Source organism: Haliotis cracherodii, unplaced genomic scaffold (assembly GCF_022045235.1).
Source record: "Haliotis cracherodii isolate W230 unplaced genomic scaffold, xgHalCrac1.p SCAF_14, whole genome shotgun sequence".
NCBI lineage: Eukaryota > Metazoa > Mollusca > Gastropoda > Lepetellida > Haliotidae > Haliotis > Haliotis cracherodii.
In genome coordinates, this window is record NW_027266269.1 from 3,150,845 (window position 1) to 3,219,692 (window position 68,848).

Consider the following 68,848-nt stretch of genomic DNA (forward strand, 5'->3'; position numbering starts at 1 on the left):
ATAAACTGAATTGTCGGTGCATCTAGGTATACTGGATTATCACTGAATCTGAGTATACTGGATTGTAACTGTATCTTAGTATACTGGATTGTAACTGTATCTGGGTATACAGGATTGTCCCTATATCTAGATCAACTGAAATGTCACTGTATCTGGGTATACTGAATTGTCACTGTATCTAGGTATACTGGATTGTCACTGTATCTAGATAAACTGAATTGTCGGTGTATCTAGGTATACTGGATTGTCACTGTATCTTAGTATACTGGATTGTCACTGAATCTGAGTATACTGGATTGTCACTGTATCTGGGTATACTGAATTGTCGGTGTATCTAGGTATACTGGATTGTCACTGTATCTTAGTATACTGGATTGTAACTGTATCTGGGTATACTAGATTGTCCCTGTATCTAGATAAACTGATTTGGTAGTGTATTTAGGTATACTATATTGTCACTGTATCTAGATAAACTGAATTGGCGGTGTATCTAGGTATACTGGATTGTCACTGTATCTAGATAAACTGAATTGTCGTTGTATCTAGGTATACTGGATTGTCACTGTATCTAGATCAACTGAATTGTCACTGTATCTGGGTAATCTGACTTGTGACTGTATCTGGGTATACTGGATTGTCACTGTATCTAGGTATACTGGATTGTAACTGTATCTGGGTATACTAGATTGTCCCTGTACCTGAGTATACTGGTTTGTAACTGTATCTGGGTATACTAGATTGTCCCTGTATCTAGATAAACTGAATTGTCAGTGTATCTGGGTATACTTGATTGTCACTGTATCTAGGTATACTGGATTGCCACTGTATCTGGGTATACTGGATTGTCACTGTATCTGGGTATACCGGATTGTCGTTGTATCTAGGTATACTGGATTGTCACTGTATCTAGGTATACTCGATTGTAACTGTATCTGGGTATACAGGATTGTCCCTGTATCTAGATAAACTGAACTGTCACTGTGTCTTGGTATACTGAATTGTCACTGTATCTAGGTATTCTGGATTGCCACTGTACCTAGATAAACTGAATTGTCGGTGCATCTAGGTATACTGGATTGTCACTGTATCTTAATATACTGGATTATCACTGAATCTGAGTATCCTGGATTGTAACTGTATCTGGGTATACTAGATTGTCACTGTATCTAGATAAACTGAATTGTAACTGTATTTAGGTATACTAGATTGTCACTGTATCTAGATAAACTGAATTGGCGGTGTATCTAGGTATACTGGATTGTCACTGTATCTAGATAAACTGAATTGGCGGTGTATCTAGGTATACTGGATTGTCACTGTATCTAGATAAACTGAATTGTCAGTGTATATGGGTATACTGGATTGTCACTGTATCTAGATAGACTGAATTGGGGGTGTATCTAGGTATACTGGATTGTCACTGTATCTAGATAAACTGAATTGTCAGTGTATATGGGTATACTGGATTGTCACTGTATCTAGATAGACTGAATTGGCGGTGTATCTAGGTATACTGGATTGTCACTGTATCTAGATAAACTGAATTGGGGGTGTATCTAGGTATGCTGGATTGTCACTGTATCTAGATAAACTGAATTGTCGGTGTATCTAGGTACACTGAATTGTCACTGCGTCTGGGTATACTGGGTTATCACTGTATCTGGGTATAATGGATTGTCGCTTTTTCTGGGTATACTGGATTGTCAATGTTACTAGGTATACTGGATTGTCGCTGTATCTGGGTACACTGGATTGTCACTCTATCTAGGTATACTGGATTGTCATTAATTCAAGATATACTGCATTGTCATTAATTCTGGGTTTTTTGGATTGTCGTTGATTCTAGGTCGTACACTGGATTATCGTTGGATCTAGGTATACAGGATTGGCGTTGCATATATTGTCATTAATTCTAGGTATACTGGTATACTGTCGTTGTATCGGGAACATCAGATTGTCGCCATCTGTCAGAGCGTACTGCAGAGCAGCTTGAAAACCTACGGGGACAGAGACAAATAATCAGTATTATGTTTTCTCATCCGTACCATTAATCACACGTTAACAGCACTGACATAGTCTTACATCAGGGAATTGTGTTCAGTAAGATGCTTATTCCCGTTGATGTTGGAGATTCATGGAGTCTCAATGTTTAAACAACGTATGCACTTGAATCGTTATCTTTTCCGTAACAGGTGCCTGTGGGACGGTTTCATAAACAAGAAAATTGGTGTCGGTCGGTCATGTCCTTTCAAAATTAACAATTTGAAATAACTACAGGAAACCGAAACAAGACATGTGAGGTCAAATCATGTTACCTTTGATGCACAGATGCACACATTCTTGCCTGACTGAATGAATACATTATTTTATAAATACGCAAACCAAGGAACATGAAAGTGTGTTTGTGATCATTCACTGCGTCGCATTCACCAGAATGCAGGGTGTATCATAAGTGTCTGTAAATTGTGAGTGAGTGAGTTTAACATTTAACGTCACATCGGCATTATATCAGCCATATAGCGACGAGACCAAGTTGATATTAACACAATTTATTAATGAATACAAAGTTCTATTTAAAAACAATGTATCCAACATAGTTGGGTATAACAATATGATTTTACAATTTTAAAACACGGGCTATAGGACACCAGTAACCTCAGCTAGGCCACCTCACTGGGGATCATGGGGACTTACAGTACCTCTGCTTCCTGTAAGATACCCCAGCAGGATTTACGTCATCAGTTTAGCGACTGGTGGTTGTGCACAGTACTAGCCAATATTAAACAATAGTTATCAATGAGTTGGTTTAAGACACTGGTTGATGAAAGTTACATCAATTATGATGTTACGTGTCACACAGGGGGCAATAATTTTACCGAACTTCAACCTCCTGGACAGAGCTGTCAATAATGTCAGTTGGAAAAAGCATCACACCAAATATAAAAACAAGTAATTAACTATTCACATACATATTTAAAATGTATTATCGAGTACAATTTCTTTCAAGTTACTTAAAATGAGAAAATGCTGGGATTGACTGATTTGAATGCAATTTTGTGATATATTGGAGTGACAGGTCAATGCGTCGCTGTTCGAGGGAAGGTTCATCAGCTTCAACATACAAACTGATCAGATAGAGGTCCTAAAAGCTGGAAGGCAGTGCCTTAGGCCTTGGTGGTGTATTGTATCCTCTACTACCCTGATAGGAGTACCATCTTAACATAAATATGGATCCTTGTGAGGTTTATATTTACGACAAAATTAGATACAGTTTGTTTTGAATTTAGAAAATTTAAAGCCATTTTCATTGACCAAATTTTGAATTTTGTTAAGACTGCGCTGTAGCTGTCTTTCTATTGTGTTCATTGTCTTACCGGGTGGCCCAGTCGTCTAAGGCGACGCGATTCGCCGTGCAGAGTTGCATCCCTTTGGCACGCCAGAAACCTATGATTGTGGGTTCGAATCCCTGTTCGCCCCGATTATGTTTCTAGGTTTGTCAGCACCATACCCGTGCTCGTGGGTTTCACCGAAGTGGTAAACGTCTGAGACCTGCATCACTTCGGGCTTTCCTCCCACATTAAGCTGACACGCCGCGATATAACTGGAATACTGTTAAAAACGGCGTTAAACCCAACTCACTCACTCACTCACTCATTGTCTTACCACAACGAGAAATGTTGAAATCGTCCACAAAAAGTGAACCATCAACGCTATCGATGCTGAAAAATGTGACTGATAGTACGCGGCCTTGAGGGACGCCATGATCTGGATCGTAGTGGTAGATCCTCACCACCCCATCCCGTTAGACGGGTAGAATATGTGAGTGTGTGCCTTGACTACAAACTTCTAGCTCAATAGGAGCCCAACACAAACACAAACGGTGGGTTGAATGGGAACAGTTCCTGTATTAACACAACAGACAGAACCCACTATCCACGGCCGGGGGTTTAGTCGTACAGCGAGGCATGCAGATTCGATGAGTGACACTGGTGTCACTGCACGGAAATTGTTTGGTATTTTCTGTATGATAAACCTAAATTTGGTGTGGGCTTGGGAAGTAACGACTTCCTCAGTTATATTTATAGCGACTTCACTTCTCTCCTTTACGCATAACTGTGTATACTCTTTAAAAAAAGTAGGGGGTCATGAAATATAAAATGTTATTACCAAGTATTAGAAGGAAGAACAGACGGACACACAGACATACAGAAATTACAAAACAAAAGATCGATAATGATGTAAAAGCATGGTCATGCATGTGCATCAACTTTACCATCGGGTGTTTCTTTTTATATTTACATGACATAGGAATAGACTGACATTTCTGATAAAATCAATGTACTTACTTTGATAGAAATACTATTGTAAATTGTTGCATTTTTATGATATATTTTTTAATGAACTTGTTTCTCAATTCAGAGTAGAAGTGACATACACAGACAACGTGCAACTCGTTTATGTCTATAAAGCGTAACACAAAAAAACACGTACAATAATAGGGAGATGTGTGCGTCAATGTCATACTGACCACACAGGATGTATTATACTAGTCGCTGGAAGAGGAGTGAGACAGTCTCCCTCAAATTAACATTGGGAGACTCATACGCAGTATGTCCGTCGGGTGAATGAAAGTCTGACAAATTAAGCGGCACAACTGATAAACAAAGCGTTAAGTTTGAAATTTCCCTTAAGATCACTGGTGGTTATAACATTATTACTCCATACCAATTGTAATGTGTTCCTCATTCGTTCATTAAACATCTATTACAGCATACAGCTATTATTAGAAACTAACACCTTTTACAATATTTGTGGGGCGGTGGGGTAGCCAAGTGGTTAAAGCATTTGCTCTTCACGCCGAATACCCAGCTCCGGATACTTTGATTCTTTAGCCTCGTGCTATGACCTCCGAGGTGGTTATATCAGATCCAGGTAAACAAAATGTATGGATGCTTGAGATATATTTGCATGTTTCAGGTCACGTGGTGTATTTATATAACGTCATTAAACTGAACACTTGGGGTAACGCTTCCACGCTCACATTGATGTGGTTCTTGGCTCAGTTGTGTACGCATGCGCCAGGTCACGTGATATGTCTGAACGGTGGACCGACCTCATCTCCTCATAACCGTCGCTGGCTGGTTGTCCCCCTGCAGTGAGCGCATCATACATCGCTGCTTCATCCACGACGGCATATTCTCGAGCATCAATGACGCCTGCTGACACATGCGTGCACTGGACTGGCGTGACGTACTGCTGAAACCTGCAAGTTTACTGCTTGGTTAGAGTGAGTGAGTTGGGTTTAACGCCACTTTTAACAGTATTACAATTATATCGCGCCGTGTCAGCTTAATGTGGGTGGAAAACCGGAAGTGATTCAGGTCTCAGACGTCACTTCGGTGACACCATCGAGCACGGGTATGGTGCTGACAAACCTAGAATCAAAATCGGAGCGAAGCGGGATTCGAATCCACACTCATAAGTTTCTGGCGAGCCCAAGGGACGCAACTCTGCACAGCGAATCGCGGCGACTTAGACGACTGGGCCACCCGTTCACGACACTTGTAATTGGGGCGAGAGGGTATCCTTGTGGTTAAAGAGTTCACAAGTGGCACTGAAGGCCCGGGATCTTTCCTCACATAGGTATAATGTGTGAAGCCCATTTGTGCCATGATAGTGTTGACATATTGCTAAAAGCTGCCTAGAACTATATTCAGTCACTATAATTGAAAATAATATATTTCTTGAGGAGAAACTATTTTGGACCGATATTTGTATACTAGTTTCTCCAAGAAGAGAAATTACGTAACGATAAATCATAAACAAATACATGAATTAGTGTGAGTCCCAAATTGTGTGAACAACATGGAGCAAAACGAGACAGCTAATATCAAGACTGTTCATATTCCGATATCTTTATCATGTATATAATGTTTCAATATTGCTATTACTCTGTGTTTTACATAAACTTGTATGGCAGATCCTGTGGGTTAAGAATGTAGGCAGAGTATTTCACTTTTACAAAAGCAAGCCACTTTTACGTGGAGAGATGGTGTCTCAAGTTAGTCTGGATGTTCATGTATAATTATGTTTTACTGAAAAAGATCTGTTCTGAACAACATGTATCTCACTCAGATCGGTCATCAGACATATGTGTTATCTCGGTTTGAAAACTTTATTATGTGTAACGGATGAATGATAACACTGGCGTTTACCAATGTGGAAGGTGCTGTATACAGTTATCTGCACTGGTCCAGTGACATTACGGTGAGATATGAGATATCGAATCTGGGCCATTTAGAACAGTGGATGATATCATGATCACCACATCATCGAGGTGTGACGAGACAGGCATTCACGACTAACTGACATATCGCCCCATTGGCTGACATTCAAATAGTCAACTCTTATTAAAGGCATACCTTTGTAGTTTGTGTTACTGACTGACTGACTGACTGACTGACTGACTGACTCACTGACTCACGCATTGACTCACTCACTCACCTGTTTCGCCTCAAGCGTTGACGGTACTTGCAGCACACAACAAGGACGATCATCACGATGAAACCGAAAGCTGCTGCGGACAGTGCTATATATAGTCCCACTGTACCAGCTGAACAAAATACAACGTTAACCTGTGTACATGAAGGAAGAGAGACAACGGCTCATTCCAAACTCTGAACTTGTGTAGTATTTATATGTGAAAAATAATTCAACACATGTGACAAGACCCGTGAAGATCCAGTGTCGAATAAGTCTTCACCAACCATGCTTGCCATAAAGAGCGACCACCTTGTTGTAAGAGGCGGCTAACGGGATCGCGTGGTCAGGCTCACTGACTTGGTTGATGTATGTCTGCATATCCCAATTGTGAAGATCTATGCTCATGGTGTAAATCACTCGATTGTTTGGTCTAGACTCGATTATTTACAGACCGCCATCATATAGCTGGAATGTTGCTGAGTGCGGCGTTAAACAACAAACAAACAAACATGACAAACGCGGTAGAAATAGGGGTACCCATCCGTCAATGGATCAGTGTGCTATCGAATGTCATGCTCAGTAGAGTCTTGAAAATAGAAACTAACAACCAGGACATACGGCAATACGAATCCGATTCACAATCAGTCCTGTGGTAGGAGTCTACACATCCAAACTTCCAGACAACAATGTTCAGGGAGTTGATACATAAAAAAATAGTTTTCACTACTCAACGTTTCAGAAAGACAATGACACATTTAGGGTATCACACGACCACTATCACTTCAGTATTTTTGCACAGAATTCAGCTTTTACACTCACTCACTGTTGATATAACATGATATGATACGTATGGAGATAATTTACATGGTACAATGAATCATAAATTGACATGAACACACGTTCTTGATCTTAATAATTATTGTTGTCAACGATTCCATTCGTAAGTCAAACCTTGTAAATTGGTTTCCTAAGAATGACACCTTATGTCACTAATCAACATTACCGAGAATATATCCTGTAAACAGACGTCCTTGGAGAGGCAACTTCGCTCAGTAGGTTTCAGGAATACCGACACATTAAGCACCCTCACCGAGAGTATAATCTACAAGTTCTGATTGCCACATGAATATCGATCATATGAATAGTAATGCTATTAAAACCATTTGTAAAACTATACCTACCATCACAGCCTGTCCCATAGTAGGAGTCTACACATTCAGACACACAGGAGGAGCCCTGCTGACAATATCCTCCCTCACAACCACCTGGACATGCTGTACAGTCACCTCCTGGACTGTCACATGGTATGTTGCAGCCAAGGCCTTGGTATCCTGGCACACAGCCCTCAGTGCAGTTAGCGGTACCATGGCTTGAGGTCACACATGTGTTATTCCTACAGTTCTTGCCGCAGGTAGAGTTGCATTTACGTCCGTAATACCCCGTGTAACACTCAGTGAGGCAATCCCCAGGCTCTCTGTCACAGACTGAACAGTGATGGGTTTTCTTGCATGGGCCAGCTGAAAGTCAAGATGCAGGTAACTATATGTAGTATTGGAAATAAGGTTTTCTATCATACCTCCATGTCAGAATGATGAGATCTGATGAGTCAACATAAACTTGATAAAATACTTCGTAACCAGCAATGGAGGGAAATAAATTTCTCAATAAATCCTTTTTACCCCGCCACGAGCAAGACCCCATATAACCCTCGTGCTCCTGCTACAAATGATCCTTGTTGCACGGGTGGCACAGGTGGCCCAGGCGCCCTGCAATTCCCACTTGGACATTACTGTTTCGTGAACAGAACGATAAAGAGGACTGGTTATACCTTAACAAATACATTCTAATATTAACAGCTCAGTGAGCATTTAATGGAAGCTATTTAAGATGGTTGATCAAAATGGCAGGGCTGAGTATATACCTATACTCTGTACATGAACAACTCCATACTGATCGGCATTATTGGTAACCAAGCTACGAGTACGATCACGATAATGACAGGAATGTTTGTTTGTTTGTTTGTTCTTTAACGCAAAACTCAGCAATATTCCAGTTATATGACGGCGGTCTGTAAATAATCGAGTATGGGCCAGACAATCCAGTGATTGATGTCATGAGCATCGATCCACGCTATTGGGATACGATGACATGCATCAACCAAGTCAGCGAGCCTGACCACCCGATCCCATTCGTCGCCTCTTACGACAAGCATAGTCGCCTTTTATGGCAAACGTGGGTTGCTGACAACCTATTCTCCTCGGATCTCCCCAGGAATGACTTACATAGTTCAAGATTAGTAATATCATTTCAACTTGACGTTTCTCTCCTCGTACTTTTTTCAGGCTAGTGATACGTCACAGTGAAAAATTAAAGCATTTGACACCCAGAGGGTAATTACCGACTTTGAAAGTTTTTACCTAGTACACAGAGCCAGAGACAAACATATGCATGCACATCGCTATATAAGTGAAAACAATCTTGAACATACTCCGCATTTTACGTCACCTCATACAACAATCCTGTCGCCATTAATATCACAATGCTAAAGTATGGATATTACCAAATATTAAGACCAGATCAGCAATATTAGCAATAGAATGTAATACTTCAGCTTTCCAATAGACGACTTTCCCTTCGTGTCGAGCAATACTCCAGCAGCTAAAGCCTCTGGTGGTTGCATTTCAAAAATTTGAGATACAATCGAGCATATTCATTCTACCAAAATTTCAATAAGCGTCTTACGACTCTTGCTCAGAAGTTGATTGATCAAAGTTACAACATTCAATGCCTAATGGAACCTTTCAAAAAATATTTCAGGAAGACACGTGGAGGATATTACCAAATTTGATGCATCAGTGACAAAAATGATGTCCGATACAATTCCTTATTTTGACTATGTATCATATGTTCCCATGTTTCTTCAGGTGAACAATTTACTTGCCCGTGCATGTGTTTGTGACGAATGCTACCGGTGGGGCAGGATACGCTCACCTATTCCTAACACGTGGTAACATCACTGTTTGATAGTAATTCATAAGCACATGGTCATGGCATAGTCAGAATCGTACAATCGACTCTGCTTTGAGAAGACATTAATATTGAATATAGAAAGGGTTTCGTCACTTTTATTTACCTTCAGTAGCAATTACCAAGCATGCTATCCACATCATCACCGAGGCAGCCATTATGTTGACTGAAACTGATGTGAAACAACAAATAAGTGATGAAAAACATTTCCCGTTGACATACTCAATGAAACAAGACGATGAATAGCATAACAACAAGGTTGGAAAGTAGTGGAAGGACGTCAGCGTTGTAGTTTCCAGTTATACTGCATTATATTGTCATACAGCTACTTTTACGTGTATACGTTTACAAACCGTCCGTCCTTTGAGACGCTGTCCGTCATGTGTAGTAAAGTTGCTGACTGACGCCCACAGCGACATGCCACCTGTCATGCATGTAAGTCCCAGCTTCATTAGAGATAGATGAGCATAAATGTCAATCAGGAAAACTCAATTTATTCATGTTCTTTCAAATGAAATTGTATTATATCCATGGAATTGTCCAATCAGAATGTTGTACGTACTTCTGTAAATGTATTCCTCATAATGTATACAACTGTATGTTTGTACTTTATAAGGAAGAGACGCGACCGGAGTGGCGGTTGACTCACGGGACTCGGGACACGCTGTCTCCAGACCCCCGGTCACACTCTAGGACGACGCCTACCAGTGTCCGTGTGATAAAGACTCTACATACAATAAGACTTATGTCTTATGTTGGATCTCATATGGTCAGTCTGTGACCTGGTTACACCATTACAGCTTCAACTATACACAGGCTGGTACGTGGCATTAAGTGACACTATGACGCTGGGAATCAGGATGGATACTCAGCATGCACCATTGTATCGATTCTAGTGATTTATTAATATCCAGTAATATAATGTAAAGTTTAAATGTGACGTTTGCATGATATACATTGGAAGCAAGCTCCAATTTGGTTGATGCAAGTCATCGAATCCCAAAAGCGTGGATCGATGCTCATGATGTCAAACACTGGATTGTCTAGACCAGACTCGATTATTTACAGATCGCCGTCATATAGCGGGAATATTGCTGAGTGTTGCGTTAAATAACAACCAATCAATCATTCAATCGATCAATGACGATTTATACCTCAAAGAACTCATGCAAAGTAGATACACCCGTAGATACTTACATTGATCGTCACCTGTATCACGCGTGTGTCAGTAAGGGTTGGTGCTCCACGTTGTGTCATACAGCTACCACTCTTCCCTCATACTCACGGAAGCTAAAGCCGTAGTAATTGTAGTATACCCTCTACCTTACCCGGAAGATGGAAATGAACACTGTCACAAAAAGAGAAGGAAATATTATCAGGCACAGATGTGTGGAAGATTTACTAATGAATATGTAGAGCAATTTATTAATAAGCTGTTTCAAAACAACTGTGCGTTAAGTTGTTCTGTCAATTAATATTTGTTTTTTCTTGTTATCTTGCAATTGAATTCTATCACCTTCAGGAGCTCTGAAACGTCCTTCAAAGAGTACAAAAAAGAAGTTATTATCCATAAAAATACTGTCGTGTATTCAAAACCCTTGCCGTGTGCATAAGAAATCTCTGCTAAAAAATAATATAAAAACCAAAAGAAGTATTTAGGCATACAGGATTATTGTTGTATCCAGTTACACAGGATCATTGCTGTACCAAGTATCCTTGGTTGTCGCTGTATCTAGGTATACTGGACTGTCACGGTAACTGGTTATACTGGATTGTCACTGTATCTGGGTATACTGGGTTGTCAGTGTATCTAGGTACACTGGATTATCACTGTATCTAGGTATACTGGATTGTCGCTGTATCTAGGTATACTGGATTGTCGCTGTAACTGGTTATACTGGATTGTCACTGTATCTGGGTATACTGGGTTGTCAGTGTATCTAGGTACACTGGATTATCACTGTATCTAGGTATACTTGATTGTCGCTGTATCTAGGTACACTGGATTGTCGGTGTATCTAGGTATACTGGATTGTCGCCGTATCTAGGTATACTGGATTGTTGGTGTATCTCGGTATACTGGATTGTCGCTGTATCTGGGTATACTGGATTGTCGGTGTATCTAGGTACACTGGATTGTTGGTGTATCTAGGTATACTGGATTGTCACTATATCTGGGTAATCTGGATTGTTGGTGTATCTGTGTATACTGGATTGTCGTTGTATCTGGGTATACTGGATTGTTGGTGTATCTAGGTACACTGGATTGTCGCTGTATCTAGGTATACTGGATTGTCACTATATCTGAGTATTCTGGTTTGTCGCTGAATTTTGGTATTCTGGATTGTCAATGTATCTAGGTACACTTGTTTGTCACTGTTACTATGTTCTGGATTGTTGGTGTATCTAGGTATACTGGATTGTTGGTGTATCTAGGTATACTGAATTGTTGGTGTATCTGGGTATACTGGATTGTCGCTGTATCTAGATATACAAGATTGTCAGTGTATCTAGGTATAATGGATTGTCACTGTATCTGACTATACTGGATTGTCGGTGTATCTAGGTAACTTGACTATCACTGCATCAATGTATACTGGGTTGTCACTGTATCTGAATATACCGGTTTATTGGTGTATCTAGGTATTCTTGATTGTCACTGTATCTATATTCTGTATCTAGGTATACCAGATTGTGGGTGTATCTAGGTATGCGGGATTGTGGGTGTATCCAGGTATACTAGATTGTCGCTGTATCTAGGTATACTAGATTTTCAGTGTATGTAGGTATACTGGATTGTCGCTGTATTCAGGTATACTGGATTGTCACTGTATCTAGGTAGACTGGACTGTTGCTGTATGTCGGTATACTGGATTGTCAATGTATATAGGTATTCTGGATTGCCATTGTATCTAGGTGTACTGGATTGTTGGTGTATCCTGGTATACTGGATTGTCACTGTATCTAGGTATACTCGATTGTCACTGTATCTGGGTATACTGGACTGGTGGTGTATATCGGTATACTGGATTGTCACTGGATCTGGGAATACTGGATTGTCACTGTATCTAGGTATACTGGCGTGTCGGTGTATCTGGGTAATCTGGATTGTCACTGTATCTACGTATACTGGATTGTCACTGTATCTAGGTATACTGGATTGTTGATGTATCTGGGTATACTGGATTGTCACTGTATCTACGTATACTGGATTGTCACTGTATCTAGGTATACTGGATTGTTGATGTATCTAGGTACACTGGATTGTTGGTGTATCTACGTATACTGGATTGTCACTGTATCTAGGTATACTGGATTGTTGGTGTATCTGGGTATACTGGATTGTCACTGTATCTACGTATACTGGATTGTCACTGTATCTAGGTATACTGGATTGTTGATGTATCTAGGTATACTGGATTGTCACTGTATCTATGTATACTGGATTGTCACTGTATCTAGGTATACTGGATTGTTGATGTATCTAGGTACACTGGATTGTCACTGTATCTACGTATACTGGATTGTCACTGTATCTAGGTATACTGGATTGTTGATGTATCTAGGTACACTCGATTGTTGCTGTATGTAGGTATACTGGATTGTTGGTGTATCTAGGTATACTGGATTGTCGGTGTATCAAGGTATACTGGATTAGCGGTGTATCTCGGTATGCTGGATTGTCGGTGTATCTAGGTAAACTGGATTGTTGATATATCTAGGTATACTGGATTGTCGGTGTATCTAGGTATACTGGATTGTCGATGTATCTTGGTATACTGGATTGTCGGTGTATCTAGCTATACTGGATTGTTGATGGATCTGGGTATACTGGATTGTTGGTGCATCTGGGTATACTGGATTGTTGATGGATCTGGGTATACTGGATTGTTGATGTATCTAGGTATACTGGATTGTTGATATATCTAGGTATACTGGATTGTTGGTGTATCTGGGTATACTGGATTGTTGGTGTATTTAGGTATATTGAATTGTCGATGTATCTAGGTATACTGGATTGTCGCTTTATCTAGGTATACTGGATTGTTGGTGTATCTAGGTATATTGAATTGCTGCTGTATCTAGGTATACCGGTTTGTTGATGTATCTAGGTATCCTGGAGTGTTGATGTATCTAGGTATACTGTATTGTCGGTATATCTGGGTATCCTGGAGTGTTGATGTATCTAGGTATACTGGATTGTCACTTTTATCTAGGTATACTGGATTGTCGGTGTATCTAGGTACACTGGATTGTTGATGCATCTAGGTATACTGGATTGCCTCTGTATCTAGGTGTACTGGATTGTTGCTGTATCTAGATATACTGGATTGTTGCTGTATCTAGGTATACTTGATTGCCGGTGTATCTAGGTGGGCTTCATCGTTCCTGTACCGGTCCTAGCTTCACACACTCAGGCAGGGTAACAGCAAGTACCTTCCTTATCGTGTTTTTGTATGAACTAAACTCCCGACCTTCTGCTCGCGCTACCACTGGACCTCGGAGGCGGTCTGTGATTTAGTCGTGCTACCACTGGACAACGGAGGCGGTCTGTGATTTAGTCGCGCTACCACTGGACCACGGAGGCGGTCTGTGATTTAGTCGCGCTACCACTGGACCACGGAGGCGGTCTGTGATTTAGTCGGATAGTTTCATGAACATGAAAGTAGCAAGTGGAAGTAACTGCACGGACACTGAAACTGCAGATGTCATATCACTACGCAAAGCCAGGAACATGAAAGTGTGTTTGACCAGCAGTCTTACAACTGAAGCATGGCTGTCCGTAAATTATTAACTGGACCAGCTAAACCGGAGGTTGATATTGTGAGCATCTATACGACGATACACGATCTAGGAATTCATTGATCCTCAATTCCAGTGTTCCTTGTTTTTGAGGTGCAGTGATATATACTCCACCAAGATAGCCTGATCATCATCCCCCTATCCGATGTATCTGTTTGTTTCAACAAGTGAGTGAGCTGGGTTTAACGCCGCTTTTAACAGTATTCCAGTTATATCGATGCGTGTCAGCTTAATGTGGGAGGAAAACCCGAAGTGATGCAGGTCTCAGACGTTTACCGCTTTGGTGAAACTGACGACCATGGGGTGGTGCTGACAAACCTAGAAACAGAACCAGGGAGAATTTGGATTCCAACCCACAATCATAAGTTTCTGGCGTGACGAAGGGACGCAACTCTGCACAGCGAATCGCGGCGCCTCAGACGACTAGGCCACCTTCTTTCAACATACAACAGCAAACTGGTGATAAAACATGGGAGCTCATTAAAACACAGTTAACAGGGAAATACTTCCTCCCATATCCCCCCCCCCCCAATATGTGTATGTGTATGGATTGCCGCTCAATCCTTAGAATCATCTCTCTCTCTCTCTCTCTCTCTCTCTCTCTCTCTCTCTCTCTCTCTCTCTCTCTCTCTCTCTCTCTCTCTCTCTCTCTCTCTCTCTCTCTCTTTAAGGGGGGATACAGTCGGAAGTCTTCTGGTATTCTGGATTGCCATTGTATCTAGGTGTACTGGATTGTTGGTGTATCCTGGTATACTGGATTGTCACTGTATCTAGGTATACTCGATTGTCACTGTATCTCTCTCTCTCTCTCTTTAAGGGGGGATACAGTCGGAAGTCTTTCCGTAAATTGTATACTGAAATATATATACAAGGACATATGGGAATGAAAATTTGACTTCCACCGAACTGTGAAAATACACGAGTGAAGTGTATTCAGGGGTGTTATTGACTGTTTCTGTGTCAAGTGAACAATTCAAAGTTCAGTTTAACCCGAACGCCTCGCACAGATCAATTCATGCTATCGCCATTTCTTTAAAATTGGTACGATGAACCCACAGGGGTTGAAGGTAGGTGACATTTATTTTGGCAAGCAAACCAGAAAGTCAATACACAATAGAATAATTTTCCTAATTCATATTAGCTCGTTCATGTTGTAGGTGACAGTAATGTCTGATATATATGACAATGAACTGTCAGTGGCTCAACTATCTACTCCAGTCTTCTCCCTCCCGCCACCGCTACAGATTGTAGACGCGTCCACACTGAATTCTCGAGAATTGTACAGGGCTCAGTAAGACTGCCGAGACACGTGACACGCAGTGACGCGTGACGCGCAGAGAACCAGACAGCGGCGGACGACAGCGGAAGACTCGTGGGCTTGAAACTCAGCAGAGCAGGGTAGAGCATGGTATAACCTGCTGTGGGTAGTGCTGGGCTAATTCTGTCTACAGTTGTGTGTGTGTTGGGGTAGAGATGGTGTGTGAGAAGGAGTGAAGACAGTGCCTGCAAGAGATGGGGAAGTGCAGGGGTAGGTTTGTGGTCATTTGACTAGTTTGCGGACGTGAAGGGAGGACCTTGCGAATCAGTGATTGCAGAGAGGGGTGTGTGTGGTAGATTAAGTGAGTCAATGATTGCAGTTAGGGGCGTGTGTGAAAGATTGTGTGAGTCAATGGTTGCAGTTATGGGCGTGTTTGGTATATTGTGTGCGTCAGTGGTTGCAGTTGGGGCGTGTGTGGGAGATTGTGTGAGTCAATGGTTGCAGTTGGGGGCGTGTGTGGTTGATCTTGTTAGTCAATGGTTTCTGTTAGGGGCGTATGTGATAGATTGTGTGAGTCAGTGGTTGCAGTTGGGGCGTGTATGGTAGATTGTGTGAGTCAATGGTTGCAGTAAGGGGCGTGTGTGGTAGATTGTGTGAGTCAGTGGTTGCAGTTGGGGCGTGTATGGTAGATTGTGTGAGTCAATGGTTGCAGTAAGTGGCGTGTGTGGTAGATTGTGTGAGTCAATGGTTGCAGTTTAGGCATGTGTGGTATATTGTGTGAGTCAATGGTTGCAGTTTGGGCGTGTGTGGTAGATTGTGTGAGTCAATGGTTGCAGTTAGGGGCGTGTGTGGTATATTGTGTGAGTCAATGGTTGCAGTTCGGGGCGTGTGTGGTATATTGTGTGAGTCAATGGTTGCAGTTGGGGGCGTGTGTGAAAGATTGTGTTAGTCAATGGTTGCCGTTAGGGGCGTGTGTGGTATATTGTGTGAGTCAATGGTTGCCGTTAGGGGCGTATGTGGTAGAGCGAGTGAGTCAATGGTTACAGTTAGGGGTGTGTGTGGTAGAGCGTGTGAGTCATTGGTTGCAGTTAGGGGCGTGTGTGGTAGATTGCGTGTGACAATAGTTGCAGGGAGGGGTAAGTGGTAGATCTTATGAGTCAATGGATGAGCGCGTGGGTCAGTGGTTACAGTTGGAGGCACGTGTTGTAGACCACGTGAGCCAATGGTTGTTGTTAGAGGCAAGGAACCACATCATAGTGGTATGATGACACGCATTCAACCAACGCTGATCAACAGGGGCCATTGAGGCGACTTTCGACCATTGGTTGCTGGGGTCTTCCTATTCGAACCACGAATATGCGAGTGTGCACGTTGCGTACAGCTCTATTCAATAGGAGCATTTCAGCACACACAAAACGGCGGAGTAAATGAGAATAGTCCCTGCATAAACACAAAGCAGACAGGACATAGTTATCGACAGGCTGAGGAACACTGGCGTCTGTGCACAGCGAGAAGGAAAATATGAAGTATCAATTATATCATAAACCTAAATCTGGTGACATGACATTTTTATGGGAGGCTCCAGTCTTGTACTCTATACATTTCTATGTATGGCAACACAATACAGAGAGAGTTTATTCAGTATTGAAGGCCTCGTGGCCAAGAGTACAAGTTATTTCATACCATGCGCGTGGGTGTATTACGCATTTTTTAAATATAAAACCAGTGCAAAATGATATTCATCTCCTAATTCTAATAAATCAAAATTATCACAGAACATTAATTCAGGTTTCATAAACTGTTTGCTTAAAGCGCAGTTTTTGTACGGTTAAACCATGTTCTAAACACCGAAATTTCGCCCAAACTCTTACAGGATCCTTAGCAAAGTACGAGGTTATACAGAGTTCAGTTTCCAGTAGTGATATATGACGCATTATGGTTGAAGAACGCGAAATTGTTAATCTTTTGACTCCAGTTTTGAACAACAATGTCAATACATCTCCTCTTGAATAATTCCATAAAACAATGTATACGTCAACAGTCCTGCAATATCCACACAACCAAAACCAGATTTAAACAAAATCATTTTCACATGAGATGCCCAATTAACATCAGCATTTTATAAATAGCATTCAATCAATTTGAATTCATGCGTATCAATCTTCACCAATATCTTATTCATCCGCACCAAGAACCGCATTAGATTATGCTTTAAACCATGGCAAAGACAAAGGATGTCTTTGAATGTGGTCTAACCAAATAAATTGTTAGTTAAACACCACTTGGCAATGACGGAACTTCTTTTTTCACTATATTTGTATATTGATGTTAGAACAATTTCATTAAAAAAACGTTTGTCGCCAGCGGGATTCGAACCCACGAAGTCTGCACAGCAGGCTAACGAATGTAGTCTTCTGCCACGGCGACATAGGAAAAATGGTGTGAAATTAGAACTAAGTATTTACTTTCATCAGACTATTGGCTCTCCGGTTATTAACTGCGATATATGTTTTATGCAATATTTATACAGTATGTTACTCTATGCATTCTAGTATTTGTACAGTAGTTGTGATTTGGTAGCGAAATTACAATGGTCTTGAGCAGGTCCATGTTTGCTCATAATAGGCCAATGAACATGGGCAAATAATATTAAGGTGATAGATAAAAATGCTTTAATTGGTCCAAAATGAATGGTATACTTGCCCCGGGATACGCATGTCAAAACCCAAATCGGTAAAGTGCGAGGCGTACACGCGAAAGGCTCGGGGAACATGTTTTCATGTACAGAGTATAGGTATATAGTCAGCCCTGCCATTTTCATCAACCTTCTAAAATTAACTATCTTATGATGCCAATCACTGGATTGTCAGGTCCAAACTCGAAACTCGCTGTCATATAGCTTGAATATTGGTGAGTGCGGCGTTAAATAACAAGCAGACGTTTACATTTCCGTGACCTTCGTTCGGACGCCTCCAGACACATCCACAGCTACACAGAAAGTCCAGAGTGAACTGTTCACCCGAGTCCATCGTCTATTTCCCCAAAGTGCTTCGTTCTAACCGCCATCAACGTCTGGCTAGAATGTGTCGATTTGTTAATGGTGCTACAACACAAAGTCGCAAACATGCAGATTAACTGTCAGTGCCTTGAATTCAGTGGTCTGGTGGGAGTGAACAGCAATTTGATTGGCGGTGTCGACTCGATTTCTGATTAATCGACTCTGGACCTGTGTTGTGTCTCGTGAGACATACTGGTCACCTCTCGCTGAGATCTTAAGTGTACCGCACGTCAATAACCCTTTTGAGTTTATCAGGTTGTAGACAGCACATTCCCTGTCTGGCATTACATGCACATTAATTCACGAATCGAGAACTTACAAAATGCGCATCAACACTACTCCTGGATCAGAGCGATTCAACACTACTCCTGGAACGGAGCGATTCAACAATACTCCTGGAACAGAGCGATTCAACACTACTCTTTGATCAGAGCGATTCAGCACTAGTCCTGCATCAGAGCGATTCAACAATAGTCCTGGATCAAAGCGATTCATCACTACTCCTTGATCAGAGCGATTCAACAATACTCTTTGATCAGAGCGATTCATCACTACTCCTGGATCAGAACGACTCAACAATACTCCTGGATCAGAGTGATTCAACAATAGTCCTGGATCAGAGCGATTCAACACTACTCCTTGATCAGAGCGATTCAACAATACTCTTTGATCAGAGTGATTCATCACTACTCCTGGATCAGAACGATTCAACACTACTCCTGGATCAGAGCGATTCAACACTACTCCTTGATCAGAGCGATTCATCACTACTCCTTGATCAGAGCGATTCAATAATACTCTTTGATCAGAGCGATTCATCACTACTCCTGGATCAGAGCGATTCAACAATACTCCTGGAACGGAGCGATTCAACACTACTCTTTGATCAGAGCGATTCATCACTACTCCTGGATCAGAGCGATTCAACACTACTCCTGGATCAGAGCGATTCAACACTACTCCTGAATCAGAACGATTCAACAATACTCCTGGATCAGAGCGATTCAACAATACCCCTGGATCAGAGCGATTCAACAATACTCTTTGATCAGAGCGATTCATCACTACTCCTGGATCAGAGCAATTCAACAATACTCCTGGATCAAAGCGATTCATCACTACTCCTTGATCAGAGCGATTCAACAATACTCTTTGATCAGAGCGATTCATCACTACTCCTGGATCAGAACGACTCAACACTACTCCTGGATCAGAGCGATTCAACAATACTCCTGGATCAGAGCGATTCAACAATACTCCTTGATCAGAGCGATTCAACAATACTCTTTGATCAGAGTGATTCATCACTACTCCTTGATCAGAGCGATTCAATAATACTCTTTGATCAGAGCGATTCATCACTACTCCTGGATCAGAGCGATTCAACAATACTCCTGGAACGGAGCGATTCAACAATACTCTTTGATCAGAGCGATTCATCACTACTCCTGGATCAGAGCGATTCAACACTACTCATGGATCAGAACGATTCAACAATACTCCTGGATCAGAACGATTCAACAATACCCCTGGATCAGAGCGATTTAACAATACTCCCGGATCAGAGCGATTCAACAATACTCCTGGATCAGAGCGATTCAACAATACTCCTGGATCAGAGCGATTCAACAATGCCCCTGGATCAGAGCGATTCAACACTACTCCTGGATCAGAACGATTCAACACTACTCCTGGATCAGAGCGATTCAACACTACACTGGATCAGAGCGATTCAACAATACTTCTGGATCAGAGCGATTCAACACTACTCCTGGATCAGAGCGATTCAACACTACTCCTGGATCAGAACGATTCAACACTACTCCTGGAACAGAGCGATTCAACACTACTCATGGATCGGAGCAATTCAACACTACTCCTGGATCAGAGCGATTCAACACTACTCCTGGATCAGAGCGATTCAACAATACTCCTGGATCAGAGCGATTCAACACTACTCCTGGATCAGAGCGATTCAACAATACTCCTGGATCAGAGCGATTCAACAATACTCCTGGATCAGAGCGATTCAACACTACTCCTGGATCAGAGCGATTCAACAATACTCCTGGATCAGAGCGATTCAACAATACTCCTTGATCAGAGCGATTCAACAATACCCCTGGATCAGAGCGATTCAACACTACTCCTGGATCAGAGCGATTTAACAATAGTCCTGGATCAGAGCGAATCAACAATACTCCTTGATCAGAGCGATTCAACAATACCCCTGGATCAGAGCGATTCAACAATACTCCTGGATCAGGGCGATTCGACAATACCCCTGGATCAGATGGGATCAAAAATACTTCTGGGTCAGAGCGATTCAACAATACTCTTCGATTAGATGGGATCAACAATACTCCTGGATTACATGGGATCAACAATACTTCTGGGTCAGAGCGATTCAACAATACTCCTGGATTAGATGGGATCAACAATACTCCTGGATTAGATGGGATCAACAATACTCCTGGATTAGATTGGATCAACAATACGCCTGGATCAGAGCGATATATCTGAAAATTAAGACTGACTCCTTCCCACGTGCACGGATGAGCTGCGTGATCTACGTGCAATGGTTCGCATGTGTTGAGTGTTATATTATGGTTCCGAAACCGTTCTATATTTTGCATTCATTTTTTTCAAAATTTTTGTTTCTTCTGACGATCAATCTTGACATTTATATTTCATGGTGCCCTACACTTTATGTTTAGCTACATCAGGTCCTGTTCTCGTATTGGTAGTGTTGTGTGTGTGTGCATGAGTCAATGCCCCAACCCTTTCTCCAACTGTTCACGGACCGCCTCCATGAGTGGAAGGTCCGGGGTTCGAATCCCGCCGCGTCATACCAAAAGACGTTAAATATGGTACTTGTTGTTACCCTGTCTGGCGCTCGGCATTAAGGGGCTAAAACAAAGACTGGTCGGCTTGGAGTCAGTATACTGTGTCTGAGTGGGGTATTCATGCTAAACTGCGGCATGGTATCTCAGTGAGCTAGCACTATAAATCGGCATCAGTCCGGACTAGTACAATCAGCCACACAAACACACACGTACATGCACGTCGCTATCTAAGTGCGATAATCTTGGACGCGACGTTAAACCCTATTTCACCTGACCTCACCCACTGTTCATGCAATGAGGTTGTAAAACACATGATTAAATAGGAAGCAGACAACACAACACTATTACTTGTTTGTTGCTCAACGTCACACTTAAAACATTAGATTAACCTAAAAAGAATTCCAGTGGCTGACGTCATGATATCCGGTCTATGATTTCGCTTCCTACGATATGCGCAGGCCTCGGTTGACCTATATAGCTATGCACCTAATGCATTAACAACACAACGCAGAGACACACATGTGCAGATATCGGATCATTAACCGAGAGACGGAGATCCACACATGGAATAACAATGTAGTCTTGACTGTAGCAGTAGTTTCTGCGTTGTACGGTAAGTGGCCAGTGTAATGCACCAGATTGCCTCATGTTCAGTCTTTGTATTGATGTTCACGGTGCATGTGCAGTCGCCAGCTGCTTGGTATGTACTCACTGGCAGCCGCCATGCTGTTCACTGATGCTGTCCTTATACCCAAGTGATATAGGAGAACATAACACATTCTTTGTTCATAGTCACGCTGTCATTATATCATACCAGAGAACAATAGAATAAAGTAATAAAAAGCTGATTGCCATATGTGAGACTCTGCTCTCGTTGAAGTCTGGGGCTTCCCCGAAAGCCGGGGATATATTTATTTTTAGCGACGCATCATACAGCAATACTTTCCTCAAAGGAAGTGTACCGTCGAAATAGTAGATTAAGGCATTTAATAAGAATATGAGAACAAATATATTGATAAAACAAATATTTCTGAATGCCATATCATTAACAAAGCAGTGTTAAAATCGACTCATATTCCGGAACCTAATGAGAGATGGTCACATCAGTCTCTGCCCCAGATAAAGGCTATTTTTATCGAGTGGTATGCCTCTTTGCAAGGGACGCGACTCTTTCCAATTGATTATTTGCGTGCAATGCTACTGTCATGGTAACACACAACCAAATTATTTCCCATTGAATTCTATAGTAACGTTATGTTTTAAAAATAATAATAAAGCATTCAACTGCTATTACCTATACAAGTGTGCACAGTTTAGCCTCAGAGCAGCAATAAAGAAAATGACATGCTTAGCTAAACACATCACCCACAGTTCCGCACCAAATGTCACCTACTTGAACATACCTGTGGTCACATTGAGAATAAGTCATCATGTTGAAAAAGACAGAACTAAATATAGAATAAACATGGCCAGTTTCAATAACTGGATGGATGTACATTTAAGAAACATCAAATCTTACACAATATCATCCATTCACAATCTACAGATATCTCTCGATCTGCACTGACGGCTAAAACCGCACTGTCACAACGGGTTCTGATTTAGTGTAGTGGACCCTCATGGTGGATCTGTTTACGCATTTACTGTCAGGAAGTCACTCAGGTGGGTTATGGTCACTTTTATTGTGGTAGTGTCAGCCGTGCGAATGCAGAATATGTTCACCACCCAGTAGTATAATGAAAATCGATTTGACTCAAGGCATTTCTTTTATAGTATCGGAAAATGCATATTATTATATTTACGCGTGCCTTTTCGATCCTTGGGGTTAGTTTTGTCAGATTCGTTTGTTTTTTAACAAAGCACTCATCGGTATTCCAGCGGTCTGGATAAGAGCATCGATCTACGCAAATGGAATACGATGGCATGTATCAATCAAGTCAACGAGCCTGACCACCTCATCCCGTTAGTCGCCTATTACAACATTCATGGCTTGCAGAAGACCCATTCTAACCACTGTGAAGAGTTGCGTCCCTTGGGGACGCCAGGAACTTAGGATTGTGGGTTCAAAACCCGTTTCGCCCCGATTATGTTTCTTGTTTTGTCAGGACCATACCCGTCCTCGTGGGTTAAACCGAAGTGGTTAACGTCTGAGACCTGCATCACTTAACCAGATCTTCACGGGTTTAGTTGTGTCAGAGTTAGGGTAGGTTACCACCAACACTTTCCCTACACTTTCCATAACCCTTGGAACCTTGCATGAATAAAGGGTCGACAATTGTTGCGTATACAGTCTGATGTGGCTCCAAATAACGCACCATATCATGCTCAAACCCTGTTAAATTATATTAAACAACCCGTTTTTATTTCTTGTGTATCATGCACAATTTCAGACAAAAACGTGTTGAAAGGCCCTGTGTTCTAAGACCCATACCATGAGAATTCAGTCCGCCCTTCCGACAACATTTTCTTGTGGAATCTATAATTTCCGAACTACTGCATAGATTCTTCTCACACTTGGCGGTGCGGTCGGGTAACCTAGTGGTTGAAGCGTTCGCTCGTCACGCCGAAGACACAAATTCGATTCCCGACATGGGTACAATGTTTGAAGCCCATTTATGGTGTCCCCCGCCGTGATATTGCTAGAATATTGCTAAAAGCGGCGTAAAACCATACTCACTCACTCTCACACTTGGCCAACTCTGTCTTTATCAAAAGGAGAGGTACATTGCAAAGTTTCCTTTCAATATTTGGGTTTCTGAAAAAATACAGCAATTTTTAATCTTTATTTGGAATATTTGTACTGATTTCGATTAATTGCCTTTTCATGTTTTGAACTTATTTGTATACTTCCGACCTGAAAGGAAATCCGGTGACAAACCCATGTCAAGTGTACTGTATCCGGCAAAGCTTGCCGCTGATGCACCACTGCATCTTTGAATCATGCCATTGCTATGTTATATCATTGTGCTTTGTAAGAAAAATCAGCTGCCACGTTAAGGCATCAATATATCTCCAATATGTAGAATATTCCCCAGCAGATGTTGGAGTGGAGGTCGGGGGTATTAGTGAGTCCTGCTCACTTTGTGCCTTGCTTTGTTTTTCCAACCCTATTTCCCTTCCACATATAAACACTGTCGTATGTAGTTATGTTAGTAGCATCAAACAAACATGGAAGACGGTATCTGTGAATATGTATGTTTCACCAACTATAGAAGAAAACTTACAGTAATGTGAAATAAGCTTTAATGAAAATATTGTTTTTACTTCGACTGTGACATTGAGCATTGTTGGCTTCATTTTATAGTTTTCCATTTATTAAATTGATAATGTCTAAGAGTGACCTGTCAAAAGCATAAACAGTTTAACCTCATTGTATTAAACTTATTGTGGGGGGTGATTTTTCAACACGCTATATACAAGGCATTATAAGTAGTTTGTACACAAGGATGTTTCCGTCACTTGATAATGTGTAGGGTGGCCAGTTAGAGGCGAATATATTCAAAATGATTATTTTATAATTCCAATAGTAGGGTTAGGGGCGATGATTTTCCCACACCCGATAAAAGGCAATCTGAACGGTTTGGAGTTGTCCAATGCAATCGTTCGCCTCCCGTTAAATTGATATTGAAAATACGCAAGGATGTTCATACTAAAAATAATAATGATATTATTCTAAATATAGGGGTAGCGGCAATGAGTTACGAACACCGTATATATACAAGGAAATGAGAACTGTCAGCAGTTGTCCCTTTCCCAGATCAATGTTCGCTCCCTGTGTAAAATTATATGAAAAAGGCGCAAGGTTCTTTTTTTTTCATAATATTGCATAAGCGTGCCATGCCTGTAGATTAAATAAAATACAAATACAAAAAATACATTGTTACACCAATTGTTGGGTGACGATGAGGATTTCCACATACCTTTTATTTATATTAAATTAGATATAGTAATAATGAAATAAGTGGAGTAAGACTGAACACAGTTTTAATTGGCTAGCGCTTTCAACTCGGACCACGTACGAGTCTCATCAGGCAATAACTGAAAAGAGGACATAAAGTATTAAGATATAGTTACGTGACTCACGTAGCTATATGGTACTACTTCATGTCCACTTATTTAATTATTTCTCTTTTGTGCCTGAGAGTTGGAACTTTACTGTGCTTTATATATACACAAAGCAATATGAACATTCTGCAGTTGTCCCTTTTCCAGAACAACGTTCGCTTTCCGTTTAGATTATTTTAGATATACAGAAGGATGTTTCTTTATATAACAATGTGTAGTGTTACGTGTTTGTGGCGTAACAATGGTGTAAATAAAACAAAATATATTATACCAATCAGTTCGATCATTTCCCAACACGCTGTAATATACTACACCATAGTCTGTAGTAAGGCTATTTTTTTATATATCAAAATGAGTGGCTTAAATATCTCAAAATAATTGTATTATACCAATTGCGATGGTTCGTCACCACTCGCCCCTTTCCGTAAAGGAATAATATTATATTTTACGCATGTCTTGCATCGAAACCTATACCCAAGATACTTTTAAATGTGTTCAATCATACTGTGTAATACTGCATGTCCTGGTGTGTTTTAAATTGCATCTGAAATAATATAATATATTTGGAAAAGTGCGTGAATCATCACACATCGAGTTGACAATTCTTTAGCCCGTTTGCTCTTTTAGGGAACCAGGTCGCACAAATAGCCACGGGCGAGTCGCTATTCGGCTTGTCCCGGAATAACACCAGTTGGTCACGAACATCGACCACGAGAGTTGTCATCACGTGACCTAACGTCACAATGGAGAACTCCCTTGCAGACTGCTTCTCTGTTGTGTTCTCCAGACATCGGTGAAAATGTTAAGTTTCGCTCAGTGACCAGACAGCGATCGTGCATATAAATATGAGCCCGTGGTTAGTCAAAAGAGTCTTAACATCAGGGAGGTAGATCTATCGACGCGATCAATCAGATGTCAACACATTGTTTTCACAGTTACATATATCTGTAAACCATTCCAAAAGCAAAAACACATACATTTTTGTTTTATTTTATAAATTACATCCTCATTTGTGTTTTATTTTATAAATTACATCCTTATTTATATCAGTTTAACTTTTTTCTATACAAACATGTCGTTATACGATGTGTGTGGCTGCGAATATTGACCTTTTCTATCTTCATTTCAAAACGGGAAATAAATTTCAGGACTCTCGAGACTTGTGAACCAACTATTTCCTTACAAACGTAGAAAAGTACATCCGGCATGTGTTGTGAATAAAATCACTGAGGCCCACGGAATAAAACACACACAAGCGTTTCACGCTTGCAAATCCATGAACAGAGTATGTCAGTTTCTGCGCATCGAGCCTGCCAAATATATTGCCTCAACATGTAACCTGGTCAAATTGTATGGTGCTTAGTAACTGTTGTACAATGGTAATGAGTAATGGGTTTGATTTTACAAGGAATGCAATGAATGAGTGAATGCTAAATTTGTTTTTGTAGCCATTTTCGTTCCGTCGGTCTGGATCTCTCACAGACAGGTGCCTGGAATAACAAGGAACACCAAACGGATTCCAATCTTCTGTCCATGCTGACATAGACTTATCAAAACTTTCCTCCTCGCTACAACTGAGTGTTCGCTGCAGGCCTTTAACACATAGAGTTGCCTCCCTTGTAGCAGCTATTACTGTTAACACATATGATTGCATTATTAAGCTATAAGGGAATAACTGCAAAAATAAACGCAATTTTAAAATAAATATTCAAATTGGTTGTAAGCAAGCTGATGAAAAATATTAGATTAATATTACACGTGAATCTATGTCATTAACAAGTGTGAACATAATAAACAAATGTTACAGGCATAAATCATGGTTACGGAGCATTCGCTCAATTAATGCTAATAACTGTTCCCCTAAACAATATCCCCCAAATAAATATCATGTTTTATTTTTTTTTTAAATGCCTATTGTTTCGGAAAATTTAAACAATATTTTATGATTATTCACATCGTCGGGAATTATATCCTTATCCCATATCAACTGACGTAAGTGTTAGAGTATTTCGAAAAAAGATCAAAGAGTACATTGATATAAAAGAACTTAGTTCCATCTAATTAATCGCCGACACTGGAGCAGAAGCTGAAAGCACTCCCAAAGAAAGTTATAGAGAAAATTAACACCTATGTGCCTTACACGTGAAACCGATATAGGGCATGTATGATCCCGCACATACACTCTCACTCTCATTTACAAAATATGATAACTTCATATGATAGAGTAAAATATAGGTGAAGAATACTGACTTTACTTAATTTAGCTGCAGTCACATCTAGGTCGGTGTTAGTATAGTCACATCGGTGTGGTATCCTGTAGCAGTATGTAGTATTTAACTTGGTGATTTAATACAGCAGGTTCCTGCTTTATTATTTTACATGTTGAATCATACATTTTGGTTCGACTTGGGAGGAATAAATTATGCAAAAGAATCCCAGCTAAATATGACAACTATATATTTTTATTTGCAGGCACTACAACATGGATGCCTCTCGAGCCGTGCTTGTCCTCTACCAAACTCTGCTGATAGTCAGTGAGTACTGAAATGATACAAGGCTGTTTGAGCATTTAGGGTTGTATACGATGTGGTGACCATCTTCATAACCTAGCACTGTTATATGTTGACACCACCATGCCACGTTCTTAGTCGCCACCTGACCGCCTCCGTGGTCTTGTGGTAGAGCGTCCGCCCGGAGTGCAGAAGATTCGGGTGTCGATCCCCGGCCACGTCATACCAAAATACGTTAAAATATGGTACTTGTTGATACCCTGTCTGGCGCTCGGTATAAAGGTGATAAAACAAGGACTGGTTGGCTCGGCATGGTATCTCAGTGAACTAGCACTGTAAATCGGCATTAAATAAGTCCGGACCAGTACACGCACGCACACACGCACACAAGCACGCACGCACGCACGCACGCACGCACGCACGCACGCACGCACGCACGCACGCACGCACGCACGCACTCACGTACACACACACACACACACATACACATACACACGTACATGTTCACGTGCATGCACGTCACTTTATAAGCACAATAATGTTGGACGCTAGACCCAATTTCACCACACCTCACCTCTTCGACACCACCATGCAAATATTGAACACACAGTCGCTCATGCCGCCACTTGCTGCTTGTTTCTGTGCCTTTGGCAAAAATTTGTTTTAATGTCATTAACAATTCGCAAAGGGTTCTGTTTGTGAGGCGTGTGTGTGTGTGTGTGTGTGTGTGTGTGTGTGTGTGTGTGTGTGTGTGTGTGTGTGTGTTTCTAGAAGTTTGTATATGTGCGTGTGTTTATGAATGTGTATGTTAGTGTGTATATATATATATGTGTGTGTGTGTGAGTGTGTTAGTGTTAGTGTGTGTGTGAGTTTCTAGAAGTTTGTATATGTGCGTGTGTTTATGAATGTGTATGTTATTGTATATATATATATATATATATATGTGTGTGTGTGTGTGTGTGTGTGTGTGTGTGTGTGTGTGTGTGTGTGTTTGTGTGTGTGTGTGTTTGTGTGTGTATCTGTGTATGTTTGTATATGCGAGTGTGTTTATGTATGTGCGTGCATATGGGTGCATATTTGTATATGTCTCCATTTATGTATGTCTGTATATATGCATGTGTGTATGTTTGTGTATGTTTGTGTATATATGTGTTTAAGTCTATGTATGTGCGTGTGTGTATGTTTGTATGTGTGTATATATGCGCGCGTGCGTGCGTGCGTGCGTGCGTGCGTGCGTGCGTGCGTACGTGCGTGCGTGCGTGTGTATTTGTGTACGTGCGTTTATATGTGTGTCGATCATTGCACTAGTCGGAACTAATGCTGGTGTCATAGATGTCATATAACAAATTAACATGGACACACCAATCAGACACTGCCTCTGAGTCGACCAGACCTTGTTTAAATTTATCATCTTAATGCTAAGCATCAGGCAGTAACAACAACATGAACCACAGACTAACACCTCTGTCCATATAAATACAACACACCAGACCTTGTTTTATCATCTTAATGTTAAGCGCCAGGCAGAGTAACAACATGTTCCACAGACTAACACCTCTGTCCATATAAATACAACACACCAGACCTTGTTTTATCATCTTAATGCTAAGCGCCAGGCAGAGTAACAACATGTTCCACAGACTAACACCTCTGTCCATATAAATACAACACACCAGACATTGTTTTATCATCTTAATGCTAAGCGCCAGGCAGAGTAACAACATGTACCACAGACTTACACCTCTGTCCACATAAATACAACAAACCCTGTTTATAAAGACCACCAAATAATGTCGGTTCCGTCGAAGAGTCCTTTACTGATGCTGGTAAATTACATGCTTTCTTGACAAAAAAGTGAATACACAACTTACCTTATCTATCAGTTGGCTGACAGGTGAGACCGATACTTACCTTGGAACAGTCTGCCCGACTTCTGTCGTCTGCTATTGTCAGCCATTGTGGAAAGGGAGCAGTCATTGCTTTCAATTGTGCACTATTTTCTCCAATCGCAAATCATAACGTTTACATTACAATAAACACATAACTAAATGAAGGCAAATTAATGCTAGCTTTCAATACGTTTTGACCTGACCAAAACCCTGCTTTGACAATTTATATTTATTTGATTGAAGGAACAGTACTAGAAGCATCACAAACATTTATGTTTTAAACAAAATACATATTCATGGTAAAGAATGATCCATGTTTATGTAGTTGTTGTGTTCCTTCTAAATTTTTGGGGGTGGGTGGGGGTGGGCAGTCGTCTAAGGCGCCGCGAGTCGCGTCCCTTGAGCACGCCAGAAACCTATGATGGGTTCGCCCCAAGTATGTTTCTAGGTTTGTCAGGACCATACCCGTGCTCATGGGTTTCACCGAAGTGGTAAACGTCTGAGACCTACATCACTTCGGTCTTTCCTCCCACATTAAGCTGACAAGCCGCGATATAATTGGAATACTGTTAAACACGACGTTAAACCAAACTCACTAACTCTAAATAATGGAAACACCTCCTAAGACATGTCCATGCCTGATTAGATATTCCAAGTTTTCCGTTGATAACAAATACATCGTGATATACCTCCTGTAGACCTTTTCCCAATGTTGACCACTGACACCACTGTTCTATTGTATACACTACATAACTATAACGTGATTGTCAATGTGGTCTGACCCTTTTATTTTTATTTCAACTTTTCACTACTTACAGCATACGGACAAGACAGCTGCACTTGGGGAAAATATGGAGAAAAGTGCAACAAAGACTGTCCTTACAACTGTATCCCCAATCCAGGGAGAAACATCAGACACTGCCACAAGGAGACAGGGAAGTGCTCGGAGGGGTGTGTGCCGGGGTGGTTTGAGGATCTCTGTGATCAAGCTTGCAGCAAGAACTGCTTGAGAAACATCTGTAATCGGCAAAATGGCATCTGCACGTTTGGCTGTAGTGGAGACTATACAGGCGACTATTGTAACATTCGACAAGGTTTGATTTTCAATTTATTCAGTTCCGTGATGATTGATGTTGATCTAGATTGACTTTATTTGCGTCGTAATATTGTTCTAATCCTATAAGAACAATACTTAAATTCAGTATGTTGAAGTAGAGCATTTAATAAATTGTATTTACCCTGCACTGTGGCCTGAGATTCTGATCCAAATCATATTATACTGGACATAAAGATAATAGGATGCCAAGTTGTGTTTGTTGCTGCACATGGCGTATTTTAACTATAAATTCTGGAGTTGTTTATTGCCCTTCGTTCTTGCCTCAGTATGTTTTCTGATAAATGCATGATATGCGACCCACCAGGAGAAGGGACCTTATCGGAGCTTTGGTACAACTGTGCTTTGACGTCATGAAGACGTTTGACGTCAACTTACTTGAGTGAGATCGCAATGTGTGCGGACTGTACCAAAATATCTGACTTTTCTCTCGATAGTTCGTAATGTAATAGAAAACATTATTTCAAAAAATAACAGCATACATATCTACTTTCAATTCATCAGACAGTATGTCATAAAACTGCAATTATTACATAAACAGTTATAAATCGGAAAAAGAGTTCAAATGTTTGATGTCATGTTTCTCTGTCATAAATATGAATTGAAGCTTGTGAATTGTTTTTGTGTGTGTGCTGAAGATACTGTAGTTTTAATGTGTAATTGAAAGTGGAAATGTGATCTTTCATTCATTGGATCCCTAGTCTCCTGGTGGGCCACATATATTACTCATGGTTTTATAGCTTCATATTGTCAGATATTTGAAAAAAAAGTGTCATGTCTGTTCTCGTCCCTGTGAGACAGCAACACTACTCTTATGACGTAACATATCCACTCACGCACACACAAGCACACACGCACGCACGCACGCACGCACACACACACACACATGTATGTATGTATGTATGTATGTATGTATGTATGTATGTATGTATGGATGTATGTATATGAGCGTTTAGGTATAGAGCATGTTGCATATGTATTTGCCCTTAAAATAGTCACTTTTGCCTTTACAAGGTTTGTTTGTTTGTTGTATAACTCCGGTATGTAAATGATCTAGTCTGGACCAGACAATATAGTGATTGACATCATGAGCATCAATCCACGCAACTGGGATACGATGACATGCATCAACTCAAGTCAGCTGAGCCTGACCATCCGATCCTGTAAGTCGCCTCTCATGACAAGCATAGTCGCCTGGTACGACAAGCATGGGTTGCTGAAGACCAGCACACTACCTGGATCTTCACGTCTCTTTGCAAAGAAACGTTGTGATTTTGAAAACACACTTAGATATAAATCTAAACTATTGTTCGTTACATTGTAGATGTGTATTATTATTCTTGTTTTTGAAAACATATTTTAGTAGACGCATCTAAGAAAGGTTCTATTGACTCAACCACGAACGGTCCTGTCGACACCACCACAACACAACCCACGGATCTTGCCGCGATTCTTGTCCCTGTGGTCATCATCATTATCGTCGTCGCTATCATTCTTGCTGTGGTGGTGCTCAGACTGTAAGTGTATGTTTTACCCAAGACGTGTATGATTCAGAGTGTCGTTGTTGAATGAAATGAAGCAATACTCATCCTTGCTGACATTGTCTGCAGTATTAATAGGGTGTAAGGCGTCGTGCATGTTGCATTGTTTGGGGAATATTTTGAATATACATATGTGACCCGCCAGGGAAAAGGTAAGGAAGGATATAATTTTGCTGTGACGTCATAAGGAAAGACGTTTCACGTCAACTTACTTCCGTAAAAATCACCAAGTCTCAGGACTGTACAGACATATATTATTTGTCTCTTGTTCGTTAGTGATATAATAAAAACATTATTTCAAAACATTTCAGAACGCGAATAATCAGTCATTATATCTAAATTACAACAACAGTTAGTATTTCAAGGCTGAAAATGGGATTTTGCAGAAAATCAGTCCAAATGTTTGATGCCATATATCTCTACAATACATATGAATTGTTGCTTGACTTGTAAATTGTATTTAGATGATCCTAAAAACCTGTAGTTTTGAAAGAATAAATGTGATCTTTCACTCACAACGGACTTATTTCATGGTGGGTCACACCATGTCACTATCAAAAGTGCAAAATGTAGTGTGGACTTCCATAAATAATACAATATATTACTTGCAATACTTTGTTTTCTTCTGATGTTTTGCAGAAAACGGAGAAGGGGGCGTCCTGATAACATGTAAATATATAGTCTTTATTTTTCGCTGAAACATATTCCACTAGCCATAAAAGACAAAACAGCAGTGAACAGTATATGAATCATGAATAAATTCATTGTTGTAAACGTTTAGATATGTGACTGTGTAGCATCCTCAACACAATGAATTCTCCCTTGAAAAAATGAAAGGTACAGGATTAATAAATCACCATCTTGTAGCTAAGGGATGTCATGATCCATGCTGTCAGTATATCTGTCTCTAATTATGTGCACCTGACTAAGACATATTTTGTAAGACAAATGTATTCTTTTCTTTGCAGGGCTTATGAAAATCGTAAGTATACCTCATTCAAACGTAATGAAGATATAGGTGGCCGGGTATCCACATGTCCACGTATAATATATAAGTCCCTTGCTACTGATTGTAGTGTCCCGTGAACACTATTCCTGTATCATTTATTTCCCTAAGGTACTGAAGATCATTAACATCAACACCAGACCACAATCAGTCTTGAATCATATTCCACAGAAGGTAAAAGACAATACAAAGATGAATATAAAAATTATATGAATCGAAAACATTTTTTTATGTAAACATATATAGCGACCATTGGACTTAATACTGAACGATAACTTTAGAGACTAATCACTCTGGATTATATGTTGGAGCATATTACTCCGAAAATGAGAAAATGAGATCATATGAATGGATCTTTGAAAATAAGTGATGTGCAGGTGTTGAATCCCAAAAAAATGAAACGTGAAGGTTAACCTAGAAAGCAGCACATACCAACCATTTTATTTGTGTGAAATCAGTAAATAACCACACAAGAACAATGAACAATCAACAAATAATATTGAACCACACAGGGTTAGGTTTACAATCGTGAAAAAGGCAATACAATGCAATATATCACCAAATGGAAATCATGTGTTTAGCGAGCTCTTAGTATTGACCTAGTTGATATTACAAACTATTTCTGACTAAATTGTCACTATTTTTTTATGAATAAAGCGATCTAGGAACACAGTGTCACGGGCATTTATTAGTACTAGCCTGAAGCTAGCTGCCAAAATAAATATTTTACGAGGGATGTTTTATTTCTAGTCCGTGTGCACTGCATCTAAACATTGACATACATGAACAGAATACATTTAAGAGCTATTACATAAATTTTCAAATGTCTCAAACCTTGCTATAACATCGAAGTAAATAACTGTACATTAACTGGTGATTGTGATAACCTAACATGACCGATCCGAGAGAAAATGACATTGTTATCATATCAGTAACCCAATTCGTCTTTCCTTCTTTTGTATAAATAGAACATTTCGTAACACTTTTGGGATTAGGGGGTATCCGGCATTCACATATAATGTAACAAATATTTAAAAGCTCTCATCACTGCATTGAGAAATATATGGAATCTGACACATTCACCCAATATAACTCTACACAATGTATATCGTCTAACATTCTATAACCACATTCTATATTAAACTTTCTCAAGTTCTTTCATTTTATGGAATGCCCTTAAAATAGCAAAGGTGATATCCTAGTGTCACATCATCTGAAAAGAATATTTTTTGAGAATAAGGCTTTTAACAATAATATTAATGTTTTTTAGTAAGTTGATTGATACCACTCTAGCTTGAACAGCTATATTTCATAAAGCTTCTGACCATGACAGCCTGCTGCTAAAAAATAAACATAAATATCTATACCCTTGTGTGACTTCCACACGTTGTCCATTCACAAACCATTTGTCCCTATTATTCAGCCGCCAACTTTTCCGACTAAAAAACAAAAACTACAAGTCTTCTTCAGTATAGAGTCTGAAATTAAATTCGAATCATGTGCAAAGAGCAAAAATACAATTTGTATAATATCAGGATGTAACTGTAACCCAGAAAAAGCTCCTGTTCCATTAAAAAATAATCATAACGTTGTCAAAACTTTTGGCTTGTTGGAAATGTTTTATTTGATAGTAAAATAATATTAAACGTAAAACATGTTCCAGAGTCCTTGATTGAGCGGCAGCCTGAAGCAGGTCAGAGCAGTGAGTACACTCTGATCGTTTCATTATTGTTGCGGTTAATTAATGAATGTGGAGTACTATAAAGTGACATTGTTGCTCTCTTGTATACGTTGTGTGGGGCGGGCGGGTAGAGCGAACGCTGAAGACCCGGGTTCGATTACCGACATGGGTACAATGTGTGAAGCCCATTTATGGTGTCCCCCGCCATGATATTGCTGGAATATTGCGAAGGCGGTGTAAAACCATACTCACCCACTCAATTGTATACGTTATTAACAATAGACGAAATTGTTTCAGTCCATTCAAATTCTTAGCTTTATGGAACATAAAGAAGGTTATCTTCAAAACACATGTTATATTCTTGACTTCTGAACAAATGAGTAATGCTGCAACCCACAAGCTTCAGATATACACAGTGAATCCATTGAGTTTATTGTTCTGGCAGCATCGCCAAGAGATGCGGATACTCTCTGCAGCCATTCAGACGGAGAGAAGCTACCAAGAGGTATGAACTGGGTTCCTCCGTATAAGGCTTGTTGTAGCAGTATGTGTATATGATACAGTCAATGTAGCAGTGTGTGTATATGATACAGTCAATGTAGCAGTATGTGTATATGATACAGTCAATGTAGCAGTGTGTGTATATGATACAGTCAATGTAGCAGTATGTGTATATGATACAGTCAATGTAGCAGTGTGTGTATATGATACAGTCAATGTAGCAGTATGTGTATATGATACAGTCAATGTAGCAGTGTGTGTATATGATACAGTCAATGTAGCAGTATGTGTATATGATACAGTCAATGTAGCAGTGCGTCTATATGATACAGTCAATGTAGCAGTATGTGTATATGATACAGTCAATGTAGCACTATGTGTATATGACCCAGTCAATGTAGCAGAATGTGTATATGCTACAGTCAATGTAGCAATATGTGTATATGATACAGTCAATGTAGCAATATGTGTATATGATACAGTCAATGTAGCAGTATGCGTATATGATACAGTCAATGTAGCAGTATGTGTATATGATACAGTCAATATAGCAGTATGTGTATATGATACAGTCAATGTAGTAGTATGTGTATATGATACAGTCAATGTAGCAGTAGGTGTATATGATACAGTCAGTATGCAGAATCAGGCATTATGTATATTAAAGTTACTTCGATCTTCAAAAGATGAAAATATATCCAAATTAGATTGAGAAAAATAAATTAAGGAGTCTAATTCTTTCAGTCAATCTGTCTTAAATCCAGTCTCATTTTGTTTCAAACAGCTCATATACGTATTACCTGACATTTTGAAGTCAATGAACAAATTGCTGGATGGAAGACATTTACTGTAGCATAGACACATGTGTACATACTCGTCGTACATTCAACATTATATTATTGGACAAGCGAAGACAATGTCCTTTAGGAAATATGTTTCTCTCAAGATTCACCATTCAACAAGAATATAAAATTTTACTATTTGTTTGTTTTACCTAAACAGATCTGCCATGCCAGATAGAGGATGTCAAAGACCTATTCATTGAAACTGAGAGTTTCAAAGAAGTGAAAGAGAAGCTGAATAGGTTTGGCCATGTGACAATAAGCGGTGCTCCAGGAGAAGGTAAAACATCCATGGCCCTGATGTTGGGAGCTGAATACAGGAAGCAGGGGTATGAGCTGGTACTGGTTGAGGATGTTGGGACTCTTCAGTTGTCTGATTGCCTAGGTCAGGACAAGGACGTGTGTGTCATATTCGATGACATATTTCAGAAGGGTGGATCTATGGATGTGCATCGCCTGAGACAAGTTCTCTATGAGCTCCATGGACATCTTGAACAATGGAAAACCAAGTTGGAAACAAGATACCACAGTCTCCAGCAAACACGAGGAGCGGAACAGAGAAGCACCGACCAACCAAACCTGTACGTTATATTCACCACAGATAGCAACAACCTTGATTGTGCAATGTCAAAACTTGAAGGCCATATCTTTTTCCAAAACTTTTCAGTGGTAGACTTGACCAAATCAAAGAAAATGGAAGAGAAGAGGGCCATATGGTTGAAACACAAAAGTCACTATAAATGTGAAACTGACGTTGATGTGACTACAATTATTTCATACGAGGAAACTGTTGGTTTCCCTCTGGCATGCAAACTTTTCTCAACACACGTACCTTTTCAAGAGCTCAAGGAAACGTTTTTTGAAAGGTCTCTGTTTTATCTTCAACGTGATCTTCATAAGGACACAAGTCAACTTGATGACCAGTCCCTGAAACTGCTACTGAAGTCAATGTGTGATGGTGAAGTGAGAATCAGGCAACTGCAGACTGAATCTGATAACCCCAAACTAAATGCACACCTGAAACGTGTTTTAACACTTGTTTCGTTTTCCCATCCTCTAACACATGACACATGCATGTCTGCGTTGTTGAATACTAAGCCAGAGCTTGTCCTTCATAACTGTAGTATAAAGTTTATTTGTGAGCATGTACATGATCAGCAACACAACACTGCTCATGTGGAACAGAATGCCATTCATTTCTCAGATGCCTACAGTGACACCATAGCTGCCAGGCTGGCTGAAGCTGTTGTTGCTGGCACTTTCAGTAGGTACATCATGCATCCGATTTGGAAAAGGAAAGACATAGAACATAAAGTGTACCAAATGCTTAAAGATGTAGGCACTATGTCTTCTGATTCTAAGCACAGCGTTCTCCATTATGCCTGTTTCTCTGGGAACAATGACATCATTGAAAGATTTCTCCCTCACTGTGACATCAATAGACGTGCTGTGAATGGCTGGACGCCCACTATGTTTGCTGTTACTGGTGGACAGATGGATACATTGAAACTTCTCATAAAACATCAAGCTGATATCACATTACGTGATACCATGAACAACGACCTATTCCATTTGGCTTGTCAATATGGAGATATGTCAATGGTGGAGTATGTGGAAAGAGTGATGACGAAAGGTACAGCTTGGCATGTCAATTGCCGGGGAATGAATGACATGACACCAGTTATGTGTGCAGTATTCTCTGGAAAGAATGATCTCTTGGACTATCTTGTCAAGAAGAAGACAACTGATTTAACATTACGAGATAGGAACAACAACACTGTTCTACATCTGGCATGTATGTATGCAGATGAGTCCATAGTCAATTCGTTTTTGCCATTAACAGATAGATATTGTCAAGGGGAAAATGGCATGACACCTATAATGTGTGCACTATTGTCTGGGAGGAGGGACATATTCAACCTTCTCATGTCACACAGTGCAGACATTTCTTTGACTGATGGTGACAACAACAGCCTCCTTCATTTGGCCTGCCTCCTTGATGATATACCCAACACTCTACTGACAAAAATTGACTGTGATGTACCAGGAAATCACAGTTGGACACCTGCAATGAAGGCAGCTGTCAATGGAGCAGCGCATGCATTTAACCTGCTTGTGGAAGCAAAGGCTGATCTTTACCCGAAAGATGACAACAACAACACTATCCTTCATCTCGCATGCCATGGTGGACATGCCTCCATTGTGAAATATCTACTGACAAAGTTTGAGATCAATGCTTGTGGAAATAATGGATGGACGCCAGTAATGTACGCTGCTGCCAATGGAGAGAAGAACATGTTTGACCTGCTTGTGTCAAAGTGGGCTGATTTATCCCTGAAGGATGACTACAACAATTCAGTATGTCATTTAGCATGTGTAGGTGGAAATATGTCCATCGTGGAATATTTACTTCCAATGTATGAGATCAACAGTCGGGGTGACCACGGGAGAACTGCAGTTATGAATACTGCCTGGTCAGGCCAAAGTCATATTTTCAAATTTCTTGTTTCACAGGACGTTGATCTTAAACTGACTGACGACAACAATGACACGGTGCTTCATTTTGCATGCGAGGGAGGGAATGCAGCCATTGTGGAACATCTTCTGACCAGAGTTGACCTCAATACTAAAGGAAGGAATGGCTGGACACCGGTCATGGTTGCAGCTTGGTTTGGAAAATTAGGTCCTTTCAACTTGCTTGATTCAAAACAGGTCGATCTCAGACTGACTGACGACAACAATAACAACATGCTTCACCTTGCATGTCAGGGAGGAAACAGGTTGATCATAGAGCATCTGCTTCCACTGTTTGACATTAACTGTCGGGGACAGGATGGAAGGACGGCTGTGATGTATGCAGCTGTCAATGGACTGAGAAGTGTATTTGACCTGCTTGTCTCAAATAAGGCTGATGTTTCACTAAAGGATGACAACAACAACTCTGTATTTCATTTAGCATGTCTGGGTGGAAATAGTTCAATTGTGGAAGAACTATTTCCAAATGTTGACATCAACAGCGTGGATGACAATGGGAGAACAGCAATCATGAAGGCAGTTTATGCTCGAAACAAGGGTGTTTTTAATTTTCTGGTCTCAAAGAACTCCGATCTGAAAGTGATAGATAACTATAGAGACAATGTGCTACATTTCGCATGTAAGGGCGGGGACAAGGCTATTATTCAGTGCATTATTCAAAGGCTTGACATCAATACCCGGGGAAGGAATGGTTGCACACCAGTTATGATTGCAGCTCGGTGTGGACACAGACATCTTTTTAACTTGCTTGTTTCAAAGGAAGTGGATCTCACTATGACTGACGACCACGGTAACAACTTGCTTCACCTTGCATGTCAGGGAGGCAACAGGTTCATCATAGAGCATCTGCTTCCACTGTTTGACATCAATAGTCGCGGACAGGATGGCAGGACGGCTGTGATGTATGCAGCTGTCAGTGGACTGAGGAGTGTGTTTGACCTGCTTGTCTCATATGGGGCTGATATGTCACTGAAAGATGATTACAACAACTCTGTATTTCATTTAGCTTGTCTTGGTGGAAATAATTCTATTGTAGAATATCTCCTGCAACAGAGTGATATCAATTATCTGGGATTCAACAAGAGATCTGCACTAATGGAAGCAGCTTTGGCAGCCAAAAGAAATGTATTTGACCTTCTTGTGTCGAAGGAAGCTGACCTGAATCTGATTGATGACTACAATGAAAATGTTCTACATTTTGCATGTCAAGGAGGAAACACAGCCATTGTAGAATATCTTCGGGAGATATTGGACATTAATGAGAAGGGACAGAATGGCTTGACACCAGTAATGCATGCAGCTAGGGCTGGTCAGAAGAATGTGTTCAATCTGCTTGTATCACAACAAGCTGAGTTGAATCTGCTTGATCGCACCAGGAACAATTTACTGCATCTTGCCTGTCAGGGGGGAAACCATTTCATCATAAAGTACCTCTTGCCACTGTTTGACGTTAATGGTCCTGGAGAAGACGGGTGGACGCCAATCATGATGGCAGCTCTCAGTGGAAAGATGGATGCTTATGATATGCTTGCATCAAACGGGGGCATTCCATCCCTGACTACTCCACAAAATGATAATGTTCTTCATGCAGCTTGTCAAGGTGGTAACAAGGCCATAGTAAGTAAGGTCATTGACATCTTTGACATCAACACCAGGGGAAGGAATGGTTCCACACCTCTGATGAGGGCTGTTATTGGAGGCCACATTAGTGTGCTGAAGTTCCTGATGTCTCGTTCAGCTGACCATACTCTGGTGGACAATGATGGGCTCACCCTTCTACATCTGGCTTGCAAATATGGTCACCTCAATGTTGTGAAGCACATCTCAGACAGGTTTGATATAAACACTAAAAACAAGGCTGGTTTAACATGCATCATGACATCAGCACTGTATGGTAAAGTTGCAGTATTTGAATACCTGCAAAGTACAGGTGCAGATTTGTCACTAGTTGACAATGAAGGCGATGACGCCTTAAATCTTGCCCTTAAAGTAGACTGCAAGCAAATCATAGAAAAACTGTCATCAGGTAGAGAGTCAGAGAGGAACGTCACACCATGGAATGCCCTTATGATGTCAGCAATGAGATCAGATGTGTATCATCTGAATAAAAACCGGCAAGTTTCCCTTAGGCTCTAATGAGGCCACTGTAGAGGATGTTATTGACAGCTTTGACATCAACGCGAGAGGAAGGAATGGCGAGACACCTCTGACGAGAGCAGTCCGTTGAGGTCACATTGCCGTGTGCAGAACTTGGTGTCCTTCAGTGCTGACCGTACTCTGGTCGACAAAGACTGACATAATCTTCTACATCTTGCTCGTCATCAAGACAACTTGTAATGATGATATTGTTATTGATTATTTTGATATCAACTCAAAGGACAATGTTGGTGTGACTCCTGCAATGACGGCAGCACTACACCAGCAAGCTGCAGTACTCAAATACTATAAAGGCACATATCTGACTTCAGTTGACAACACGGGAAACGATGCCTTTTCTCTCGTGGTTAAGTACGGAAGCAGACAAATCATAAAACAACTAGAAAGAAAACAAGATCAGACGGTGACTCCACGGAAGGAACTTATGACGCCCTTTTCGTAAGAATGGAAAGTCGCATCATGTGCGTACAGGAACACACTCTACACTGAAAACTATAACAAGGTTTATTGTACATTAACTGCTGTATCAGTACGGACTGACAAACTTATATATACATATGTTCAACAGGTTTCCGTCCAGTAGCAAAATGGAAGGTTGGTTGGGTGTTGTCTAACGCTGCACTCGGCAATATTCCAGCTTTAGGACGGTGGGCTGTAAATAATCGAGTCATGAAAAGACAATCCAGTTATTGACATCATGAGCATCGACCCACGCATTTGGGATCGATGACATGCATCAACCAAGTCAGCGAGCCTGACCACCCGATCCCGTAAGACGCCTTTTACGACAAGCATAGTCGCCTTTTACGGCAAGCATGGGTTGCTGAAGGCCATTTCTAACCCGGATCTTAGAATAGATACAATATGAAAGGACTGGCCTGGGCTATTGTTGGCAATAGTTTTTTTTTTAAATCTCCCAACAGAGATTTAGTTCTTCACCATTTCAATTGTGTTTAGATTTGGTAGCCAAATAATGTAATAATCAGATTGGAAATATATGTTTTTGTCAAAAGGTATTTGCGTCTACTAATGTCTTTAGTATTACCATCTGAAAAAAACATACATTCAAGAGGAGATTTCATATGAATCATGCTTTGTCATTTCTATTCATATAGAAAGATGTGATATTCTTGTGGCAATTTTACCAACTTTGAACACATATATTACTACTGCAAGAGATTGTGGGGAGACCCTACATGGTTACAAATGTAGAATCATGCTATTTACCTTAAGTGTTTGACAGGCGTTGAAACTCCTATTGTTCAAACAATTGGGCAGTAATGTTGTTCTGTTTTGTATTAAAATCAAAGCGCTCTCCTGCTTTAGGCGAGTATTTGTTTCTGCAGAACATGTTTCTGTAAACAGCAGCACCTCTGGAAAGCCGCAATGACTAAGGCTGTAGACTTGTTATATAATCAACACCAGACATAAATCAATTTTAAAACAACATTGACAAGGATGTGCTCTTTCAAGATAAACAATCACTGATTAAATGTAGTTTATTGCTTCATATTTTTATCAATGATTATTGTTTGCAGTAGATCCTTGTTGTGGTTATAAGGACCTCACACACTTTAAAAGACATTTCCCAAAACCTCAGGCGATGTCAATTTCAATGATATTTCTAACAAACATTTGCTGCTTTCTAAAATTGACCTTTCGACGGTCGGTGAAACACACATGAAAACAGAAAGAGGCAACTATGAAAAAATGTTGTTCAATGGACAATATATGTATGCAAGTTGACAAATAATCTACAATATCCACACGTGATCACCCCACCTCGAATATATCATTAGATTTGATTTGATTGTATCATCAAATAGAATGAATAACTACCGTGCTTATGCGTGTGTATATTTCCATGTAGCATTAGATAATTGTAATATTCATACAAGATATGTCACATAGAAGCCTGACAACATGTACAGTTTAACATTATGTGTTTCTACATAAAAACGTAAACACATAGTTGCACAGGAAGCATCTCGTGTTTTTAAGCCCTGATTCTGCAAATTTCGTCTTTTTATGAAGGAGAACCTGAGAATAGTGAAGAAAAGGTGTTAACTCATCATTATATACTTTTATTAATATATTATTTAAGTATGCATTTTATAAGATGAAGATGCCTGGCTATCGTGAGCATGCAGTATTATCCACGTATCCATTTTATGAGATGAAGATGTCTGGCTATCATGAGCATGCAATATTATCCACGTATGCATTTTATGAGATGAAGATGCCTGGCTATCATGAGCATCCAGTATTATCCACGTATGCATTTTATGAGATGAAGATGTCTGGCTATCATGAGCATGCAATATTATCCACGTATGCATTTTATGAGATGAAGATGCCTGAATATATGTTGCAATCTTCATAGTTTGCACCATTTCAGGAAGTCATACAGACACATTCCACATGACACATTATAAGGTGCTGCCGGATTATAGGACATGCTTTAAACCATGATTTCAAGCACAAAACATGAAATATTCCGGTATTGATATCTTAGATTTTTTAGATATTCAATAAAATCGCAAAGCATGAAAACTGAATGTGAATTATCATCAGAAATGATCAGATGATAAACTGAAGACTTAGCTAACACTACTATACAGTGTTATCTATCAACCGCTTTGAGGACCCAAACATATCTTCAATACGAGCTGCAATTAGGTACTTTTCTTTTTACCTGGAATTAATTCCGACTTGTAGTGGTATCGCAGATGACAGCTCCTTGCATTATTTCAAGGACACTGTTCGTATGCTTCAATAAACAATTTGAAAACTTGATGCAGCGCTTGTTTTTACTAAGTCTTGTGTTTTGTGCACTGCAGTGTCTCCTGTAAAGAAAGGTTGCTGCAGATGCCGATACGGACAGCTCACTTTGGGGAGTCCAACTTCTCTACGCTACAAATCACTTCCTGGTTGGACACGGTTTGCAGCCTTCGCTTCCATGTTGTTAAATGTTCACCTGAGACCATCCCCTATATCTCCAGGACGAGCAGTTCAGTGAATCTACTCTAACACCTGGATCAATTCCCGTGGTTCTTATGACAAACTCTTTATTTTCATCAACATTGAATCGAATTGACATAAGGGAAAGGGAACCACCAGTTTTACTGGACATGAAGATACTCTTATCATGAGGGATGTCATTTGCTTTTCGATGTTGAGTTTCTCACCAATTAATGGGACTGGCCAACCAAACACTGAGACCGGTTTTCAACTCACATTCTGATTGGTACGTTAAATCTTGTAGCCAAGCCAATCGACTTGCAAACTTGAAATCAAAGGCAGCTATTATGAGATTGTGCGAACTTCGGGAATGGATCCAGGGGTGAGTGCAGATTTACCGAAATGCCAGACATGGAGATACACAGCATGCCCTGAAGCCTGCCACACCTATTAAAATGAAACACCATGGCTTCAAAACAACAGTCATCAGAAGATGTCAGAAGTCCAAACTGATGACAGAATGTCGATCATATCTGTCTGTCCGTATCCAAGATTAGTTATTGAGCTATCAAGTCAATACCAGCTATATCAAACTTGTTGCTATGGAAACTGACAACATATATATTCTAAAATCCCTACCAGCTACCAAATCAATACCATAGAATTTGGATTTCTACGTCAGATACACAACACTGTGAACAGAGTCAAAATCATACTTGTTGCCATGGAAACAGACAAAATATGTATTCCAAAATCCCTAACAGTCGTCTGGGATTCGGGATTCGAACCTACAATCATTGGTTTGTGGCGTGTCACTTGAGAAAATGAGAATTGACATTGATGCACTGAGTGAAAGTGCAGTGAAAGCAGAAAGTTACTATCGGGACCTAGAAGCTCGATTAGAAGACCAGGAAAGGAGAAGTAGGCGAAACAACATCGTTTAATATGGTATTCCAGAGAAACGAAATGAAAATTACACGGAAAGCAAAGACAAGTGTCGATGTCCTGAACAGTGCTAGACTTCATAAAAGTCTACGACCACTAGCAGCAAGATACTTTGAAGGGCACTACCGTACCCCTCGTGGCCCACACAGGAACGTAGACACTGGTCATTAACATCAACGACGATCTGCAACTGGATCAGGGCGACTGACCATATCCAACACTCGCCCGTCCGTCAAGGGACATACCAGAATGGAATGGGGCCAGGGTCATGATAGAGACAGCACCAGAGATTATATGACTCTTCATGATGCCCAGATCCTAAAGTTATACTAAGGATGCGGATAAAATAGCAAACAGTTGGGATATTAGTATTGATAATAAGACATGTACAGTTCTTCAAATATGTAAAATGGTACAAAATAACAGAAAATATTATTTCGCAAAACTATATTCACTATATTCATGTGTGTATGTCCATCCAGAAGGGTCCAAACATGGCTTGTATTGCACAAATGGAATAACAATATTTCAAGATAGACTTATGGTCATACTATCTAATCTGTCAAATGTATATATATTGTGTGGCAGAGATTTTAATGTTTGTACAGGCACCAAACCCGATTTTGTTGAGGACGACATAATTGACCGCATTGAAAGTCACACTCCATGTGGGATTTTCTTCCTGATTATTTTAACAACAATTCTCAGCTGACAAAGCTGTAATAAAATCGCTAAATGTCTGTTTGATATATGTTCAGTGTTTAATGACCCAACGATTATCAGATAAAAGTAAATGTGATAGGCAGTTTAAGTTTGTATGGGATTATGACAAACAAGAGCTCTTTCAACAAAACTTTTTTGAAGATAAAGTGTACAATATATTACTTAATATATCCGTAGAAATAGCGTTTAAAAATATTGATAGCAGTATAGAATACATCGTAGAAGCAATGTGTTTGTCTGAAGCTCATATGAAATGACAAATCCATAATATACCATCAAGATGTTGCTGTTAATATATGGTTTGACGCTGAGTGTGAGACAAATCTATAATATAACATCAGATGTTACTGTTAATAAATGGTTTGACACTGAGTGTGAGACAAATCTTTAATATAACATCAGATGTTACTGTTAATAAATGGTTTGACGCTGAGTGTGAGACAAATCTATAATATAACATCAGATGTTACTGTTAATAAATGGTTTGACGCTGAGTGTGAGACAAATGTATAATATAACATCAGATGTTGAGGTTAATAAATGGTTTGACGCTGAGTGTGAGACAAATCTATAATATAACAGGCACTCGTGAAGAGCAACCTCCTCGTGGTGAGTGCTGGGTAACGCTAATAGCTCTTCCCCCGTGTGGAACCGGGGCAGAATATTTCCACAGCCTCCCATTGCTGGTCGTATGAGGCGACTAAAATGGGCAACCTGTTTGCCGTGGGTTGCGTCCCTGTGTCGGCGGAGGACGGGAGTCTGGTAGTTGAGGGCACTGGTTCCTGGAACTGTGTTCCTTTGCCCAACCCACTACTTCGACCCTTACTTCGCCTAGACGGGTGGTAAGATGGGCCCGGTCTTATCAATCGGCTGGTCATGCCAGGCCCTGTGCGTAATATTCTATATGCACTTTTGTGTTGTATTATGATGTATATTTTGGTCTTGGCCATGCATACTTTGTATGAATTACCAATTTTTGATGGAATAAATTGCCTAGAGTCTTACGCCAGAAGGCGGTTGCTCATTGGCCAATCTGGTGATGTTGACCTCTGTATTCTGTATGTCTCCAGTTTCTTGTCATGGACTGAACCTGCCTGACACTACATCTGGTAGATAAATATAGCTATTCAAGTCATATTTGCTGGAGTATTACATCCCTGTATCCCTGGTGTTTGCATGCTGGACATCCGATGCGCTACAACACTGTCCCTGTTGACACTCCATGGTGGGTGGGGAGCAGGTATGCTGAAACACCTTTCTTTCACTATGTCTACCCAACAACCTGGTTCCATTCGCAATGACAAAAAAAGATGTCTTGAAGATGATGATTCTGGGAACATTCCCAACAAATATGATTCATGGGCCCGATTCCTGGTGATCGAGGCTGCTGACAAACAACCTATAAAACTCAACCCATACGCTATCTCAAAAGCTATAAACGGACATTGTGGAGAAGTAAAAAATGTAACGCGACTCCGTAGTGGTTCCATTCTTGTTGAATGTGTGAAGAAGCAGCAATCTCTGAATCTGTTGTCCATCAGTCAGTTTGCTAATGTTGAGGTTGCTGTTTCAGCACATAAGACTTTAAACTCCAGTCGAGGCATTGTTCGTGACAGGGCTCGATGCCTTTCTGACATGTCAGAACAAGATATCGTCATAGAGTTGAAGGATCACGCAGTGACAGCTGTAAAACGTTTTACAAAAAAAATCAATGGTGTTATCACTCCCCTGAACACCTATCTTTTCACTTTTGATCGAACAACCATTCCTCGTTCAATTAAAGCTGGTTATGTTAACATCGGGGTGGAGGTGTATGTCCCCAATCCACTTCGATGTTATACTTGCCAAAGGTTTGGCCATGGTTCCAAATCTTGGGATCGACCTCAGGTTTGCCAGCGTTGTGGTGGTAAACATAACAGCACCGAATGTAGGGCAGATGCCAAGTGTATCAACTGTAGTGGCCAACATGAAGCTTGGTCAAAGTCCTGTCCTGTATGGCAAACTGAGTCACATATATTGAAATTGAAACACAACAACAATATTTCATATCTGGAAGCTAAGAAGCAAGTCAGTAACCAAGTTAATAACCAGTTAACTTCAACTACAACTTATTCTGCTGTAGTGTCACGCTCTGTTTCCACTGTCACTCAGCCCAACAAATCAGATTGTCAGCCCATTACATCATCTTCAGGATCACAGACTGATTCACAAGCTTTACCAGTTATTGACAAACCAGGAAATATTCACATGTCAAAGACAGAAAGAAAGAAGCTAAATGTACAACATCTTTGGACACCCTCTCCTTCAGAGGTGCCTGTCCATAACTCCTTTGGACCTTTGGATATGGAGGTAACTCCATCTTCACAGGCCAGTGCTAGGAGTTCTTCACGCTCGCGTGTGAGGTCACCCATTGAGCCGCCATGACTCAATCGCCTCATTTGATTCAATGGAATTGCAGAGGACTCAGGAAAAAAATTAATGAGATACAATTGCTAACTCAGGACTTTACACCATCAGCAGTGTGTCTCCGAGAGACTTATCTTAAGCACAACGATATATTTGATTTACGGCAATATAATTGCTATCATTCGTTTTCACCTCCTGGTGATAAAGCTACTGGAGGTTCTCGTTTATTGATCAGGCAAGGTATCATCCATAGCTCTGTTCCCCTCAATACTAATCTTCAAGCTGTAGCTGTCCGACTTACCTTGCACATTGCACTTACTTTGTGCTCCTTATATATTCCTCCTTCGACTACTCTTCAGCATGCTGATCTTCAGAATCTTTATGATCAGTTACCAAAGCCCTGTATCATCATGGGCGATCTAAATGGACATAACCCTCTATGGGGAAGTCCAAATACTAACAGAAAGGGAAAAGTGCTCGAAGACTTTATTTCGGACAACAATCTCTGCCTTTTTAATGACGATTCAAACACTTATTTACATCCTGCTACAGGAACATATTCAGCACTGGATCTCTCCATCACAGATTCAGATCTTTACAACGAATTTGAATGGTCAGTTCATGATGACCTTTGTGGGAGTGACCATTTCCCTACCATCCTTAAAACTGTTAACCCTACTGATCGTCCACCAACAACTCGGTGGAATTTTACAAAGGCTGATTGGTCTTTATATGAATTATTATCCACTGAAAAATTAACACCTGACATTTTTCAACATGTTCAAGATCCGATACAGTTGTTTTCGGACTTGTTGAATGAAATTGCTGATGAAGCAATTCCACAGTCCTCTGCAATTCCTCATATTCGTAAACCATGGTTTAACAACGAATGCAAACAGGCACGAAAATATAGGAAGAAAGCGGAAAAGTATTTTTGCCGCCATCCTACAGTCCATAATCTAGATCGAGTCAAAATTACAAATGCCAAGGCACGACGTGCTTTTAAACAAAATAAGCGTATGTCTTGGAGGAACTATGTCTCCAAAATAAATTCCCGCACGCCCATATCCAAGGTGTGGAATATGGTGCAGAAAATAAAAGGCAAAGGTTCAAGATCGTCTGTTCACCATCTTAAGGAAGGTGACACGTTATTAACGGATAAAACAGATATTGCCAATAAACTTGGAGAAACGTTAGCGAAACATTCTTCAACTTCTAATTATGTCCCGGAGTTTCAAAAAATTAAGAAACAACAGGAAAAGATCAAAGTTAATTTCACTTCTGATAATGGTGAAGACTATAATGAAGTCTTCTCATTACATGAGCTACATACCGCCCTTGGGCAAGCTCATGACACAGCAACGGGAGCTGATAACATTCATTACCAGCTTTTAAAACATCTACCAGATTCTTGTCTGGAGACACTTTTAGATATATTTGATCAAATATGGACATCAGGGAATTTTCCTACTTCATGGCATAATGCCATTGTAGTCCCAATACCGAAGCCTGGCCGGGATCATACAGATCCCTCTAACTATCGACCTATATCCTTAACATGCTGCGTATGTAAAACCATGGAACGAATGGTTAATAATATATTAATTTGGTATCTGGAAACCCATAATCTAATTACAAATATCCAATGTGGTTTCCGAAAAAATAGAAGTACTATCGACCATTTAGTTCGATTAGAATCCTTTGTGAAAAATGCTATTGTAAACAAACAACACGTAGTATCAATTTTCTTTGATCTTGAGAAATCCTACGATACTACTTGGAAGCATGGCATTCTAAAGGATTTACATGACTTTGGTTTGAGAGGCCGGCTTGTCCTCATTTTATATCACAATTTTTAACAGACAGACAATTTCAAGTCCGAGTGGGTTCAACCCTGTCTGACCATTATAATCAGGATCAGGGTGTCCCACAAGGCAGTATTTTGTCTGTCACCTTGTTTAGCATTAAAATTAATAGTTTGTCCCAGGTTTTAAGTGATTCAGTGGATGGATCACTGTCCGTGGATGATTTTAATGCATCTTGTTGTGGTAAAAATATGCATACCATAGAGAGGCAGTTACAAATCTGTCTCAATAAAATTCATAAGTGGTCTCTCGAAAACGGGTTCAAATTTTCTATGTCAAAAACTAACTGTATACACTTCTGCAGAAAATATAAGCCGCATAAAGACCCTGAATTAGTTTTGAATGGCACCCCTATCAAAGTTGTAAAAGAGGCCAAATTCTTGGGACTCATCTTTGATAGCCATTTAACTTTCTTACCACACATTAAATCTCTTAAAGCTAAATGCCTGAAGGCACTCGATTTGTTGAAAGTTGTTTCTAATTCAAAGTGGGGAGGGGATCAGACTACCCTCCTACACTTATACAGGTCACTGATCCGTTCCAAACTTGATTATGGCTCCATCGTCTATGGTGGAGCCTGTAAAAGTAATTTAAAAAAACTTGATACTATCCATCACCAAGGACGGAGGCTTTGCCTTGGAGCCTTTCGCACTTCTCCTATCTGTCTGTCTGTTGAAGCAGATGAGCCGTCTCGAAAACAGCGCCGTTTGAAACTTTCTTTACAATACATCACTAAATTATATTCCAATCAGTCAAATCCAGCCTTTAATTGCGTATTTAATCCTCTTTACGAAGATATTTACAGTAAGAAAAGATATCTCTTGTTCCACCCCTAGGAATAAGAATTAAATCAGTCGTTTCTGCTGCGAACATTAACTTTCAGGATATAGCTCCCACAAAACTATTTTCATCGCCTCCTTGGCAGATGGTAAGACCAACTGTAGACCTCACATTAACTAAACTTAAGAAATCTGATACAAATCCACTTATTTATAAACAAGAATACAATCAATTAAGAAACACTTATGACACATATAAATCTATATTTACAGATGGATCCAAGGATGGTGGCGCAGTTGCTAGTGCCACCGTCATTGGATCCAGAACAGTATCTTCACGTTTACCCGATAATAGTTCCATATTCACAGCAGAAGCGCACGCAATTTTAACAGCACTACAATATATCAAGAAGAAATCAAAATCTAAAGACTTCATTATTTTTTTCAGATTCACTTTCGTGCCTTCAGGCTATTAAAAATATGTCATGTAAACATCCATTTTTAATTGAAATTCTTGAGTTATTTAATGATCTTGCGACTGGCCAATATGACATCGTTTTTTGTTGGTTACCAAGCCATGTTGGGATTGTTGGTAACCACTGGCTGATGCTGCTGCTGCTGCAAAAGCAGCACTCAACAAATCTGTGACACCACTTCTTTTACCATACAGTGATTATAAACCTGTCATTAGATCTTACATCAGAGATCTAATGCAGAAGAAGTGGGACATCCAAGTGGGTATAAATAAATTACATGCAATAAAAGCGAATATCGGTTATACCTACTTGGGTTGTCAGTCCAGATTTGAAGAGGTCATTTTAAGACGATGTCGTATTGGCCATTCATGTTATACTCATGAATATATTTTAAAAGGTGAGGATCCTCCATTCTGTGTCCTTTGTGATGAAAGAATCACGGTCAAGCATGAGATCGTTAGTGGCTATATCCTCGAAGGGGGTTGAAGTAGTGTAAAATTATTGTCCCCCTAAGAGGGTATGTAAGACCACGTCTTTCAAAGTATATTTATTTGTACCACGGTTTTAATCGTAGCATATGTGTTATTTTAATGTTTGCTAAATTTGTCAATAATCACCAACAGCTGAAGGGATGATGTAAATCCGGCTAGGGTCCATGCAGGTAGCAAAAGTACTGTAAGTCCCCATGGACCCTAGCATGGTGATCTCTCTTAAGTGGCTGGCGATCTATAGCTCATTTTTATCTTGTATTGTTTCGTATGTTGTTATATTTTTATTGCTAACTACTAGTTTTAGACATGATCTGTGATAAATCTAGTTATTTTACTGTCCTTCGTCGACAGGTTTTTATTTCGTATAATTATGTGTATTATTAATGTACTTCTCGTCACGATATGGCTGAAATACTGCCGATGTGACGTTAAATCTTAACTCACTCACTCACTATAATATAACATCAGATGTTGAGGTTAATAAATGGTTTGACGCTGAGTGTGAGACAAATCCATAATATAACATCAGATGTTACTGTTAATAAATGGTTTGACGCTGAGTGTGAGACAAATCCATAATATAACATCATATGTTACTGTTAATAAATGGTTTGACGCTGAGTGTGAGACAAATCCATAATATAACATCAGATGTTACTGTTAATTAATGGTTTGACGCTGAGTGTGAGACAAATCCATAATATAACATCAGATGTTACTGTTAATAAATGGTTTGACGCTGAGTGTGAGACAAATCTATAATATAACATCAGATGTTACTATTAATAAATGGTTTGACGCTGAGTGTGAGACAAATCCATAATATGACATCATATGTTGCTGTTAATAAATGGTTTGACGCTGAATGTGAGACAAATCCATAATATAACATCATATGTTGCTGTTAATAAATGGTTTGACGCTGAGTGTGAGGGAAATCCATAATATAACATCAGATGTTGCTGTTAATAAATGGTTTGACGCTGAGTGTGAGACAAATCCATAATATAACATCAGATGTTGCTGTTAATAAATGGTTTGACGCTGAGTGTGAGACAAATCCATAATATAACATCAGATGTTGCTGTTAATAAATGGTTTGACGCTGAGTGTGAGATATTGAAAAGGGAAAGATGCAAACTTCTAAACAGGTGTAGAAAACATAAAGACACTAAGTCGCTAGATGAGTACAATTGCTTTAGAAATAAGTGTAGTGCTACCTGTAGACATATGGAAGTTATGTTCATCACATTATTTAAAGGATGCATTTTTAACTTAATGAAGTTTGTTTTTAATAATGAAAATGTAAGCCAACCAATTCATAACGTCCAGATGAAGCACCAAGGAAGCGAAAGTTATGGCGATTTTCAGCAATTTTAAGATTTCATAATAGAGCATAACACTAACGTATTTTGTTTTTATTTTCACTGTTAAAGAACTCGGAAATTGCTCATCAAATAAATCTTAATTACGATCCATCATCACGTGTTTCCAAAATAACAGTGGCTTTTTTCCGCTCAGTGACATGAGAAAAAAAACGGGAAATACCTCCATGTTCGAAGCTGTGCATACATGTAAATAACACGTGCGAAGATTCGTCCAATGTTTGGTATCGTAAGAAGTCTTTGAATATGAATAGTATTTGACAGTAACTTGGCAAGGAGTAATTCAGTATTTCTTATATGTTTTTTATTGAATAGACATTGGTTGCTGATGACTCTTTTGCCGTAATGTAATATAAGGATCGTGATTGGTCAAGAAGAATCACATGACCTGAGGCTGCCAATCAAAGTACAGCAATGGATACCGTCCTTGTGCATGATACATCATTTTGTGGAGAACAATTTCCGCTTTTACTGTATGTAGCAACGTTTTGATGTAGATTCTTACACTGTCACCAAACTTGGGTGACAACAACCAGATCTGATGTGAGATATATATAAATGACATGTTGTGATAAGCAGCAGATTAACATTGACAACAACAGGTAATAGATAACAAGTAGCAAACAGATAATTGGATGAAGACAAGTGTACAGTAAGAATAACACATAGCACACAGGTAATGAAGCACACAGGTAATGAAGCACACGGGTAGAGTGAGTAGTGAGTGAGTATGGCTTTACGCCGCTTTTAGCAATATTCCAGCAATATCACGGCGGGGGACACCAGAAATGGGCTTCACAAATTGTACCCATGTCGGGAATCGAACCCGGGTCTTCGGCGTGACGAGCGAACGCTTTAACCACTAGGCTACCCGACTGCCCTCACACGGGTAGAGAAGCCAGGTGCACAGTAAGTATAAGGAGTAAAGGGATTGTACATTTTTGACAAGCTGATTTGATCCTAATTGAAGTAGTTTATTGTCTAATTAGATCTTCATAGGCAGACAAGATAAAATACCCTTGATATCTGTCCATCAAAGGTTAATCCGTCGTCATAAACCTTTTTTATAAACTTTTTTTTGCGGATATCTTAAAATCGATTTTGCGTTATCAATCAATATTTCAGGATAGCATTAAATCAAATTTGTGAACTAAATTCATTCTGTGGAATCAATAAAAGAATGACTGATATCATAAAACAAGGGATAAATAGTAAATAAAACGGCACCTTATATATTTTTCCTTTTGGTTCGTATTGAACAACGCGATTGAATCAAGGCTATAGTGTCAACTCTCAGTCTGTTTCTGCACAAATATTTCATTTATTTTATAAAAACTGTTAAAAAATGACAACTTATACCTAACTATTTTAACTGCATACAAGGAACAACTACTATCCCCGACCTGCGATTATTTATCTATATATCCTTATCATAGTTAAGTTGTATCAACTTAAACTAGAACATCGTACTGATTACAGAATGACACATCATCTTAACACATTAACATGTATATGCTGTATATAGATCATTACTTTGAATCGTTACCCGGGTTACTACTGTATTACGGCTCGCTCCTTGTTTTCAGACGTGACATTCAAACAAATAAGTCAGGCGTGACAGTTTTCACAATCTCACCGATTATGGAGAAGTCTCACCATAGTTGAGAGTGATAGGCTGAGACTTGAGGCAATTCTTCTCATAAACGCTATCGGTTGCCACGGGGATTTTCAACATTGTCGATTTTCTTTGACGTGCCGACTGGTAATTTGTTTGTTGTGGTTACCATGTGCTTCTTTGGTGAGCCGACTGTAGTCTGTATGGAAAATAACCCCGAGGGTGAGATATTTATAAGTGTAATACAACTGAGTATTGACATGACATACAGTTATGTGTGTAAACGTCAATACAAAGCCTATTTACACTGTATTATACTCGAACGTGTGATACTGTGACATGGTGACCTATAAAACCAACATTTATGTATTAAAATGTATATCGTGAGTTTACCATTATACTCGAACGTGTGATATGGTGACATGGTGACCTATAAAACCAACGTTAATATACTACAATGCATATTTTGAGTTTACTATTATACTCTTACATCTGATATGGTGACATGGTGACCTATAAAACCAACGTTAATATATTACAATGTATATTGTGAGTTTACCATTGTACTCGAACGTGTGATATAGAGACATGGTGACCTATAAATCAACGTTTATGTATTACAGTGTATATTATGAGTTTACCATCCTACTCGAATGTGTGATATGGTGACATGATGACCTATAAAACCAAGGTTAATATATTACAGTGTATATCGTGAGTTTACTATCGTACTCGAATGTGTAGGTAAACATTGTGTCTACATTGCAGTTGATACAAACAGGCTACTGTTCGGTATGTGACGTCATTTCCCTTCACTAGTCTTTCTTACTCGGTATAGCTCTGCATGATTAACTACGTATACAATGTGCGCCATCAACTCATATTATACTACAAGGACCATGTGTATCTTCAAACGCAGTGCATAGCATAATTCCTATTATTTTGGTTTTATTAACAGATTAACTTTTAACTTACCTGCATATGGTCCGCTTGAACATTTGCCACACAATGTTCTTAATATTTAATTTGGTGCATATACCTTTATATTTGAAGGATATTCCAACGTGTTAGAAAGCTTATTTTGATTATGCCAGTGTGGCTTGTTCATTTCATGTGCACGTGCTGAGTGCACTTAGCCGGGGTATGCCAGTACCTAGACTTGCCCTAAGCATGAGCTCAGTTTATTGATGACTATGAACATAAACCTCATGTTATCATTTTATTCATTTGTCTATCTATTTATCGCCTCGCCTCGTCTTTTCTCGTCAGGTATTTGTCAACGTTTGACATGTATGACCGATGACTCCATGATCAGGATCAGAGCCGTGAGTGAGTGAGTATAATTTTACGCTACGTTTAGCAATATTCCAGCAATATCACGGCGGGGGACACCAGAAATGGGCTACACACATTGTACCAATATCGGGAATCGAACCCGGGTCTTCGGCGTGACGAGCGAACGCTTTAACCACTAGGTTAACCACTCTTATAAAAAATATGTCGTTCAAGTCGGCCTTTGTAATCAGTCCTATCGATCAGAACAAAGAAGGACTTCTCAAATAGAATACCACTAGTGTGTACACATCCGCGATCGCCGATTGCCAAGGGCGACGCAATGTTTCTTTGTAAACGCTGAACGTCATCCTTACTTGACCTTTCAGTCATTTCATTGCTGTTCCAAATAATACATTGTCATCTTGCCATTAGCATAGACAACAACTTAAGACCAAGGCTCGGGACTAACAACTTTAATTTCACTCGGGACAGATAATCCGTCATGCCTCATCACGAGTAGTTTATTGTTTATATTGCCTATCGTCACGTTTTAAGATAAGAAGCTAACAAAACAAGAAACAGTTTACTCTTATCACAGAGGCGAAGTGGCTTTTCATAATATTCATACGCGTCTGAAACGTCATGGAATTCGTGGAATTTTACCTGATCACACACAGTCTACACTCAACACTAAGATTCCGCGAATAGTTCGTTTGAGAGGTGTTAATACTTCGACAATTTAAGCAATGCTGTGAATTTTGGCGAAAAATATACAATTTGATTATTGTTTAATAGTAAAACAGTGAATAAAAAAATTACTCGGCATTATTGTTTATACACAATTCAAACACGTGTAGTTCAAACTGTTTGCCAATTACTCTCGGTCGACATGGCTGTCGGTCGCCTCAAAGTCACTAGCTCTCGTGACTGCGAAAAGATAACCATAGCCCTTCGTCTGCACATTCTCAACAACATCAAACTGTTTAAACTGATTCTACAACAAGTGAGGCTTATTTGATAGACTCTTTCAAGCGAGCATATATGCCTTTCATTTTAGAACAGCAGTACATATTTCAAACGGGAACATTGGAATGTGACGTGGCCTTGACTTGAAACTGAAAGGTATAGGCCAGAGTGTTTATGCAGCATTTTCACGTTAGTTAAACGTAGACGTCCATAAACCAAGAACATTTGAGCAGGAGTTCATTCTGAGTCAGAAGATATTTCTGTCGTAACCACCCTAGGATCCAGTGGATCCAACGCCCGTCTCGACAGGCTTGCAAGTAGTTACGTTGAAAACGCCGCCGTAGATCGGGCCAGAAAACAGGCTGTGGGTCATATCCGTTGTTGCTTGCTGCGAGTGTGAAAAAATCACATCGTGTTTTTGTACCTAGGCGCATACACGAACAACATGCGACGCATACACGAACAACATGCGAAAGAAAGGTTGTTCAACGGCTAGGATGCCACTGACACAGTAGGCCTGCATAATCCGAAAATGGTTTGACGGGGTCACTGCGTACACTAGTATTGACCGTAGACCGTACACAATTGTATTGTTCCACAATATAGTGTCTAATATCGGCACTTTCAGGTGTGTTAGTGCCAAGCCGGCATGCATCTCGGAGTTGTTTTATTTCACTGTTGGAAAAAGCTTCCGCTCTGTAAGGTAAGGTACCTTTACCCTGCTTTTTCAATGATTTTGACTTGATGACATCACAAATTTTGGAAAATTCAATTGAATCGGGAAGAGATAAGTCATAATCTTTAGGTTTTAAGTGACGATCTAAACTGACTCTGAATCCAATGATTGAGCTTGGCTCGTACTCGAGACCACCCTGCTTCCTAACGCCAATGGAAAACTTGCAAATGATCGTGTAAATTTCAGTGGGAGGGATAACTTCAATTGGGCGCTGCTCATTCAGTTTTTCTGAAAGAAACTGTTAGACAACTCGATAGTTTTTCTTATAGTGTTTTCATTTTCTGCCAGACGTTTGTCAATGACGCCATCAGGTATATCAACAAATCTTTCTGCTTGTTTTGGAACATCACGGATGTTATTCGGGCCATCCAATACATCATTATCCATCAAATCATTCAAACAACATTGATTTAGACCAAAATGTTGGGGCGTGGCTGACATAGAAATCACGGTTTCAGGAATCACACGTAGTCTATAACGAGGGACTTGTCTCTCACCCATGTCAGTTTTCACCACAAAGACGTTGAAACTGTTCAAAGGCTGAAGTAAGACGAGTTCTATGGATGAACAACTTCTTTATTACAATTAGTGCGACGTTTCGGTGTAGATCCTAACACCTTTATCAAGCAAGTGATGGATAGGGCTTACTTACTTACTTACTTTGGAGATTTAACGTGCGCTTTCCGACTGATGCGTATTTCGCACACGGGCCCGGCCAGGCCATTTAATGTGTTTCCGAAAGGGGCGAAAGTGGTCTGTGCAACCCAAGAGGGGGGTTTTAGGGGTTGCTTATATAGAATTTGGGAATTTTGAGATTTGGAATAGATGCCAATGGGACTGGGGAGGAGAACTAAGGGAGCTGGGTATGGTGGATGTTTGTTTGTTTATGTGATTTTGATTTGGTAGGTTATTGTATTTTTAGATGCGTTTTATTAGTTCCGTTTTTATTAAGAATACGCCTGAGGCCTTGAAGTTTTCTAGTTTATTTTGTGGGTTTAGTATTGCTTCTAGAGTTAGAGCCTTGTTTAGATTGAGGGTGGTTTGTAATGCGGTTCGATGTGTTAGGTAGTGTGTGCAGTGGATGAGTGCGTGTTCTGGGGTTTCTGGTTGTTTGCAGTGTGGGCAGTCACCTGTAATGTGTTTTTTTTTAATTTTTTAGGTGGTTATTTAGGTTGGTGTGTCCTGTTTGGAGTTTAGTGATTACTCTGTCGATTTTTTTGGATGGATGGAGAATTTTTGGTTTGGTTAGTGGTTTGCTGAGCACTTTTTTGATTTGGCTATTTGAGTTTAGATATAGGTTATGTCATTTTTTTGTGATTTTTTGCTTGTTTACACTTTTAATTTCTGATTTTGAGATGGGTAAGTTTAAGCTTATATCTGGGATTTTTGAGGGATAGTTTAGCTGCTTTATCGGCGTTTTCCATACCGTATATTCCTACGTGGGCGGGTATCCACAAGAAGGTTATTTGTTTGCCTGCCTTAGTTAGGTCGTTGGAGCTTTTAAGTATTTGATGTATTAATTTAGGTCGGTTTTTGGTATTTTTGTTTTGGAGGGCTTGCAGTCCACTCAGGGAGTCGGTAAGTATTAGGATTTGTTTGTGTTTTTTGGATTTGATTATGGAGGGCTGGATAGGGCTAAACAACATAGGTATATATACACTTATTGACATCTAAGTTTATATAGTGACTAGTTGGTGGACACAGAGAGGTGATTAAGATAATTGGAAGCCAGTGGATGACTAATGAACACAGAGTATACAAGTAGAGTAAACAAGCAGACTGATGGAGAAGATGGAAGCCACTGTTCAAAGGCTGTATTAATGTTCACCACTCATCCAACCAATTTTTCGCCAATCTTCACTTTTACCGGGGACAGCAATGTCACCATTGTTGTTTACATGCCTTTGAGACGATTTATTCAATCAAATTTAATCTACAAGTCTCAATTAGTTTTGTATTGTGTTCCGTGTATGCAATTATCATAAACAACATGTGTGAACGATATTTCATTTGATTGCACATTCGTGTGGAACTCGTCTGCCACGCGTGTGACACCCGTGTGCATCGCGTTAAATACGGATGTGCACCCCGTTCATCACTAGTGTGCAACGCGTGACATATTCATCACAGCAGGGGGAACAAACTGTTGACCAAAGGAGGACCCATGTTAAGCTCAACTTGGAGGTGGTAACAGGGAGATACATGTTTGATATCTTGACGAAAAATGTCAACACACATTTTATTATATGTACTTGCTGGTGTCTCATTTTTTAGATGTGATATTGTTTGAAAATATGAGTACTATTGTGGCTTCTACATGATATTTTTGGGGATGGTGTTATGAGATTACATGATCCTGGTAAATCTTATTGCTACTCAAATGCTTCTCTTGTGATTTCACATTAAAAGTCTGTAGTACAACCTTAAGTGATTATGTATATGCGGTTTGACCATTGTTTTTTTGGACCCTAACTACTTTATGATGGTCGGGTCTCTTTGTCTCAGCTCCATAGCCGTGACGCAGGGAAAGGGCATCATTTAATGGAGGATACACTTTAGGGAGGGGGTTCTACTAATTACCGTACCACAGGAAGAGACCTGTAGACTTGAGCGCGGGGTTGTGTATAAGATGGCCATTGCACAATGGCCGCCAGGACAGGTAAACATTGAGCAAAAGCAATGTTGTGTTCACGGGCATGTTGAATCATTTCCCAGCGCTACTGTCAATATATCTTCTTCTTAATCTTTGATACATCATTTTGGCATTTACAATATATAGTTTTTTCAACGTACATTGATAGTTTACTAGTCATGTGTTTTAGAGTATTTGTCAATTGGGTTGAGCTTACAGGCAATAATTGTGATTTTTGGTAAATATGAAACGTCTCATGTCAAACATGAAGTAAGTACGATAGTAAATAATAACATTCAAATCGCATGAAAATACAATGATAACAAGACACATATGTAATCCTCAAGCCTGTATTCCACATTCATAACCAGGAGGAAAACTGCTTGAATATAGGGAAGAAGCTTGCCCTTACATATATGTAGACACATCATCTGAATATGACCATATATGTAAATGTTACGATACTGTAGCCATATGCACGAACAAAATGGTCATAAGGTCACGGCGACGAAGGCTTTTGATACCATAACATGGTCGATTTTTTAGATGATAAAGTACATTATTAGGTATCATAAATACAGTTATGGATATCTACAACTAAAATCAAAATTATCATAGAAATTCCTTCTTTGGTATCCATAAATTAATTATTGACATCAAGTAAGGAATAAATAGTAAAAAGGCGCCCTATATATTGTTCTTTGTGGATTGTATGGAGTAACGCGATTGCATCACGGTTTTTCGTGTTAATTGCTAGTCTTGTTCTGCACCATCATTTCTTTCATCATGAAAAAGTGCTTTAAAAAAGTCAACTTATAACTGATTTAAACAATATTTATTTCCAAAAGAAAATGAATGGAATTGGTGAAAAGGTTAACCCTATTTAAACACCTCTCCATTCAAGGTACATGTAACAATTGATAAGAGTAAAGTGTTTATAAAATAATAAATTTAGATTAATTTTCCCTTCTGTTGCAAATATTATAATGCGAATATACTAGTCACGCACAAATACACAAATACACACATACATATATCAGTACATAAACAAACAGCATGCCAGCATATTACACATACAAACAGCTATTTGAAGACATAGTTAACCTTTAAATCTTTTAGATTTTGCAATGAACAAATCAAATGGACAGATTGTACAATAGCAAGGTTAGAATCAGTAGATGTTGTAGCGTTTACATATAATACTGAATCCAAGTTATATAGAAGTACATATTGTTCCGGAGATTGCAGTAGTTGCGACATGAAAAGAATTACTATGACGTATAATTAACCAAGGAAAGGATACTAAACCGACCTGCGTTTATTTATCTCTCTGTCATTTTTTTCGTGTCTTCTTTTAAGTACTGATTTAGGAATGACACATCATCGTCACATATATATATTGTATACGTGTAGCATGCCGGTACTCTGATTATGTAGCACCCGTTACCCCGAATTACTGTATAATGGTTCACTTCTTTTTTTAGACGTATCACTCAGACAAATAAGTCAGGTGCGACAGCTATCACAATCTCACCGGCTGCACAGATTTGGTACATGGTGACTGACACTCTTGGTGGGTCAGTGATTAAGACAACAGATCACTACACACGCTTCCTACCTATTCAGTATGTACATGTGATTACATGGCTGTATGTGTGCATGGTATGTATGGTTGTATGTTCCATTACATGGATGTATGTAAATTATGGGTATGTATTTATGTATGTATGCGCGCGTGGGTAAATGCATGTAAAGGTATGCAAGTCTAAATTACAAAGTAAATGTCTCCGTCGGTTGAAGCCAGAAGACAGGGGTATTCCCAGGAAGGAAACCTACCCTCGCAGAAGGCCTATATAGCAGAAACTTCTCCTGCAGAATAAGGCGAGTATAGCAGAGTAAGCTTTGGGATTATCGGGAGTTGTGTGAAAACAGTGCTTCAGAAATATCGATGCCCCGTCCCTGTGGACAAACCTACAGATTACGGATTGAACGCAAAAAGTGTCAGTCAGATTTCTAAATTACTTTTGCTAGAGAATATGTTTCTTGCACAAGTGCTATGTTAAGGCTAGGCTTTACTTCCGTTTTTCCTATAGCAGGCCCCTCATGCTAAAAAAACAGCCTAACTGTTTATACACAACACAACACAACACAATATTGTTCATATCTACTGACTCTAAAGTCAACGTAAAAGCTTTTATTGATGATGATAATATATGAATGTTAATGCAACAAGCGCTGCGTGTGAAGAGAAATTTAAATGTGTTTGACATATTAATATATTTCAACACCTTTTTAAACGGTAAAATTAGATATATTTAAAAGTTAGAAGCATATAACACTTGAAATTGAAAAGTCTACAAAAACTGTATTTCTTATAATAGAATAATAGAAGGTTCTTAAGGGTATTTAGAAAGGTACCGAAACTCGTTACGAAAAAATAGTTATCTTGATATTAAATACTGGACGTTCCCGACCACCCCACTTTTTGTTTGTTTTTGTGTAAAAGTTCATAAGACGATGCTTGTTGGGGGACTAGAGGTATATTTTCAGAGGATGTTATTCGGACAGTACCCATTATTTATTGGAGGATATTGGAAATGATTATTAATCTTCCAGTTTGCTGACTTACTGTTGGTAATATCCGTTTTTTATTCTCGTTGCATATCAAGGCACCAATTCATTGGTCCTGGGTTTTCGTTATGTTCTTTTTAGCAAATTAAAAGGTGGTTCCAAGCGAAACGGACAACCCTGTCTGTTGTCTAATTAGTGCTGACGGCGCCATTCATCTTGGCTCCAACCATGCATGTAGTAGGAGTAAACGATGATCACTATGACCTGGAAATAAACAAGATTCTTTCTTGGTGCATATCAAGACGCCAATTCATCGGCCATAGGGTTTTGTTATGTTCGTGTAGCCCAGTGTATCCACAACTAGAATGTCTTTGGATACATTTTCGCTTATTGTAATGATATCTAGATAACAAATCATATCTCTTTTTTAAATCCACGAGCACAGTTGCTGTCAAACCTAAAACCATATTCAGGTCGGCCAGTTTTGACTCACGTGCATCGGGTTACCATGGCTGTTGTCGTGATGCGTTTGGGCGATCGGTTTTATTGTCATCTGCTTTGGTTTTTTTTATCATCAAATTTCATTTTCCGGACATGTTAATGTTAGAGTTTAGGAACTTAGACAAAATTACCCAGATATCTAAAAGACAACATGTCATGCAATGTTACTTGAAGTGACGTTTCTCTTGCGGTTCAGTGTATATTACGTCCCTGTCTCAAAGTTGTTAATAGGTAACCGCGGTCCAAATTTAAAAAAAATTAGTCATCTATTGTTAGAAACTAGACTGATTTGTTTACACAATAAAATATATTGTTCTTTTATGCGGATATTCACGGATACGGTTACATAAAACTTTGATAGGTTGTAATTATTTTCTTTGCATTTTGTTTTCATTCATTTGCTGTTGCATTGAATAGACTCATTCTTCTTCCTCTACGTTTTCGTTGTTTGCACAATCCTTTTCGTTTGTAGGTGTGCATATGTTACAGTCAATGTGAAAATGTGATTCACTCAGGCACTTTACACAATGTCTAAATATTTCAGTATTTTACAAATTGACTGACAGATCTGTCCATTTGGTTAAAAAGGGCTGAAAACATTCCAATAGACTAATTATTATATGATTAGAAGCCAAAACTATAGAATTGTACTTTGAATTTCGATTTCCTTTTTTCCTATAATTTTCAGTTACTGGGTGATGAAATTAAAGCATGTTTGGAATTCGTTCTCATAATAACAGAAATGGACTGATTTTTCAGTTAATTTGTAAAATAACTGACTATTTAGGCATTTAATAAATTGCCTAAGGGGAAATGTTTCACACTTTGACTATAAAATATACACACGATAAAATAAGCAATGCTGATCAGGTGAAATATTTTCTTTGTTTTGCAAGTGAAAATAGTGTAAACGAAAATCGCACAATACCAAGCAAGTGACTTCGTCACCATTACCTAGGCAAAGATGCGTACTTTCCCTTATTATTTTCACGACAAAACTGTATTTCAGTTTGTTGATCAATGTGACTATACGCCCTTACACTATCAATAAAAACGCAGCACAGGTCACGAACTAATCTAGATTTCTGCTGTATCATCCGGGTACTCACGGGGGAAAAAACAATAACAAATGCAACAGCCAGTCGCGGGGAATTGCTTTAGATCAGTGCCCCTTTAAACGTGCTGGTAGAACATTAGTTGGCTATTAAACGGTACCGTTCAAAGCTATGAATACCTATGAATATATACAATCTTCTTATCGTGAAGGCAAGATCTTACCAATTCACCATGGTAAAAGCAAGTTTGATCCAAACAATTTCAGAGGGATTACGTTAAAATCCTCCCCAGTAAGCTTTCTGAAAGCCTCCTGCTTTTCAAAAGTGTAAAGTGGGTAAACAGAAAGTGTGTTGTCTTGCATCCGTTACAATTCGGATTTCGCAAAGCAGCAGGGTCGTGTTATTAGCAGCCTGCTTCAGCCTGCTTGAAAACATCGCATACTATACCGAAAGAAAACCAGTTGTTTATTGTGCATTTCTTGATAACACAAATTTGATAGAGCATGGTTTGATGGATTATTCTTTAAGCTACATGGCATGGGTATAACTGGTAAGGCATGACGTCTGTTGCGTAATGCCTATTCTTCCACGCAATCGTATGTTGCATACGCAGGCTATAGTTCATATGTATTTTCTATCTATCAAGGTGTTGGCCAGGGACGTGTATTATCTGCCTGGTTTTTAACATTATTTATCATTGATCTCATTTGCCAGCTTCATTTTTTCCTGGCGACGGCCTGCACATGCCATGGGTCACTATCCGGGTCAACTACTGGCAGACGATACTACCATTGTCGGTAGCTCTCCGTCAAAAGCTCACTATTTTAGATATTGCTCATAAGTATGCGTGTACATGTAAATAAAAGCGCTATCGTACTATCGCACTATAAATATAATGCACTTGCCCCTGAACTACTAGCATGAGTTGTTTGTATGTGAGTCCATATCAGGGTACACAGGTCGTGGGAGGGAGAGAGGGGGCTGCATGTATGTGGGTCTATATCAGGGTTCATAGTTCGTGTGAGGGAGAGAGGGGCTGCGTGTATGTGGTTCCATATCAGGGTCCATAGGTCGTGTGATGGAGAGAGAGGGGCTGTCTGTATGTGGGTCCATATCAGGGTACATGGGTCGTGTTTGGGTGAGAGGTGGCTTCGTGAATGTGGGTCCATATCAGAGTACATAGATCGTGTGAGGGAGAGAGGGGGCTGCGTGTGTGTGGGTCCATATCAGGGCACACAGGTCGTGGGAGGGAGAGAGGTGGCTGCGTGAATGTGGGTCTATATCAGGGTCCATAGGTCGAGTGAGGGAGAGAGGGGCTGCGTGTATGTGGTTCCATATCAGGGTCCATAGGTCGTGTGATGGAGAGAGAGGGGCTGTCTGTATGTGGGTCCATATCAGGGTACATGGGTCGTGTTTGGGTGAGAGGTGGCTTCGTGAATGTGGGTCCATATCAGAGTACATAGGTCGTGTGAGGGAGAGAGGGGGCTACGTGTGTGTGGGTCCATATCAGGGCACACAGGTCGTGGGAGGGAGAGAGGTGGCAGCGTGAATGTGGGTCTCTATCAGGGTCCATAGGTCGAGTGAGGGAGAGAGGGGCTGAGTGTATGTGGGTCAATATCAGGGTACATAGGTCGTGTGAGGGAGAGAGGGGGCTGCGTGTATGTGGGTCTCTATCAGGGTCCATAGGTCGAGTGAGGGAGAGAGGGGCTGAGTGTATGTGGGTCCATATCAGGGTACATAGGTCGTGTGATGGAGAGAGGGGGCTGCGTGTATGTTGGTCTCTATCAGGGTCCATTGGTCGTGTGAGGGAGAGAGGGGCTGCGTGTATGTGGTTCCATGTCAGAGTCCATAGGTCTTGTGATGGAGAGAGAGGGGCTGTCTGTATGTGGTTTCATATCAGGGTACATGGGTTGTCTGAGGGAGAGAGGGACTGCGTGTATGTGGGTCCATAGCAGGGTGCATAGGTCGTGTGAGGAAGAGAGGGGGTTGCGTGTATGTGGGTCCATATCAGGGCACAAAGGTCGTGGGAGGGAGGGCGGGAGTTGTGTGTATGTGGGTCCACATCAGGATCCATGAGCCATAGGAGGAAGATAGTATGTTTTGACAGCTTTCAACACGTACATGTTGCTTCTTAAATCACACATGTTTAGAACAGTCAGTTTCTTTGATCTGCAACTTACTGAGCAGTTGAACTTGATGAATATAGCATTCTTTGTTAAGACACTCGACATTTACAACCAATTACCACCAATATATCTACAACAATCTCTTTACTGCCATATGGCATTTGACAAAACGCTCGCTCGTTCCTGCTTTGCAAATCTTTGCAAATCTTGGAGACTTCAAATGCAACCACTCAGTTGTCACTCAGTGCAGGCTTCCCAAAACATTGTCTCTCATAACTGTGTTCATGGACATTGCTGCTGAGCTGTTTTAGTAGAAAGATATCATATTCATGCGATGAACCGTGGTGTTCTGTGTTGTATTAGCATGGGAATGTTTGGTCATGTGGACAATCTGAGATAAATTATTTGAACTTCTGTGAATGCATTGGATGAAACATATTAAAATGCATTTAGTAAATTGATTATTTTGAGAAAGTAGCCTCCCTGTTGTCCAAATCAAATCAGTTCCACGTTATGCCCCTTAAAAAATCATAATGGAATATATATAAACAGTATTACTCGACAGAATGGTTATTGTCCTTAAGTCAAAAGCCTTAAATTGAATTCCTGGAAATCTCAAATGCTCTCAGATTGATGAATTTGTCGGCAGACTTCTAAAAACCTACTTCTTTTAACAAAGCCTTTCTGTGCCTGTTGGGGTTGGAAGGTAAGTGCTATGTACATCCATTATTCTTATTACCTACTTGGGCTCAAATATGCATTGTAATATCTTTGTGATATTTGCAGAGTGTGCAATTAGTGATTCTCCAAAACCAATTTTCATTGGACGACGGCACTATTTCTTTCTCATTACATTTCTCAACAACATAATTTCATATTATATTGTTTTCATTTATTTCACATGATTTTCGTTTTACAGTAAAAATCCAAACTAGGAGTGTGTTTATAAACCAACATGGCTGGCTATTTGACATCTGTCAAAGTAACTGACCTCGTTTAATCGGACGCAGATCTGACTGACATGAAGAGTTATTTGTTTAATTCAACTTCTGCACACATTTACGGTCTTTGTTCCCAAAACTGCATGTGGCAACATTGCCGATCATCACCACCAAGTTCAGGTTTGCGTCTGTGTTAGAGGGCCTAGACCACCGGACTTAGTACAGACATGTTTGCCTTTGTGAACAAGGATGACTTTGATAACTGCCAATGAAAATGAAAACAATGCAAAAGACTAAACTTGACAAGTTGACATGAACTTAGTTCACAAAGTTATACAGGTAAGAAAAAGACGAAACATAACTCACACTTTCAACGATGGCATCAGAATAAAAAAAAACAACACATTTTGCAACAACGTTAAGACTTTCCGAAAGACATTATAAAGACACATTACTCCTTAGAATGTTGTAACGGATGGTTGTACTCATGCCTCACGCCATGGTGGTGCATCTGCTGCCATTGTGTTGTATACAGAGGGACATAAACCGCACATTTCCCCATTGCTTTCTAGTGAGTGAAATAACCTGTACACTGTACAGGCACTTCGAAGTTCTTCACAACGGTATGCGCGAAATACAACTAGAACTGGTTAGAATTGAATGCACTTGTTAAACGATACAGGAAAAGAAAGAGTACTTGACACGACAACGCATTTGTTAAGTGATATGGGAAAAGAAAGAGTACAACACACGACAATGCATTTTTTAAACGATATGGGAAAAGAAAGAGCACTTGACACGACAACGCATTTGTTAAACGATACAGGAAAAGAAGAGTTCTTGACACTACAACGCCTTTGTTAAACGATACAGGAAAAGAAAGAGTTCTTGACACGACAACGCATTTTAAAACGATACAGGAAAAGAAAGAGTACTTGACATGACAACGCATGTGTTAAACGATACAGGAAAAGAAAGAGTACTTGACACGACAATGCACTTGTTAAACGATACAGGAAAAGAAAGAGTTCTTGACACGACAACGCCTTTGTTAAACGATACAGGAAAAGAAAGAGTTATTGA

At 39.8% G+C, this 68,848-nt stretch overlaps 3 protein-coding genes across 3 annotated transcripts; 2 read left to right on the forward strand and 1 right to left on the reverse strand.

The window, feature by feature from the left end:
• Positions 1–5,037: 5,037 nt before the first annotated feature.
• LOC139461329 (uncharacterized) lies at positions 5,038–9,929 on the reverse strand. Its single transcript, XM_071242947.1, has 5 exons — positions 9,860–9,929; positions 9,617–9,682; positions 7,656–8,000; positions 6,505–6,613; positions 5,038–5,263 (listed from the first exon to the last, which is right to left on the reverse strand). Exons 1-5 carry the CDS (start codon positions 9,927–9,929, stop codon positions 5,038–5,040), a joined length of 816 nt encoding a protein of 271 aa, XP_071099048.1.
• LOC139461331 (serine-rich adhesin for platelets-like) lies at positions 9,928–20,976 on the forward strand. The gene is made up of 4 exons (XM_071242948.1): positions 9,928–9,945; positions 10,127–10,279; positions 19,169–19,925; positions 20,060–20,976. Exons 1-4 carry the CDS (start codon positions 9,928–9,930, stop codon positions 20,974–20,976), a joined length of 1,845 nt encoding a protein of 614 aa, XP_071099049.1.
• Positions 20,977–21,993: 1,017 nt separating this feature from the next.
• Positions 21,994–44,065, forward strand: LOC139461332 (serine/threonine-protein phosphatase 6 regulatory ankyrin repeat subunit B-like). The gene is made up of 9 exons (XM_071242949.1): positions 21,994–22,088; positions 28,013–28,074; positions 30,758–31,033; positions 32,417–32,570; positions 33,234–33,263; positions 33,563–33,576; positions 35,264–35,302; positions 35,727–35,786; positions 36,785–44,065. Exons 2-9 carry the CDS (start codon positions 28,023–28,025, stop codon positions 41,293–41,295), a joined length of 5,136 nt encoding a protein of 1,711 aa, XP_071099050.1. The 5' UTR covers positions 21,994–22,088; positions 28,013–28,022; the 3' UTR covers positions 41,296–44,065.
• The last annotated feature ends 24,783 nt before the right edge of the window (positions 44,066–68,848 follow it).

Coding starts and splice junctions, on each gene's coding strand:
- LOC139461331 (XM_071242948.1), top strand. Junction 10,280..19,168: donor CTTATGTTGGATCTCATATG/GTCAGTCTGTGA, acceptor CTCTTTGATCAG/AGCGATTCATCACTACTCCT. Junction 19,926..20,059: donor AACAATACTCTTTGATCAGA/GTGATTCATCAC, acceptor CTCTTTGATCAG/AGCGATTCATCACTACTCCT.
- LOC139461329 (XM_071242947.1), bottom strand. CDS start 9,929: ATGTCGCTGTGGGCGTCAGTCAGCAACTTTACTACACATGACGGACAG. Junction 9,683..9,859: donor TCTCAAAGGACGGACGGTTT/GTAAACGTATAC, acceptor GTTTCACATCAG/TTTCAGTCAACATAATGGCT. Junction 6,614..7,655: donor AGGCTGTGATGGTAGGTATA/GTTTTACAAATG, acceptor TATTTTGTTCAG/CTGGTACAGTGGGACTATAT.
- LOC139461332 (XM_071242949.1), top strand. CDS start 28,023: ATGGATGCCTCTCGAGCCGTGCTTGTCCTCTACCAAACTCTGCTGATA. Junction 28,075..30,757: donor CCAAACTCTGCTGATAGTCA/GTGAGTACTGAA, acceptor CACTACTTACAG/CATACGGACAAGACAGCTGC. Junction 32,571..33,233: donor GCTGTGGTGGTGCTCAGACT/GTAAGTGTATGT, acceptor GATGTTTTGCAG/AAAACGGAGAAGGGGGCGTC.